Raw genomic sequence first — 72,089 nt, forward strand, 5'->3', positions numbered from 1 at the left:
TGTTGGGTGCAGACTCTACCAAATGGCTGCATTGCTCATTGCCGCCACCCCAGGAGGGTTGTATAGAGGTCAGGTCTGTATTTATTGCACCTGGTATCTTAGGAATTTCTCCTTTGCCATCTTTCCCTCAACAGCACGCAGCTAGCAACATTCTGAGAGGTTTACTGAAGAGTGGGTGATTTACTAGGAGTCTTAAGGGTTGTTCCTTTCTGCATAGGTATTTCCCCACCTCCTTGCTCACACTGGACTCATTGCACACCCCCTCCAGCATTAGAGATGTTAATAATTTGCAAATTTTGGGTGGTCCCTGGGCATGAGGTTTCCCAGACCTTCCGTTTCTAGGGGCTTCCCCTCCTGCTCGTGTCTAGCTGTTTGCCTACTGTAACAGGACTACAGGCGTGTGTCACCACACCCGGCTGATTTTTGTATTTTTTTGTAGAGATGGGGTTTCACCATGTTGCCCAGGCTGGTCTGGAACTCCTGGCCTCAAGTGATTCTCCCTCTTTGGCCTCGCAAAGTACTGGGATTACAGGCATGAGACACTGTGCCTGGTGTGATCTCTTCAGAACTTTCATATATCACTAATCATATCCCATGAACCATAACTTGGTCACATGACTTCATGTAGTTACAAGGAAGCCTGGGAAATACAGCCTACCTGGGCAGCTTTGTGCCCAGCTAAAAATTCTGTGATCATGGAAGAATGGATGTTGAGGAACAACTGGCAGTACTTGCCGTTACCCATGTGAAAAGTACATTCTTTTGAAGGTTAAGGTCGATGTGTATTGTTTCAGGCACACCATTAGTCCCTCCCTCCCTCCCTCCCTTTCTCTCTCTCCTTCCTTCCTTTCCTCCCACCCTCCCTCCTATCCTCCCACCCTCCCTCCCCTTCCCCTTCCTCCTTCCTCCCCTCCTTCCTTCTCCCTCCCCTCCTTCCTTCTCTTTCTTGCTTTTTCTTTCTTCCTCCTTCCCTCCCTTTCCTTCTCTCTTCTTTTTTCTTTCTTTTCCTTCCTTCCTTCCTTTCTTTCTTTTCCTTTTTTCTTTCCTTTCTCTTTCCCTTCCCCTTCCCTCCCTCCCTTCCGTCCTTTCTCTCCCTCCCTCCTTCCTCCTTTCCTTTCCTCTCTCTCTCTTTTCTTTCATCTTGCTCTATCACCCAGGGTGTTGTGCAGTGGTGCAATCACAGTTTGCTACAGGCTCAAGTGATTCCTCCCACCTCAGCCTCCCGAGTAACTGGGACTACACCAGGCTAATTTTTTTATTTTTATTTTTGTAGAGATGGGGTTTCATCATGTTGCCCAGGCTGGTATCAAACTCCAGGCCTCAAGCAATCCTCTTGCCTTTGCCTCCCAAAATGCTGGGATTACAGTGAGCCACTGATGTCTTGAATTTCAAAAACTCTTAAGGTATTTAATACAATGTATAGGTGCAGCTGGCTTGCCTGTTTACAATAGATAGGTGTTACTATTTTAGGGTTTTAATTAGCGATCATGCCCTTTGTATCTCATGTCCATACTTATTCTTGTTTGTATTGTAAGGAATAACCTAGTTAGGAATATGGCTGTGAAGCTCTTGTTCCACTTTTTGTTGTTGTTGTTGAGACAGAATCACAGTCACTCTGTCGCCCAGGCTGGAGTGCAGTGGTACAACCTCGGCTGACTGCAACCTCTGCCTCCTGAGTTTAAACAATTCTCCTGCCTCAGCCTCCCAAGTAGCTGGGATTACAGGTGCCCACCAACATGCCTGGCTAATTTTTGTATTTTTAGTAGGGATGGGGTTTCACCACGTCAGCCAGACTGGTCTCAAACTCCTGACCTCAAATGATCCACCCGCCTCGGCCTCCCAGAGTGCTGGGATTACAGGCATGAGCCACTGCACCGTGCCTTGTTCCACTTTATCTTTCAAGAGTAAGTTTCATCAGTGGATTATGGTTAAAGACAAGTGCTGATTTGGTTTTATTTTTGCCACTTTTGCTGTTTTCCTGCCTGATCACAAGGCCACTTGATAGAACTAGTAAGCTATGCCCTGGGCCTGCAGGAGGGCACCTGACATGAAGAGGCTAGCATTTGGACTGGTTTGCAGGTATACTTTTAAATTTTTTATTTTTTGAGATGGAGTTTTGCTCTTGTTGCCCAGGCTGGAGTACGATGGCACGATCTTGGCTCACTGCAACCTCCACCTCCCGGGTTCAAATGATTCTCCTGCCTCAGCCTTCCGAGTAGCTGGGATTAGAGGTGCATGCTACCACGCCCGGTGATTCCTCAAAGATCTGGAACCAGAAATACCGTTTGATGCAGCAGTCCCATTACTGGGTATATACCCAATGGAATGTAAATCATTCTAATACAAAGATACATGCACGCATATGTTCATTGCAGAACGATTCACAATAGCAAAGACATGAAATCAACCCAAATGCCCAACAATGATAGACTGAATAAAGAAAATGTGGTACGTATACACCATAGAATACTATACAGACATAAAGAAGAATGAGATTATGTCCTTTGCAGGGACATGGATGAAACTGGAAGCCATAATCCTCAGCAAACTAGCGCGGGAACAGAAAACCAAACACCACATGTTCTCACTTATAAGTGGGGGCTGATCAGTGAGAACACATGGACACAGGGAGGGGAACAACACACACTGGGGCCTGTTGGGGGTGGGATGGGGGGAGGGAAAGCATGAGGATAAATAGCTAATGCATGCAGGGCTTAATACCTAGGTGATGGGTTGATAGGTGCAGCAAACCACCATGGCACATGTTTACCTATGTAACAAGCCTGCACATCCTGCACGTGTACCCTGGAACTTAAAAAAACAACTGTCAGACAGTACACTGGAGCTTTTGTCTGCGTTTGCAGGCTGAGCACGGGGTTGCTCCAGGGGGGCCCAAATGCCGAAGAGCCTCATGTTAGAGTTTTTCACCTCTGCGGTGGAACTGGTGGACTCTAGTATCACCATTCCAGGGAGGCACAGCTGCACCAACTGTGTTCTCAGGCTTCACATGGAGAAGGGTTTTAGAAAGTGCAGATAGCCTTGAAACCACTGGTTTCCTACCACTGTTTATTTCAGCATAACTATTTTTTGTGGAATGCTAGTTCTGGAAAAGCAGAAATACAGCTTAAGCTTTGAACCATATCCTGCTGTACTTTTTCTCATCAGCCCAAAATAGAATTTTCTAACACCGTTTGTGGTGGGAAATACTGAATTTAAATGGGACTGCAGATATAAACAAAAAGAACAAGATGTGGATTGACGTGCCTATTTCAGTAAAACACAGCCACATTATTTCTGAAATACGTATGAGATGACAAGTAGGAAAAAAAATTGGAGATATGCACAGTTGTGACAATAAGCCTTTAAATACCAATAGTAGGTGCTAATAAAAATCCTGAAAAATGAATGTTTTATTTTGTTGAGGGTCTGTTCAGGTCCAGCTTTCCATTGTGTATACATTTCAGATAACACACTTTCATTTTAAAACTATACTTGATTATTACTGATCAATCCATGGTAATAACATGGGTAATTACAAATATTCTTTTTGTTTTTCCTTTTACCAAAGTACAAAGCTGATAGATCAGAAAGGTGAAACAGTTGGGTCTGAGCTCATGGCTAAGGATCCATGATTTTCTGATTTGTGCAAATACTTTCTTTCTTTTTTTTTGAGACAGAGTTTCGCTTTGTTGCCCAGGCTGGAGTGCAGTAGCATGATCTTGGCTCACTGCAACCACCGCCTCCCGGGTTCAAGCAGTCCTCCAGGCTCAGCCTCCCAAGTAGCTGGGACTATAGGCGTGTGCCACTACAACCGGCTAATTTTTGTATTTTTAGTAGAGATACGGTTTCATCACGTTGGCCAGGCTGGTCTTGAACTCTTGACCTCAAGTGATCTGCCCGCCTCAGCCTCCCCGAGTGCTGGGATTACAGGTGTGAGCCACTGCATCTAGTGACAATTTTTTAAAAGATGTTTTTAGATGTTTTTTCTACATTTACCTAATATGTAGAATCCTTTTAAAACAAACACCGCATTGTAGAAGTACCTGTCTTATATAGATCTGTACAAATGATTACAGAATGACACCTTTTCTATCTGGATTAAGTAACACGACTGGTGTAAATCTGGTTGACTTAGGGAGCAAAAAGCCACCCACATGTGACACAATTTTGTTATATGGCAGTAAGAATTTATATTAGATGCCTGACATTAAACTTTTTAATTCAAAAGAAAACCTTCTTACCTACATAATCTACTTTGGTAAGGCAAACAATTTAAACTGATTACCCATTATTGGAAAAAAAAAAAAAACCCCAGGAGATTAAAGAAACCAAAGCTGTCATATTCTCATAAACACTTAGTTCAAATAAAACTAGATATAGTATACTTATTCATGTACCACTAGAAAAATGAGGTCTGTAGTCCCCTAGCACAGCATGCAAACTGGACTGTGCTGTACACATAGGTCTCTGGAAATGGTTTCGGCATCTTATGCTCTGCTGATTTGGATTCTAAGATACACATCAAAACACACTACCTAAGTCAGTCTATCGTATGGCACCAATTAGTAACTTCTCTATGAATTTACAGGGCCAAAAATGTTCTCATTTTACATATTCACTGATTGACTTGGAAGAAATTTATGTAGAAGAGTACGGACTTTTTCTTAGCTCTGCCAGTTTAATCAACAGCTCTAGACCAAAGCCAACTACCACCTCCTCCCTACCTTTGAAGCTGGCTTTGGAGTCACACATGCTATTCATTATGAAGAGGTGCATTTAAGACTCTTTTCTTTATATCCTGGATTATTCAATTCACTTGTCACCTCAGCCAAGTGGATTAGTCACTGGGGTTACGTTGCACCATGGTTACATGTGCAGGCGGTGTGCTGCAGTCCTACACCACTGGCAGGGTGAAGCCGTGGGGGCTGACATCAACACCATAAAGTTGTCAGGAGGCAAGTGAGACTTTTTATAGCTGCATTTTGATTTATTATTTAATTATGCATTGTTATTTCAAACAAACTGGCTTTAAATATCAGAGATGAAACAGGTTCAAGTCATCAAATATAGTTAAGACCTGAGATAGGTAGACTATAAAAATTACAAAGGAAGAAACAAACTAATTTAGTTATAAAGCACTACTATAAAAAGCTTTCTTTGTAAAAAGCCATTTTCTTTCTGGTAGCTCTAGAGCACAAATTATACCATTGTTCTAGTTCAGAGGTCTAGTCAGAAGGCTTTTTCTATCAAATAGGTGGTGAATTAGGCTTTGTGGGCCATATAGTCTCTGTCACAACTACTCAGTGCTGCTGTTGTACCTTGAAAATAGCCGTATATGATATGTACACACACAAGCATGGCTGTGTGCCAATAAAACTTTATTTGCCAAAACAGGAGGCATGCTGGCTTTGAAGAGAGGGCCCTAGTTTGCTCATCTCTCTTCTGTACCAGCACTGTCCAAAAGAAATACAATGTAAGCCACACATGTAATTTAAAATTGTCTAGTAGCTACATTAAAAAAAGGGTAAAACTAATTTTAATATTTTATTTAAACCAAAATATCATTTCAACACGTAATCAATATAAAATACTGTTAATACATTTCCTTTCTTTTTGTACTAAGTCTTTGCAACTGCTATGTATTTTACACTTAGATCATATTATAGTGGCTGCCACACTGGACCATATGTTCTAGAGCTTCCATGCTAGGATTCTCTAATTTGGAGGTTAGTGACACAGTTTCAGATTGGGTTCTTCAAAGACAGGGGATATGATTACGTTGTCCCTGGGAAGCATAGGATGAAATACTTGGTCTTGGTCACTTTCAACTGAGGTGGCTCAGGATTCTAGGGCACAAATGGATAACCAGACCCACAATACAGTCAGATGATACTAGCTTCATTTGTCAATGCAACAAATATGATGTCAACAGCTATCTGTATACATTACAAAATGATCAAGGTGTGAACGTATCACTGTAGTTTTTGGCCTTCGCTAAGGAATGCTAATTGTCAATAGCAGAACTAGTCATTAGCACTTTGACTATATCAGAATTGAAAGCATATAAGCGTGTCACATTTGGAAGAGAAACTGAACTGGGTAGCAAGGAAAAAAGCTTCAAAATTAGACTGAATTTTTAAAATGATTTTAAAAGGTAAATGCTTATTCAATTTATCGTGTAACGGTCTAATGCTAGTTAGCAACAGATTAACAAGTTATCAAGAGTCATCATAAACCTTCGTTTAACCCTTGGGAAGCTTTTAATTATTTAAATACAACTTTCTAAGCAATAAAGTCATCATTTCCAGGAAAAGAATGGACACAACCCGTGGTTAATAAAACTTGGAGGCAAGTTTTTTTTTAACAAAAAATTTATTACCAAAATACAATATTAAAGTCAATACATGACAAACTCCTGTAAAGCAAAATAAATTATTCTAACATTGTACAGTATTTCCAAAGGTAGTTAAAGAAGCACTACAGACCTTGCCTCACTGTTCTGAACAGATGAACTGTTCTCCCATGAACACAGTCCTAGAGTTTCAGCTTTAAGGCATGCAGCTCGATGTGCAGGATAATTTTACAAAATGCAAATCATCCTATTTTAATAAGATACAGTGTCAGAATTAACTGTAGTCTTTACATGTCAGTATTCCAGAAATTTTTATACTTTGGCTATAGAAGCAATGCCATAGTGTTACACAATACTTATTTCTTAAAAAAATACATGTATTCATGTTCATGAATATCAAACGCAAATTTCTATTAAATATATTTTATCGAATATTACTTAGAGCACCTTGCTGTACAATTTAAAAAGATTAAATAAGTGTCTATGAAAACTAAAAACACAGTAAGTCTCAACAGAGAAGCCTGCTTGTCTTTGTCAAGCCAATTATAGCACAGGAAGGTGCAATGTAAACATGGATGCCCACCATTTACTTTGTGAGAAAAAAACAGAAAATAATTATGAAGCCACCAGCAGCCACCTTCAATAGAAGAAAGATCCAGAACAAAGGCTTCGGTTGGTGTCACAACATTGCACTATCTGGCCAAAGAACTTGGACTACCGATCAAATGGAATATTAGCATGATACTGTTGAACACTGGGACACCTGCCGTATTCTGGATGATTAGAGAAAGGGAGAAAATGATAGAGCCCTGAAAAGTATTCTTTATAATGATCAGAATGCATCATCTTCCCCCCTCCCCACCTTTGCCATATGCAGTTTCTTTTCAAAGCTATTTTCACTATCACATCTTAGAATTTTTTAAGTGTTCAGAGGAGAAAGCAGATACTATGAGCTCTGTCTAATAAGTCTAATACCAATAAATAAAATGTTATTCCTATGAAGGAATTGCTACTGAATTTTTTTTTCCGCGGGGGGGGGGGGGGGCGGTGGTGGGTAACAGGACCTCATCTGTTACCCCAGTTGGAGTGCAATGGTGCCATCACGGCTCACTGGAAGCCTCTATCTCCCAGGCTCAAGTGATCCTCCCACCTTAGCCTCCTGAGTAGCTGGGGTACAGGCACATGCCAACTAACTATGCTTGGCTAATTTTTAATTTCTTGTAGAGACGGGGTCTCCCCTTGTTGCCCAGGCTGGTCTTAAACTTCTGGACTCAAGCAGTCCTCCAGCCGTGGCCTTCTAAAGTATTGGGATTACAGGTGTGAGCTGCTGTGCCCAGGCTACTAATTATTTTAATAGCTATCTCTGCTACAATTATAATTGCATAATCTTCATTATCACTTTTAGAAAACTCAATTGTTCTTGGTAGACACATTGTTAACTTAAGGCTTGCCACAAAATGATAATGGGAAGGTAAAGAACCTCCTTGATATATGCTTCCTCCTATGGGCCAGGAGAAAGCTTTTAAGGACAATTCTAAGGCCAGAATCAAACGAAACTTTAGAGGCTTTGAACTTCTGGGTTAGTTTTTTCCCCATGAGGTGGGGAAATTTTAAATCCATGATTCCAAGTGGAAAATTTAAGTAACAATCAATGGAATTAGTTTAAAGAAAGAAAGAAAGGTAATTTAAAAGTTCACATCTTTGAAATTTTGGGGATGCTTATTATTATTTTCTAAAAATGACATAAAACTAAAGCCAAGGAAATATTATAAAACAAAATTCTTCTAAGGTTGTTGATTTTCAGAACAACATATTTTTATAAAGAAATACTGAGTCATTGTACCAGCAATGAAAAAACTGACTTACAATATGAATGGCAACAGTATGGGTAATAATAATGAAGCCATTTTAAATGTTTTATTTGAATTTGAAATTAAAATGTTTCCATTCTGAAAAAAGGAGAAAATGCATGTAAGTCCACATTCAGTGGATTTGAGGAATACAGTATATATAAATCCATTTCATATTTTTAAAAACCATGTATCAGAAATGGATTAACTTTCATAAATAAATTAAAGCTACCTAAATAAAAAGGCTGCAAAGTTACAATCATTTATGTTTGCTTAAATATCACCAAAATGAGATTAGAAAGAAAAAAAAAAAAACAAAAACCAACAAATCAGAAAATGTTGCAAGATGCCTGGCCCCACTTAAATAATTCCTAGTAATAATTTTATAAATATTAATCCAATCATACCTGGACTTTGGGAACAGAATTCTTCCTAAAATGTGCCTACAGCATATCCAATTCGAAAACCTTCACAGTGTTCCAAGTTGATCGGTCACAGCCTCATCTCAGGTGTTAGAAATCAATATTCAGATATTCGGAAATAGCACCATGAGGATGGTGCACGGAAGAGCGCACCGACCTTTTCACTTGTAGGCAGAATTTACTTTAACAAAACAATGCCTAAATGAGTAATCAGAACTACAAAAACAAAAACACCCTGTTTTCTTCACTCCTTGAAATAATTAAATCACAAAATGTGTAATTAATAAGACTACATCTATTTGATGGTGAGTTTTAATGCTTAAGCACTTTGCATTGGTTTTCCATATGTCCAGTCGCACTCTTAACAAAACAGAATTTCTCAGATAGGAGGAATCCTATAGACTTGCCAAATGCTATTTGTTATTAAAATTTTTACAAACAACCTGAATTTTTGCTATTAATTTTAGTCACATTTGGTTATATTCCTCTTCTGCTAAATATAACTAAATTAATATATCCCAGGAAGGAAAAGCTCAACACAGCAGTACTCATTTTCAGCAGCTTCTAAATTTCACCCCTCATCCCCTAAGGGATTTTTGGAAATAGTTCAAACTATTTCCAGTGCAGGATGATCAAATGTAAATTTTCATACATTGTTTCTTTTACACACTTTCAGATAACAAGTGTGGTCTCATTTAGCAGAGAGTATTAGAAGGTCTATGCACTATGGAGACAGTATGCCAAATTCTAACAGACACTGAAAAGAACCTCTGAGGACACGCAAGACGATTTAGCATTACTATGAACTGAGATCTGGTTTGAGTCTGGTGGGAATTCACCTGTTTCGTCCTCGGCTCACAAGAAATTCATTGTAAATTTAAGACAACACTTCTTGAATGCCTATTTACAATCTAGTTTTGAATTGAGAGGTCTTTTCTTGTTTAAGGTTACTCCTTAAAACATGTCCTAGATTGAGTATGATGAATTTCTATCAATTTAGGGATTTCAGTAGATCATTTCAAAGCCCTCTAATTATGTTTCCTTGTTGACTCTGTTGGTGACACTGAAAACACCCCTCCCAGAACTGCCTCCCATTTCTCACTGGAGGCCTCACAGTCTGCATTTGAGAAGTGAGAAGAAAACTAAGCTCTGCTTAAGACTGTGACCTTTTTATGACTTTTAGAATGGTTCCTGAAAAGCCCTTTCTTAACTCTTTTGCTTGCATTTCTACACTCTAATAAGCTTTAATAAATACACTCAACACTAAGAAGGGGTGACAGAGGGTTAATACAGGATTACACCTCTGCTTCCTCTTCGACCCACTCCCCCTCACTCAAAATATTTAAATATCATTACTGCTTGTCCATTTGGAATTCCTTTTATTACAAGTTTGGTTCCAAAGTCACATCTGTCATTTTCTCGAAAATCACATCAATGATTTCTTCTGTGGCTAGGAAGTTGTTTGACAGCGCAAATGTGAAACTGTGGTGAAGGAATCCTCTTCTACTGCTTTCGTGTTTGAGTCATTATTCCACCTAATTTGTGTTTAGAGCTGTGTTGTGGTCCTTATTCAGGATGATGTTTACAATTTCACCCTCGTGCTCTTTCATATGATCCAAGAGGTTTTCTTTGCTGGTTGATTCAAAACCACAAATACAACAGCAGAAGAGTAAAACGCAGTACTCCATACCAGGAGGGGCCAGACTGGAGATTTTTTCTAAACTATATGAGGTATTACTTGTAGGGCTCAGTTTTTCATTCTCGCTGGGACCCAGAACTTCAGTGGGAGTCTGGGAAATCAGTTCTGCAGATGACACTGCATTTTCCGAACTTCCAGTGATGGGATCAGAACTCTCTTCACTGCTCTTTAATGGAGTCTTTCCAGGGGATTTCCCCAGAACTCTTAAAAACAAAACAAACACACCACACCGTTAGGAGGCTATAATGTAGAACTAGTAGATTTAATCCTGGCTTTAATTTACATATAGCAATAAAGGGAGGGGGTAGGATGAAATACCTGCCACTTTGTGAAATTGCGTCGTTAATAGCCTTGTTTACTTGTTCGTAGTTGTAATTTTGGTCACTTGCATGTTTCCACATATGAGACTTCAAAGAAGGAGGATGGCTACACACATACCCACACAGAGAGCATCTGGAAGACAGGCAGGCAAACGAAAATAAGAACGGTCCCATAACACCAGTGAAAAATCATCATGATTCTGTAACAATCATTATAGCCCTTCTTCCGGACCCTTATTAGACATATCGTATTTCACTGAATCTAAGATGTTACTTAGAATCATTCTAAGAGGTACACTGATTTCAGAGAGGTCCTAGAATAGATGTCCTGGAATCAATGAAAGAAGGTGTTTTATATGATAAAGAATGAGTAACAATCAAGACAAACATTCCAGATTACTTTAGCTATTACAATATTTGGAAAGATTTTTGATGTAGTAATATGCAAAATATTTGCTCTAAATTAATCACACACACAAAGAAAAACTTACACAATTAATACTTTATACCACTCTACTACTTGAGAAAGCAAAAAGGAATGAAATGATTTTCAACATGAACTCTGCACTCTTTACAGACCCACAAAAAATGGAAGCAGTCATCTTGAAAAAGCTTCAACAATTTAGATTTCATAAATAAAACAAATAATCTTAAAAAGTTTCTATTAAAAAACAATTGTTCCACATAGTTGGGTACACTTGGTAAAATCTGAATTTAACAATGAAGGATTTTTAGAAAAATTAATATACTTTATTTTTTAGATGTCTTTAGGTTTACAAAAAAAACTGGTCAGATAGAACTGAGTTCTCACATGCCTCCTCCTCCCCTGCTCCAAATTCCTCTCATTATTAATATCAGTGTGCTATATTAGTTATAAATGATGAATCTATATTGATACATTTTTTAGTAACAAAAGTCCATAGTTTACATTAGGGTCCGCTATTTGTGTTGTACAATTCTGTGGGTTGTTTTGTTTTTGTTTTTTGAGACAGAGTCTTGCTCTGTTGCCCAGGCTGGAGTGCAGTCTTGCTCTGTTGCAATCTTGGCTCACTGCAACCTCTGCCTCCTGGATTCAAGTGATTCTCGTGCCTCAGACTCCTGAGCAGCTGGGATTACAGGCGTGCACTTCCATGCCTGACTAATTTTTATATTTTTGATAGAGATGGGGTTTCACTATGTCGTCCAGGCTGGTCTCGAACTCCTGGACTCAAGTGATCTGCCCAACCTCCCAAAGTGCTGAGATTACAGGTGTGAGCCACCATGCCCAGCCAATTCTGTGTTTTGACAAAGGTATAATGCCATGAATCCACCATTCCAGTGTCATATGAATAGTTTCACTGCCCTAAAAATGCCCTGTACTCCACCTTTTCATCCTTCCTTCCTGCCCCTGAATCCCTGGCAACCACTGATTTTTTTATTGACTCCATAGTTTTGCCTTTCCCAGAACATCACATAATTGGAATCATAGCAATATGCATGTACGGTTTTTCCATGTCTGTCAGGGGTTGATCATTCTTATTGCTGAGTAATATTACATTGTGTGGATGTACCATAGTTTGTTCACTCACCTGCTGAACAATATCTTGGTTGCTTCCAGTTTTTTGCAAATACGAATAATTGCTGATATGAACATTCATGTGCAAAGTTGTTTTGTTTTGCTTTTGAGACTGGGTCTTACTCTGTTGCCCAGGTTGGAGTCCAGTGGCACGACCAGAGCTCACTGCAGTCTCAAACTCCTGGGCTCAAGCAATCCTCCTGCGTTAGCTTCCCAGCAAGCGCAGGTTTTTATAAGGAAAGCGCAAGTTTTTATAAGGATAAAAGTTGTCATCATTTGGGCAAATACCTAGGAGCATAATTGCTGGGTCGTACTGCAAAACTGTCATCTTTTTAGGAAACTGCAAATGCACTTTTCCAAAGACATTTTTGTTAAATACTTAATTACAAACCTAACAAATCAGGTAACTTACCTGAACTCTTTCCTACACCAATAAGAGACACAGTCAGCAATAACGAGGCACAAAGAAAATCAAACGGCATAGGAGTAAATAAAACAATTAAATACGGGCAAAGACTAAACTCTTATTCTGACCCACCTCCAATTTAACTTTGTGATAGCATGCAGCAGTATTCTTTTTTTATACACCCTGAGGAATCAGGTCCAAGGCCAAAGGCCTCTGATCTCAAGAAATACCAGCCCACTTACAGGCAATACACAGGCAGTTCTTTTTTTTTTTTTTTTTTTTTGAGACAGGGTCTTGCTCTGTTGCCCAGGCTTGAGTGCAGTGGTGTGATCATGGCTCACTGCAGTCTTGGCCTCCTGGGCTCAAGTGATCCTCCCGCCTCATACTCCTTAAGTGCTAGGATTACAGGCATGAGCTACCATATCCGGCCCAAATAGGCAATTCTTGAACTTCTAATAAACTCAACTATATGAAAAGATGTTCAATCTCATCACTAACAATCAGGGAAATGTATCACACCCCTCAGATTGGCAAAGATAAGTAAGTCTGATAAGATGTGGAATCTGATAAATCTGGTAAGATTTTTCACAGATGTGGAAAAATGGAAATGTACAAATTTTATGTATGGCACTCTGAAGAACAATTTGGCAATATCTATTAAGGCTGAAGTGGCACACAACTGTAGCCCCACAATTCTGGTGTTCACAAGGAAACACATACAAGAATCATCCTAGCCATGAACAGCAAAAAAGGATACAACCCACAGCCCCTGTTCTTCCACAAGGATATGAAAACAAATTGGTTTATTTTCATATAGTGGAATGTTATGAAGTGGGGCTGAAAAAAAAAAACAACTAAAAAATCCCCATGAGATCTACACTTAGCACCAGGAACCAATGTCAATAATGATCAGTGAAAAGAAAAATAAAAAGACCTGTTAGGCTTTTAACTTAAATAGTTGAAACACCAAAACCAACAGAATATAGTGCTTAATACATCCATATATATGTATATACACATACATATATGTTATGTACATAGAAAAGTTATTCACGAATACCTGAAATGATACACATCACCATCAAGACAATGGGGTACCTCTCAGGAGGAAGGGTTGAAGAAGTAAGAAATTGAAGCTTTAGCTATATCTACAATGTTTTATTTCTTCAAAATGTGGTAAAATGTTTGACATTTCATTATTTAAACATTTAAAAAATTGTTCCTCTTTTAAGCTTTTACAGCCTGCATTCTCCTTAAAACTTTATTACGGCTGGTATAATAAAATAAAATCACTACATTTTATTCTTGGTTATCTACAAAAAAAAAACAAAAAAAAACTAATCTTAATTCATTTTACTTTGCCCATTGATATCTGAGATGCAGCCATTTTTTGACAAACCTCAATAAATCTATAATATTTTCACTAATATCTTTATCAGAGGGTGGGCAGCTGGCAACTTTTCCACCCCCAAACCATTAAACTCAGTGTCTGTATCTGTGACTGTCACACGGTGGTGGTGTGTACTATAGTGTGGTTACAGTCGCCTGCTCAAATGTCTCTGGATCAGTTGCTTGAGAAGGGCAACTGCCCTGCGCCATGGTGGCTGGGCACCCAGCTCGATGCCAGCCAAGAGGTGCCCACTCCCTTCCACCTAGTGCCTCTACCAAGCTGCCTTTACATGTCGGGCTCTCATACGTTAATTTTTATGTTATGCTAAGGGGAAACAGACACGAAATGCTGGCTCTTCAGACACCTGCCTCCTCACTTATATTCAGACTGTGGTCCTGAGGCCTCACCTGAAAATTCTTTATCCGGAATGATCCCCCAATGACAAGTCAGACTTATGCAACAAGAATTTCATACTTTTGCGAAAACTGGGTCAGAAAGTAAACACCAGAAATCGCAAATGTATCCTATAGAACATCTCTAATGTTATTCCAACCTTTTAAAAATAAGAGAGAACTGTTTACTGTTTTCCTTAAAAAAAAAAAGAAAGAAAAAAAAGCTTCTTATTTTAGAATAGTTACAGATATAGATACAGATACATAGAAAAGTTATTTCCCTTACTGTTAACATGTTACATTCCTGGGGTACATCTGTCACAAATCAGGAGCCAATGTTCCTTACATCATTATTAACTGAAGTCCACACTTTATTCGGATTTCCCTGGTTTATACTTAACATCCTGTTTCTGTTCCACGACCCCATCCAGGACACAACATGGCTTTTAGTCCTCACGTCTCCTTAGGATCTTCTAGACTGCAATTGTTTCTCCTACTTGCCTTGTCTCTTTTGAGACGCATTTTCACTCTGGCGCCCAGGCTGCAGTGCGGTGGTGTGGTCTCGGCAAACTGCAACCTCCGCCTCCCAGGTTCAAGCGATTCTCCTGCCTCAGCCTCTAGAGTAGCTGGGATTACAGGCGTGCGCCACCACGCCTGGCTAATTTTTGCGTTTTTAGTAGAGACAGGGTTTCGTCATGTTAGCCAGGCTGGTTTCTAACTCCTGACCTCAGATGATCCGCCTGCCTCGGCCTCCCAAAGTGCTGGGATTACAGGCGTTGAGCCACCAAGTCTGGCTAACTTGCCTTGTTTTTAATGCCCTTGACAGATCTGAGGAACATGGGTCAGATATTTTGTAAATGTCCCTCAAGTTGGGGCTGTCTGCTGTTTTTTTCACGGTTAGACTAAGCTGATGAGTTCTTGGGAGAAAGGCCACAAAGGAAAAGGGCCGTCCTCCCGACATCCCACTCTCAGGAGAACTTGCCCCTGACATTCCTCCCCTGGCTGAGCTCAGGTTTTTCCAGGGAAAAGCTCCTCTTTCTCAACCCTGTTTCCATAGCATACCACTGGGAAGGTGGTCACTGTGTGCAGCCCACACTTAAGAGCTGGGATGATCACCTGCCTCCTCGAGGGAGGGGTATCTACGTCAATTATGTGGAATTTTTCTGCACGGGATGTGTCTTATTCTCACCCACCTATTTATTCAACCATTTATGTACATCAGTATGGACACATGGGTATTTTATACTTTGGGGTATAATTCTGTATTGCACTATTTATTTTGTTGCTCAAACTCCTCCAGCCTTGCCCCCTGGGCCTCTGTGGTTGCCTCCCATGTCCTTCTGCCACACCCCGAGTTTTGTTTCTTAAGCACTTCCTTACTTGCTGGTCCTATGAGACGCTCCAAGATCACCTTGCATATTCCCCACCAGTCCTAGACTAGACTGATAATTTCTCTAGTTCTTTCTATTGGAAAAAGGTATCAGAAACCAAGATTTGGGTGACAGGTGAACTGCTTTAATTTTGTAAATAACTTTTTTCCTGATTTCAAAAATTCACTCTAGAAAATTAGAAATATACAGGAAAAAAAAAAAAAAGAAAATAAAAATCAATCATAGCCTTTTCACTAGATATAACCATTATTATTATTTTGATGTTTATTTTCCAGTATTTAAAAATACATATATTTTTATAAAATTTAAATTATGGAAGGCTACTGTTACAATTTAAACTTTCTACAATAAAGTATTTATTGACTACAATAAGCTGCCTAGCATTTCACATTGGATGGAATTGGTGGAATTCCATTTAATTCTCTATTTTATGCAGAATATATAATTCTGACAATTGACAATCATCTTTGCATAAAAATTTTAGGCACTTAAACCTTCTAGGAACACAGTCTATAAACTTTAATTTGTGCACCAGCATGTGCTCATTCTTCTAGGGGAGACTTATTCTAGGAATACAGACAGTTCAGTATTAGGAGCTTCATTATTATGAGTCACCATTTGAAAGGATTGGAAGAGAAAAGGCATATTTTCGCTGGTGTTGCTGAGACTAAATCTAAAAAAATCAATATTCATTTTTAAATTTCTGATTATGGAAATCGTTAAACAAAGGCAAAATTATAAAGAAAAATGTGATGAATCCGTACCATCCAGTTTCAATAATTGATTGTTGGCATTTTGCTAATCTTGTTTCATGTAGTCTCCTAACTTAAAGTTGCTTGATTTTTACAGACATGTCTTATTCAAATTAGGATCCAAATGAGATCTACATTTCATATTTGGTTGGTAAGTCTCTTAAGTCTCTTTTAATCTATAATATCTCTTCTTTCTTTCCCGTCACCCCTCATGCATGTATCTGTTGAAGATATCAGGCCATCTGTCTTGCAGAATCTCTCACCACATGGACTACACTGAGGACTTTCTGGTGATGTCGTTTATCATGTCCCTGTGTCCCTCATGTTTCTTGTGAACTGGAAGTGAGATCTAGAAAAAAGTTTCTCAGCTTCTGCATTCCTGACATTTGGGGCTAGGTAATTCTTCACTGTGACAGCTGTCTGGGGCACTGCAGGTTGTCCAGCAGCATCGCTGGCCTCTACTCACTAAATGCCATTAGCGCTTTCTCCGTCAATTGGGACAAACACAGTAATGTCTCCAGACACTGGCAAATGTCCTCTGAGGGGGCAAAAGCACCCTTAGTTGGGAACCAATGATCTACAGATTTCATTTCATTAGATTCAAGGTCATATTTAATTTTCTTTCTTTTTCTTTTTTTTTTTTTTTACAAATATACTCCATGGGTATAGCTGTGTATTTCCTACTGCCATACTCAGGAGGCACTTAAACCAACAACACCTAACCCAATACACATTCTTAATAAAACTTCTCTACAAAATAAGGTAGATGGATAATTCTTCAGTATCATCAAAATATAACTTTCTCAACTACAAAACTAGTGTCAAGCTTAATTAGGAACCACCAGAGGCATTTCTATTAAATTCAAGAACAGAACAAGGACATTTACTATCCCCACTGTTACGCAGTGTTGTGGAGGTACCAGCTAGGACAATCAGATGAGGGAAAGAAAGAAGAGGTATAGGCCGAGTGTGGTGGCTCACACCTGTAATCCTAGCACTGTGGGAGGATGAGGTGGGCGGATCACCTGAGGTCGTGAGTTTGAGACCAGCCTGGCCAACATGGTAAAACCCCATCTCTACCAAAAATACAAAAATGAGCCATGCATGGTCGCGGGTGCCTGGAATCCCAGCTACTTGGGAGACTGAGGCATGAAAATCTCTTGAACCCAGGAGATGGAGGTTGCAGTGAGCCGAGATCATACCACTGCACCAACGCACTCCAGCCTGGGTGACAGACAAGACTCTGTCTCAAGAAAAAATAAAAAATAAAAAATAAAAGAAAGAAAGAAAAGCTATAAACAGAAAGGAAAGTATGAGAAAATGATTTGCAGATAATGTAATGATATACCTTAACAATCCAACAGAAAATTAAAAACTGCTAACTAAGTAAAGCCACAAATCTAACATTCTATACAGATCAACAACTTTCTTATACAGAAACAATATTAAAATGCTAGCAAAATGCTAGAAGAAGGAAAAAACAATTTATAATAGCAATGGAAAAAATAAAATATATAAGAACAAGCCTAACAATGAGTGAGAGTGTGTGTGTGTGTGTGTTTGTGTGTGTGTGTGGTCCTTGCGTTGCACGGTTCCAAGCTGCATGAATTTCAGTTACTATGGCTTAGTTAAACATTATCAGTCCCCCAACAGCATGGTTCAAATTTCAGTTATTAACTACTATGGGAATATGAACTGTGAGTAACTGCAGAGAACGAACTTCACTGGCAGCTCTTCTGTCTACTATGTAAACAGAGATGCATCATGCCCAGTGACCAAGCAAGCCTTTCAAAGCTGGTGACTGGTCACTGTGCTATGCAGTTCACTCCCCGACAACAAAGCATGTAGTTATGCTGCATCCTTATCTCCCAACGTTAAACCTGCAGGACATGTTATGAAAATGGATAGTCACAAGAGAGGAACTGGCCAACAAAATTGAAGTGCAGCAAAAACCCACAAAGTGATAATGCTGGAAGCAAAATTAGACATAAATGTAAATGAATTCTAGAACAAATAAATAATTGGCCACAGGAATGCTGACACTGAAGAAAACTTGGGATATGCAGCCAGAGGATCTTACTGAAAGTGAATTTAACAACGAGGTATGTAGTTCCTGAAGGAAGTTATGGCAGCAAAAAAGTCTACATTAAATGAACTCTTGGAGACAATTTCTTAGAAAGGACAACTGACCACTTGCCAAAGCATAGGAAAGATGCTCATTCTAGACTGTAAAGGACACAATGAGAAGGCAAGAACTATTCAAACCGCTCGATAAGTCTCTTACAAAGAGACAAAACATTTTATTTCTCAAAGTTTCTAAGTGTCGTATGATCTGAATTTACGTGTCCCCCGCCTCCCACCCCCGCCCCCGCCCCCGCCTGCCTGAAATTCCTGTGTGGAAACTTTAACCTCCAAAGGGATAGTATTAAGGTGGGGCCTTTGGAAGGTAACTAGATCATGAGGGCAGAGGCCTTGTGAATGTGAGTGGTATGATCTGAATGTATGTGTTCGTGCCCCCCGCTGAAATTCCTATGTGGAAACTTAATCCCCAAAGGGATAGTATTAAGAGGTGGGGCCTTTGGAAGGTGACTAGGTCATGAGGGCAGAGGCCTTGTGAATGGGATTAGTGCCCTTATAAAAGAGGCTCAGGGGAGCTTTATTGCCCCTTCCAGTGTCAGGATGCTGCAAAAAGGTGTTATTTATGAAGTAGGGAGCAGGCCCTCATCAGACATCAAAGCTTCTGACACCTTGAGCTTGGACTTCCCAGCCTCCAGAACTGTAAGCAACACATTTCTGTTGTTCATAAATTACCCAGTCTAAGGCATTTTGTTATAGCAGCCTGAATGGACTAAGACACAGCACCACAGTTTAGATATGGTCTGTCTGTCAACACCAAAACTAACGTTGAAATTTGATCCCCAATATGGCTGTACTGGGAGGAACGGCCTCGTGGGAGGTTTCTGTGTTTGGGGGTGGATCCCTTATAAATGGGATGTTGGTGGTGTTCTCTCAGTGGTAGGTGAGTTCCTGCTCTTCCAAGACCGGACTGGCTCTCGGAATGAATTAGTTCTCTTGAGAGTGGGGTGTTATGAAGCCAAGACACCCCTCAGTTCTTTGGTTCTTCGCATGTGTCCCCCCTTTTGTGACTTTCTCCGCCATGTTGTGTTGTAGCACAAAAACCTTCACTAGAAGCCAGGGCCAGGCCCTCAAACTTTTCGGCCTGCAGAACTGACAGCTGAAAAAAACGCCTTTTCTTCATTTGGAGCATTGTGGGTTATCTGATTTGCCATGCTATCAGAGCCCTTTGCTTATGGATTGTTGTTTTAAATTACTGAGCCAATTCCTGTCCACTCAACTGGTCAGCAAATGCTATCTCTTTATTTAAACCCTTTTCTGATTATATAATCTATATTCCTTGCATAAAAATGGAATATAGACAAGTATAAAGACAAATTCTAAAAAATTACTTGCATAGCTTTCTGGTCTTTTTAAATGTACATATGTAGATCTGAAGCAAAAGTAGAATCATACTATCGATTTTTAATCCTACTTTTGACAATGTTCCATGAGTATTTTCTCAAGTTAAAAATTATGCATTTTCAATGGGGTATAACGTTCCATCCTACAAAAATATCCTAATTTAACCACTCTACTAAGTAGCATAGAGCTAGAGGTTTTTGATATTTCTGACATTATAAGCAATGCTATAACAAATTATCTTGTACATCAATATAAATGCATTGCAGATTATTCTTTAGGGCAGAGTTCATTTCCCCCCAAGACTCCTTAAGAATAATAAAGAATGGGCCAGGCGCGGTGCCTCATGCCTGTAATCCAGCACTTCGGGAGGCCGAGGCGGGCGGATTACAAGGTCAGGAGATTGAGACCATCCTGGCTAACACGGTGAAACCCCGTCTCTAGTAAAAATATAAAAAATTAGCCAGGCACGGTAGTGGACACCTGTAATCCCAGCTACTTGGGAGGGTGAGGCAGGAGAATGGCATGAACCTGGGAGGCAGAGCTTGCAGTGAGCCAAGATCACGTCACTGCACTCCAGCCTGGGCGACAGAGCGAGACTCCATCTCAAAACAAAAACAAAAATAATAATAATAATAATAATAATAATAATAATAATAATGATAAACAATGAACACTCCTAGTTGAGACACAGAACATTACCAATATACCTTTGAGACTCCCTGTGTGCCTCACCTCAATTGCCTCCCCTTCCTTTCCAGAGATAAGAACGTTCTTGGGCTGTGGGGCACAGCGTTTTTTTGTTTGTTTGTTTGTTTTTTTGACACGGAGTTTCACTCTTGTTGCCCAGGCTGCAGTGCAATGGCGCAATCAATCTTGGCTCACCGTAAGCTCCCCCTCCCAGATTCAGGTGATTCTCCTGCCTCAGCCTCCTGAGTAGCTGGGATTACAGGCACGTGCCACTACACCTGACTAATTTTGTATTTTCAGTAGAGACAGGATTTCTCCATGTTGGTCAGGCTGGTCTCGAACTATTGGCCTCAGGTGATCCACCTGCCCCGGCCTCTCAAAGTGCTGGGATTACAGGCATGAGCCACTGCACCTGGCCGGGCACAGCCATTTTTAAGGCTCTGATCTATAAATGTAGTACCCATAAAGAGGAGAAATGACAGAAAATATGTTTTGACAGGATGGTAAGGACATAAAAACAGAAATGCAGATCCATGGAACAGAATAAATGGCCCAGAAATCAATCTAAACATACACAGTCAATGAATATTTGACAAGGGCACCAAGAGGACATAATGAAGAAGAATAGTCTCTTCAATAAATGGTGCTGGGAATACTGGATATCCACATGCAAAAGAATTAAAGTAGATCCATATCTTTCATCATCCACAAAAATCAACTCAAAATGGATAAAATAGCTGAATGGAATATCAGAAACTGTCAAACTCCTAGAAGAGAGTACAGGGAAAAATCTCGCTGCAGTGGCAATGATTTTTTGGATATGACACTAAAAGCTCAGGCTACAAAAGTACAAATAAAAGGGACAACATCAAACCAAAAAACTTCTGTACAGCAAAGAAAACAATCAACAAAAGGAAAGAGCAACCTAAGGACTGCAAAAAAAATTTGCAAACCACATATCTGATAAGGGGTTAATATCCAAAATCTATAATGAACACTTCTAACTTGATTAAAAAATGAGCAAAGGACCTGAAAAGATATTTCTCCAAAGACATAAAAACTGCAACAGTGATATGAAAATGTACTCAACATCACGAATCATCAGAGAAACACAAATTAAAATCACTATGAAATGATAACCTGTTAGGATGACTATTATCAAAGACAAAAGAGAGAACAAATGTTGGCAAGGGTGTAGGGAAAAGGAAATCCTACTACACTGTTGGTGATAATGTAGATTGGTACAGCCATGAAAACTAGTATGGAGGTTCCTAAAGAAATTAAAAATAGAACTACCACATGACCCAGAAATCCCTCTTCTGTGTAGGAGATGAAATCGCCACCTTACCAGGTATCTGCATTTCCATGCTCAGTGCAGCATTCCTCACAAAAACCAAGGTATGGAAACGACCTAAGTGTCCACTGACGGACAAATGGATAAAGAAAACGTGGCATGCGCGCGACACACACACACACACACACACACACACACACAATCATTCCACCTTAAAAAGGGAGATCCTGCCTTTTGCCACTACATGGATGGGCCTGGAGGCCTCATGCTAATAAGCCAAACACAGAAAGACAAGTATTGCTCAGTGTTACTTAAAAGTCCAATACACACACACAGAGAGAAGGAAGGAGTGGTTATAAGGGGCTGGGGGTGGGGAGGGAGAGAAGATTCTGGCATACAAAGCAGCATGTATATAGGATGAACTTGTCTAGAGATCTAATACACAGCATAAGGACTATAATCAAAATGTACTGTATTAGGAATTTTTGTTAAATAAGTAGATTTTAGCTGCTCTTGCCACAAAAAAGTATGTAAGATGATAGATACGCTAATTTGCTTCACTATAGTAACCATTTTACTATCTATATTCTATACATATTGTTAACCTCCAATATATACAATAAGATTTATTAAAAAACAAAACAAAAACATTAAAAAAAATGTTTTGAAACAAAGGTTATGTCTAACAAATCATTTCTAACCACCTCACCAACAGACCAGCACCAACCATATTTCCACGTAGGGTAAACTGCTCCTTCCTATCCCGCCCCATTCATTGGGCAAAAGAAGTCTTAAACCAAAACGAAACCACACTGACAAAAGAGCACACTGATCATGACACCACCTCTCATGATTCTGCTTTGCTTCCTTGGTGGAGCTGCTGGATGCTCCTGATGACAGAGCCATTTGGGACTCCTCTACCAAGGCAAAGCCATACACATGACATGAGGAAAGAAGTGAACACCCTAACAGTGTGATTGCTGGACTCCTAGAGTGGCCTGTAAATATGGCCGTTGCTGAATGCAGGCTTTGGAATGTCCAAAGAAGCACAATTTCTATGTTACCCAATAAAACCCGATATGTATCTGTATAAAAAATGATTTCTTCCCAATGCAAAGAAGCTACTTCGGCAACCCAAAGAAAGCCAGTGTAGAAACTCAAGGCTTCTTACAACTTGGCTAAAAACCCTGAGACTGAATTTTTCTACAGACATTCTCCCACTGTTAGTCAGTCAGTTACTTTGGTCTCAGAAACCCAAGGAGATAAGGATGCTGGTTTAAAAACCCCCACTTCCCTGGCCTGGGACGTTACTTGGTTACATTCCAGGTCAAATGCCTTGAGGGCTTAGATGGAAGAAAGTAGCTGGATGTCCTACAAGATTTGGGGTGACCTGAGTCTGGCTTGAACACATACACAATGATTTCAACAGAAATTCTGCAATAGGGCTTATCTTATGACCTTCAATTCATTTTCTACGCTTTTAAAGAAATAACTAAGGCCCCCACAAAACAGCCACTTCAAATTTTGTGATGAACCTGAGAGATCTTTATGCCACTGAGAAAAACAAACTCTTTCAGTTCATCTCTTCAAAACAAAATATACATTTTTTTCCTCCTGATGAAACTATCTCCTTCACTGTTTTCCTTAAACAAACTGAAGCTTTTTAAAGACTTAAGTTTTTCCCCAAGCCAACACATTGACTAAAGAATCACGATGCCTACAGATGAAAAAAGACTGAAGCCTGTAACTCTGGTGGAAGTGATGGGCTGTGACTTCCAAGGTTAGGTCATAAAAGGCAACACAGCTTTTGCCTACCTATCTAAGAAGCTCATTTAGGGGACTAGCAGACCTGCAAAGTCCACAAGGAGAAATCATGTGTGTTTTCCAGCTGAGGCCCAACCAACGGCTAGCACAGCACCAGCCTGTGCTGAGGCAGCCTTCAGAGGACTGTAACCCCCAGCTGTCTGGGTCACTTCCAGCCTTCAAGCTTTCTCTGATGAGACCCCAGACAGTATGGGACAAAGACAAGCCGTCTCTACTGTGTCCTTTCCAAATTCCTGACCGACCCACAGAATCCCTGAGCATAATGAAATTGCTTCTGTTTCACACCCTGATTTGGTGTGGGCTGCTGGCATGCAGCAGCAGTACACTTCATAAAGAGATCTCCCTGGCGTAGCACAGACAGACAGGATGACACAGTTATTAGAAGCAAGAGTTCAAGCCCCAGCTCTGAGACATGGGGAAAGTTGTTTAAGCTAGCCCAGCCTCTGTTTCCATGTCTACAAAATTGGGGTAGTAATATTCCTAAGTACTGGGCTGCTGTGAGGACTGAACTGACATGTATTGAATGCTTAGCACACCAGGCCTGGCCCAAAAACAATCTTCTCAAAAATATCAGCTGTTATTATCATTTCTAATATACTTATATTTATACAAATCCCATACAATAACTGACTACACTGAGAGGCAACCTTATTATTTCCATTCCAAACTGCCATTCCCACTGCTGAAAGCCTTTCTGAAATGTTTTCTGTTTAGATTTTTTTTAGCTTTAGTGCCATATTATAGTAAACCAGGCTCAGTAATACCTAAGCACACATAGTTGATGCACCATCCCTGAAAATCAGCACACATTTTTATTTCTGTATCATCATCTACCTTACTCAACAGACTATTTCAAAAAATCAAAACTAGTTTCAGAATATAAAGACAAAAAACTCCTAAACACAAAGATTAACACATTTGACTATATTAAACTGGAAATGTCTGTTCATCAAAAGACATCATTAAGAAAGTAGAAAGGCAAGCCATAGTTTAGATGACATCTGCAATATGTCCCACAAAGGCCTTGTACTCAGAATACATAAAGAGCTCCTGCAAATCAGTAAGAAAACAGCAGATGATAGTTTGGATATTTGTCCTTCCAAATCTCATGTCGAAATTTGATCCCCAATGTTGGAGGTAAAGCCTGGGGAGAGGCGACTGGGTCATGGGGACGGATCCCTTAGGAATGTGGCTTGGTGTAGCCATTCATGAATAATGAGTTCTCTCTGTTACTGCAAGATCTGACTGTTAAGAAGAGCCTGGTACCTCCTTCCCTCTCTCTTGCTCCATGTCTCACAATGTGACATATCTGCTCCTGCTTCACCTCTGTCATGACTGGAAGCCTCCTGAGGCCCTCACCAGAAGCAGAGGACAGCCTGCAGAACCACGAGCCAAATAAACCTCTTCTTTATAAACTGCCCAGCCTGAGAATATGTATTCCCTCATAACAATGCTAAATACAACAGACAAAGCAAAAAAGAAGTAGGCAATAGCCCATAAATGAAAAGATGCTCAAACTCAGAAATTATCAGGGAAATGCAAACGAAAGCACAATAATACACTGCTATACATCTACCAAAACAATAGAGATTAAAGACTGACAACACAAAGTGCTGCTGAGGATGTGAATAGGTACAACCATTTTGGAAAACTATTGACACTGTCTACCAGAGCTGAATACATATACATGTCCAATTACCAAGAAATTCCACCCCTAGGTATAAACCCAATGGAAATGGACTCATTTCATATATACGCCCCAAAACATGTAAAACAATGTTCAAACTGGTATCAGATCATGTCAGGGAGGAAAACCTTGCAATAACCCAAATGTCTATCCACAGCACAATGAATAAATTGTGGTGGTCTTAACACTGGAATACTATACAGCAATGAAATGCATTTGTGCTAGATGGAACTATACACACACACGTTGAGTGAAAAAATCTAAACATAAAGTAGAACATGTCCTGTATGATTCCATTTTTATTAAGTTCAGAAACAGAAAAAACTAATTGATAATGTTACAAGTCAAGATAGTGGTTACCAGAAAGAGGGGAGGGGTAGTTAAAGACTGGAAGGCCCACGAAGGAGTGCTGCTGAAGAGCTGATAATGGTTTGTGTTACGAGCATGAGTTTAATTTGTCATTATTCATCAGCTGTACCGTTATGATTTACGCAGTTTTCAGGAGGCATAGGAACATCAAGTATAAAATCTATTTAAAAAATTTAGAGGGAAGGAGGGAGACAGAGACTTAAGAGACTCTCTTAATAGAGTGGCTGGACCTTGTTTGGTTCTCGATATGAAAAAGCTACCTCTAAAAGTACATTTTGAAAAAATTAGGGAAAAATGGGTATTTTTGGACTGGGTATTAAAAAAAATCATCTTATATTATTTGGGCAGTTATTCTACTTAAGGAAGAAAAGGTATAATAATACCACTACATATTTATTTTCAAGAATAAATTAAACTTATACAAAAAACTTAAAGAATCAGACCCATTTTATAGATAGGAAAAACTGAGGGATATGGACAACTATCAGTCAACATTCACTGTGTACGTACTATGTCCTGGGCAGTGTGTGGAGTACTTGAGCCCAAAGCCCCTGTACTTCCCTTGACATCACACTGTCCCCCTGCCACAGTGTAGTTTCAGAACCTAAGCACAGTACAGCTGTGTTTCTAAGGGAAAATGGGTTCCATGCCATATGGTTAAAAAGAAACTGATACTCTCAGGACAACGTTTTGTTCTCCCATCCTGTTCTCTACAAAAGTGGTACTGGGAGATGTAAATCAGGGCAGGTCCAGCAGTGCAATATTAAACTAAATCGATGACCATCTACTATGGAAAATTTTGACTGGAACTTTTCGGTAAAACTTTGGGGTCAATGTTGTAAATGTCAGGTATAATCTCTCACCTTATACAAAAATCAAATCAAAATGGATTAAGGACTTAAACCTAAGACCTGAAACTATAAAAATTCTAGAAGATAACATTGGAAAAACCCTTCTAGACACTGGCTTAGGCAAGGATTTCATGACCAAAACCACAAAAGCAATTGCAATAAAAACAGAGATAAATAGCTGTATCTAATTAAACTAAAGAGCTTCTGCATAAGGAACAGTCAAGAGAGTAAACAGACAACCCACTGAGTGGGAGAAAATCTTCACAATCTATACATCTCACAAAGGATTAATATCCAGAATCTATTCAAATCAGTAGGAAAAAAAAAATCAATCCCATCAAAAAGTGGGCTAAGGACATAGACAATTCTCAAAAGAAGATATGCAAATGGCCAACAAACATATGAAAAAATCACTAATGATCAGGGAAATACAAATCAAATGCAACATCACTAATGATCAGGGAAATGCAAATCAAAACCACAGTGTGATACCACCTTACTCCTGGAAGAATGGCCATAATCAAAGAATCAATTGACAGTAGACGTTGGTGTGGATGTGGCAATAAGGGAACACGTCTACACTGCTGGTGGGAATGTAAACTAGTACAGCCACTATGGAACAGTGCAGAGGTTCCTTAAAGAACTAAAGTAGAACTACCATTTGATCCAGCAATCCCACTACTGGGGATCTACCCAGAGGGAAAGAAGTCATTATTTGAAAAAGATACTTGCACACGCAAGTTTATAGCAGCATAATTCACAATAGCAAAATTGTGGAACCAACCCAAATGCCCATCAATCAACAAGTGGATAAAGAACTCTGTGATATATGCATATATATGATGGAATACTAGTCAGCTATAAAAAGGAATGAATTAACAGCGTTTGCAGTGACCTGGATGAGATCAGAGACTATTATTCCAAGTGAAGTAACTTAGGAATGGAAAACCAAACATTATATGTTCTCACTGATATGTGGGAGCTAAGCTATAAGGATGCAAAGGCATAACAATGATAAAATGGACTTTGGGGACTTGGGGGGAAAGAGAGGGAGGAGGGCAAAAGATAAAAGACAACAAATATGGTGCTGTGTATACTGCTCGGGTGATGGGTGCACCAGGTTCTCATAAATCACCATTAAAGAACTTACTCATGTAACCAAATACCACCTGGACCCCAATAACTTATGGAAAAATAAAATTTAAAAAAGAAAAAAAAGAAATGTCAGGTATAACTATAATTGGTGTATGGTTTACACAGAATAAAAACAAAGTTATTGGCCGGGCGCGGTGGCTCAAGCCTGTAATCCCAGCACTTTGGGAGGCCGAGATGGGCGGATCACGAGGTCAGGAGATCGAGACCATCCTGGCGAACACAGTGAAACCCCGTCTCTACTAAGAAATAAAAAAAATAGCCGGGCGAGATGGCGGGCGCCTGTAGTCCCAGCTACTTGGGAGGCTGAGGCCGGAGAATGGCGTGAACCCGGGAGGCGGAGCTTGCAGTGAGCTGAGATCCGGCCACTGCACTCCAGCCTGGGCTACAGAGCGAGACTCCGTCTCAAAAAAAAAAAAAAAAAAAAAAAAAAACAAAGTTATTAATAGCTGCATTAGTAGGGACTGGGATGGAATGATGTCATTTTAATCTTTACCTGCCTTCCACAGGAATGGAAAATAGCTCTCTTTTTTCTGGGTAAGAACAGGGCTTCTGAGACTGACAACTTCATGAGCAGAAAATGGGAACAAGCCCCTTCAATGAACCAAGTAACATGCTGGGTACTTCATAAATATAATTTCACTTAATCTTCACAAAGCTTTATGAGCAGGGAAGTATTCTCCCCGGTTTTGTATGGGAAAAGAGGCTCAGTGTAGCATAACATTCCCAAGGCCACCAGTCGGGCACAGGAAGTGTGTGGTCCAGGCCTGGGATGCTCCCAAGACACTAGAGTGACTCCAAAGCAGCCAGACATAGAACGGGGACCTCAGCAGGGACAGCACTCTGCCTGGGCCCAGCATCTCTCTGGTAAAATGAGCTCTGCCTGCCTACCCTGGCACAGAATTAATTCTTTGTTTCCCTAGTGTTTAGAGGTCATCAGCCTTTTAGTACTCTTCTTTGTTTAGATAATGAATTATTGAGAAGATAAAAGCTGGGCCCAGTAACTACCGGCTACCACTTACTGGCTGCTTATTATGTGCTGGTACCTTATATGGTATTTCATTTCATCCTCACAACCTTAATATCCTCATTCTATTACCGACAAAACCAAGCACAGAGAGGTGAAACAAATCCCACAAGTGAGAGCGCTCAGATTCAATCTCAGGACTATCTGCCCCTAGAACTAGGGATCCATGAAGCCGTACTGCCCAGACCACAAAGATGGGGTCATTGAAGGACTGGAATGACAGCATAAAAAACAAAAGCATGAGAAAGGAACAGGTTTCACCACTACAGAAAACCTATTATGTAACAGGCACACTAAAATAAACAATAAACCTTTTGTGCCCTTCTGCAAAATGTAGAAGTTGTGCAACAAGACCTTGCGGCTCTATAAGAACTCGTTACTGCTGCTTGTGAGCATGTTTCCTAATGAAATGTAGGGAATCAGAAATGCACAGAGTATGGCATGAACTCTGAGAAACCAAGCCCAAACTCTGACCATAAGTGCACCAGGCAACGAAACTGAATGAAGCAGACGCAAAATGAGCCAGAGAAACTCCTGTGATCCTTGCATTAAGTCAGGCATTATAAAGCCTACACTTACCAGCTCAGCTTAAGGTACAGAGTATAGGACAAAAAGGAGAAAGTCCTAGAAACATCCTGGAATAGAACATGTTAATCCATAATGCTCTGTGACCAGAAATCCCATAAAGACAAAGGATAGCGAGTATTTAAAAAAGGTTAAAAGGAGAGCCATGACATTAGAAAATAAGACTTACGAGGAAAAACTGATAATAAGTACAAAGAGGGAGGTATGACAAAATTGTTTCTAAGGCATAAACACACCAAACCCAGTGACAAAGTGCAGTGTGAATAAATTTGGAAAATAACAGACTGAGACTTCTCTGATGTTACACAAAGAGGATTCTCACAGGATGTTGCCCGTTAGTAGGAAGACCCTAGGACAACTGCAACGAATCCTATGAGTCTGTGAATATTTTCAGAACGTAAGAAAACATCCCTGAGACGCTGACAGCTATCAAAATGAATCTTTAAGCTGCAAGACTGATCTCATAAAGCAGATGTAAAACCTTCAACAGAACTAGAATCACTCGCCTACTACATACATTTATCCTAAGTATTTGTGGGTCTACTTGCATACTGTTTGTCTACAAGTTCCATGACAGCAAAGATGATGTCTGTTTTGTTATGACTGTAGTCCAAGAATCTAGCATGGCCCCTGAAGCATAATATTTGCTCAATAAATATTTCTCCATGAATGAAAGAACAATCTAATTCTGGACCCAGAGAAATGTTATTTTCTTCTTACTTAAATCACATGAATCTGGCATAGTATGTCTAAATTCAAGGATACCAAAAATATAAAGGCAAAGCTTTCTCCTCCTATCAGGTAAACTAGTGTTCCCTGTTTCCATCACATTCTCCTAATCATTTCCCAGTATAAATCACGAACGTATACATACTCAGTCCCACCAATTAAACAGACTGATTGGACATGGTATAACCATGTAATCCCAGCACTTTAGGAGGCTGAGGTGGGCAGACACTTGAGGCCAGGAGTTTAAGACCTGGTGAAACCCCGTCTCTAATTAGCTAATTATCATGCCTGTGGTCCCAGCTACTTGGGAGGCTGAGGCATGAGAATCACTTGAACCCAGGAGGCGGAGGTTGTCAGGAGGCGAGATCACGCCACTGCAATCCGGCCCGGGCGATGACAGAGTAAGACTCTGTCGAAAGGAAGAAAGGAAGAAAGAAAGAAAAGAAAGAAAAGAAAAGAAAAGAAAAAAGATAAGAGAGAAAGAGAAAGAAAGAAAGAAAAGAAGGAAAGAAAGAAAGACACTGACGAAGACTGAGGCAAGGTCAAACATCTTCCACAGTTTTAAGACTCTGCAAACAGATGTACTGTCTCAAGAGTGATTATAAGTAAATCTGCTGGTTTGCAAACTAAGCACGTATTAAATATTTGAAACCATACACAGATCACCACACTATGGGATTAAACAATGACCTTTTATGGCACAGTCTATCGGGTTTTCATTGAGATTAATAGAATAACTTTCCCACACTCACTTGTATATCTATAAATTCTGGGGAGAGAGTTAAAACCTGCAAAGTTCTGATAAGGGGGTGAAAGAGTTCATGCCCATGGCCTAGCACTATCACTGAGACTGCCTATATTTTCTGAAATACATATTTGAATTGGCTTTTGGGAAAAATCAAGTAACATTAAATGACTTATTCTATACATACTAGCTTAATTTTGAAAAATGGACTCTTTAATAGGAAATTTTATTGCCTTTAAGTTTTAAGGATCTTTTGCTGGAATACTGAGTACCTTACTGCCAAATTACTGAAATGAACTCTAAGGCACTGAAAATTGCTATGAAATTTATACCCATATGAAATGAAAACATAAAATTGACAGATAAAGACAATTTCCTCTATATCAACTAGACAAAATGCCTACTGTCCTAAGATTCAAGCTTAAAGTTCACATCTTAACAAACCAAACAATACTTATAAAACCGGCCAGGTGCAGTGGCTCACGCCTGCAATTCCAGCACTTTGGGAGGCTGATGTGGGAGGATCCCTTGAGGCTAGGAGTTCGAGACTGCAATGAGCTATGATCACACCACTGCACTCCAGCCTGGGCAATACAGCAAGACCCTGACTTAAAAAATAAGTAAATATATAAACAACAAAATATAAAACCAATTAGTGGAAATTTCTTACTTCTTAACCTGTGTTTCAATAAGTGCTATACATTTTTAATTATTTCATTTTATTTTTTTACTATAAAATATTTTAATACAAGCATTAAAATTCTAGAATCATAACACTTACCTGTACGGCTTATCAGAGTTATGGATTCGCCTGTGGTTTCTGACACCAACATATGTTGTACTTGTATAATCACACACATCACATCTATACTGTTTCTGGACTGAAGACTTATTCCCTAGACAAGGTATTTCAGAGTTTTAATAGCAGGCTTTGACAAGATTCAAATGACAGCATTTACATTCCATTGTAAATGAAAATTTATACCACATAGTTGTATTAGTATTTCAATTACGGCTTTCTTGCTGTTTTAACAAGTCTGAAGTGGTTTTATAGGTTTTCCTGCATATACACTATCAGCAGATATAAATTGAACATCATCTGACCTATAAACACAGATAGGTTGGGATGATTTCTGCATAACCGTGTACAATATTCTAAATCATAATGAACTTGCTTCCGGCTGACTGTGTAGGAGCTAAATTAATCAGAGACACCCTGTTGATCTGTATCACCAAATAGGTGTTACTCTAACCAATACTGGACATACTGTCTTAAAGAAACACTGACTTGCCAACAAGCTATAATTTAATACTATACTCCAATATTATAAAGTGTAGCTATGAAGCATATATAACCAACTCAATATAAAAAGCCTGGCTGGCTGGGTGTGGTGGCTCATGCCCATAATCCTAGCACTCTGGAAGGCCAAGGTGGGAGGATCGCTTGAGGCCAGGAGTTGGAGACCAGCCTGGGCAACAGAGCAACAGATCTCTCCCCTACTCTCACCCTGCAAAAAAAAGCCTAAGGCCTTTTCACCCAGTGCATTTTCTTTGTTTACCACTAAATGTTAGCTATCAATGCAACAAGAAAGGAAAAGCAGCCGCAAATTTTTAAGTGCTATGCAATGTATAATTCTTTCTAGTTAACTGACAGGTTACAGGGACAAAGGTTATGACTGACATGAATATGCAGCTCTCCGAAACGCAGGAAACATGGATCCAATGAAAAGAAGCCATGTTACTAAACTCACTCTGCAACAACAGGGCTGAGTAATTCAAGTTGGGGTAAGCTTATGTCAACACGAGTTGAGTGACTTGATTATATAAAACGATTTCCTGAAGATATTCAACGCTTCATGTACTTGTCTGTCAGCATACAGTCCACAGGCTATTCACACTCTGCTTTATATTCAGAAACAAAACAAGCATGGAAGCTCATGAAAAAGGCAGAGCAGGAAGAACTGTGTATCTCTTGGCAGGAAGAAAGCTTAGGTAGAACACCTGTATACACTGCATAAAAGTAAAATCCGTGGTATTATACAAAGGGAAACCCACACTGAAATTTCAACAAAGAAAATCCTTAAGTTAAATTTACAGCTTCTGAAATTGAAATTTTCTTTTGCTAATAACTACCGCCAGGCAGAACAAAATGTCCTAATTTCCTGGTATAAATCTATAACATTAATATACACACTAATCATAATTATAATCTAAGTATTGCTCTTAATTGGTAGGTTAAAAACTTGGACTTGATTATAAATGGCACTGTTCCAAATACAGTTTTTAAAAAACCCTAAAAAATGAAGTGTGAAATATTGGATAATGGTTTTGTGTGAGAAATATTACAGATCAATGACAACTAATAAAACTGACAGATGGAAAAACTTAATATAGCACAGAATGAGAGCCTGTGATACTTCAAGCAACTGTTTCCAATGGAAAGAATATTGGATTTAAAGTTCAAAAACTTGGGCTTAGTCCTCGCTCTGCCACTTTCTACTAGTATGATCATGGGTAAATTATTTTGCCTCTTGAAGTCTCAGTTTTCTCATCTACAAATTGGAAACGCTAGAACCTCACAGCATAGTTTAGTAAGTCCTACATTTTTCCTTTAGCAAAGTCTGTACTGTACCTGCATGTCTCGGTAAAATCTCTGCCCTGTCACTAAATGTCTATTCTCTGAGGATAAGGGATCTGCTTGTTTTGTTTAGACTGAATCCCCAGGGCTTGGCAAATTATAGGTTTCCAATAAAAACCAATTTAATTAGGTTTCATGGAGTAACACCATACGAAAGGGCTTTGCTTGCGGCTCTATTTGAGCTCCTGTGGTATCTGCTGACATACCCATCAGCCTCGTTCTGTCTTCTTCACTGAGTTGGGTTCCTGAAGGGCAGTGATGCCTTTCACTGCACTCCCAGCACCTAGCACAGTATCTAGCTCAAGAGAGGCAGGCACACCTTTTGGCCAAGCAAATGTTAAGCTGAAACATGCCCTAAGGTATCTGTGCTGTCAGAATGGCAGAGACTGGGGATCACAGAGGCACACATCTCTCTTCTTGTTTAACAAGTTTACTAAATGGTTAAAGAAGTTTTAACAAAGCATGAATTATTATTACCTTATTTGTGAGCTAAAAATTTTTTCTTTGACCTGACAACCAGATTTCAAAATATCTAATAGTGAGCTAATAAAGTACCCATCCAGGTATAAATATGCAGTCATCTGAACTGCTACAGTACTGAGAGAAAAAAGCAAATGGAGCCAGGTGGAGGAAAAGAGGCATGGCAGGCAATTTAAAAATCCATACATGTAACCCTTAAAAAAAGGCATGAGCCACAAAGAAAAGATGCTGCAACATAAAATATAGTAAACATACATCAATACTGTAAAGTCTGAAGTGGTTATTTTAATTTTGAGCTGACGCTTTAATCTTTTTATTAAAATTGTGAATTTTAATCTGTTAACTCATTTGGACAGTTTGAAATGTTTGCTTTTTAGGACGGTGTTAAAAAAGACATCTTCCAACACTGATATTAACTGCAGGTGGTGCTACTGAGTAGTATTTACTTCATCCCTTCATTAGGGATTTATAGTCCAATCATATCAAACGTTTTAATGTCTCCTTTAAAGGAGATATGGAAACATAATGAATTAAAATAAAAGGAGGCATTGAGGGCTATTTTGTAAAAAGGAAACAAAACTGTTTTAGCTCAGCCATCTACTGCAGAAACAGATGCTATGCCATAAACTCCTTTTGTTTTGGAGAGTTTTACAGGGATGACATCTGTTTGACATGAGAATTTTGGTGCTACAGTGGTGTCAAAATCAGTTCTTTCAGAAACATTCTAGAATCAGTTATGCTTTCTGGGGTATAATTTAATGAAACGTTATGGTAAAACATTTCACTCTGTAGTCGTTTCTAACTTTAATTCTTAGTAAATCTAAAAAGGAAAGTCACCCCAATATGTTTTATCTCCCATAAACATTATGCGCCACACTGGAGACATTTAAAGTATATCAATTTAAGTGAGCTGAACCAAAGCGGCACAGCTTAGTACACTTTATACTTAATTCTCTGGATGTGGCATCCGCCTTTTCATGGAGCTCTAATTAAATCTTTTGATTCTAATATTCCTATTACCAGAAACTTGGTAGACTGCTACCTAACTAGTACATAAAAAGATCTTGTGTGTCTATGTGTGAGTATTTTTTTTTTTTAAATAATGCAGATGAAATCTGGCAGTCATACTTGGGTAAGAATAAGATCACAGCAGGAAGCCCCAGTTAAAGTTTGGGGTGGGGGCCTACCATCTGCAAAAGCTCTGTTCTCAGTAGGTCAACTGGTGCCGAGAGAGGGAAGGGAGGCCTGTTTTCCATGTTGTAGCTTTTCTGGCTTTCTGGTACATCACCTTCTAAGGGGCGCTTAAGTTTCAATTGCAATATCTACCTACAAAGCTGAAGATGAATCCTTACTATCTAGGGCTTCTCACCTAGGACCTAGTAATCATCTGCTTCATTCAGTACTTGGCATTTCGTCAGAAACAGAGATCAGATTCACTCACATCCATGGTACAAAAATGGAGAAGAATATAGGCTTTTGCCCTGAAAATAACCAATCATGACAACTAAGGGCACTTTTACATCATGTGCGAGTCACTGCAGCCTATATAACAAAATACATAGATACCTTCCTGGACACATTTTCCATCAGCTGTATCACTGGAAATTCTTGGCTCATTAGAAGTTGCTATTGACAAGGTATCTGGAAGACTGTGCTGTTCTCTCTCATGATTCCTCAATTGACTCTAAAAAGTGGAAAGAAATATGTAATTTTCAATAAATATACATGTCCAACTCTTAGGAGGCTGTAGAAGAACGGGTTCATTGCTTTCATGGCCTAGTACAACGAATGACCGTATTTTAAAATCAAGTCTGCTAAAAGATCATTTGACACATTTGACAATTTATAGAAAGAGGTACATTAGCAAATCATAACATCATGCAATGGACAGTTCCTCTTCATATTCTCTGAAAGGAAGTCACCGCTTTCTTAAGTGATTACGCAGGGCGTGTCCGTATTTACTGAAACACTGGTAGGCCCAGAGGAACCAGCAGTGTTCAGAATAATGCAACTTCACAAAAATAAATCCAATCTGTAATCGCCAGACTCCTAATTTTTCATTTAAATATCTAAATGTGTAAGAGACCTAACTGGAAGTGCTCCTCCAAGGACATCCTGTCTCCTCTACTTCCATTCCCACGAATGAAGAGCTCAGCAGCAAAAGAAACTCCTGGAGACTTGTGGAACTTGTCTTTGCAGCCTATGTGGATGTCCTACTTGGAATTTCATGAGTGTAATCTGAGAAGCAGTGAACCTCAGACTCAAGGGCTTTTTTATTCCTGTTACCTTTTTGTTTGTTTGTCTGGTTGTTTAGAGACGGAGTTTCGCTCTGTTGCCCAGGCTGGAGTGCAGTGGCACGATCTCAGCTCACTGCAAGCTCCATCTCCCGGGCTCACGCCACTCTCTTGCCTCAGCCTCCCGAGGAGCTGGGACTACAGGTGCCCACCACCATGCCTGGCTAAGGTTTTGTATTTTTAGCAGAGACGGGGTTTCACAGTGTTAGCAAGGATGGTCTCGATCTCCTGACCTTGTGCTCCGCCCGCCTCGGCCTCCCTCCTGTTACCTTTTTATTACAGCTAGACCCCAGCTCTCGGTAATCTGAGGGAAAAAGTCTACCTTCTAATTAGCCCTTAGGATAACACTTGTAATACATTTTCAAGGAGTCACCTGGCCCACTGAAGAAGAAAAGTTCTAAACCAATGATTCAATGAGTTTCCTTTACAAAATAGCACTTCATACAGGATGTTGGTTTTGATAAGGTCAGCACTTAAGATAAAAATCAGACAGTCAAAATAACTTTGAAAGTTCTTTACCCTGCCCATAAAACATGACACATATGATTCTATTTCCATGACAGTGCCTTTCAATAGGTCCACTATAGCCCATTTTTCCTTCTGCAATGATACACATCACTGTTGGTTGTGCAGAAGCTGAACTGAATGCCTGTTATTTTGGGGCCATATAAGATGAAAAATATGTATTTTTTTGTCGTGATGATGTACGGTTAAATTTAAGTCAAACGTATGTATGATGTCAATCCACTACACACTCCCTATAATTCTCTTGCAACAGAAAATCAACACTTTAAATAAACTATACACACTCAAAATACAGAGGCTGTTAAGGAGACAGCAGGCAGGGCAAAGGATTCTACAGCAGAAATTCTGAAGACCTAGATTTCAGTCCCAACTTTAATACTGATAAGTTGGGATCCCCTTGGGCAAATTATCCAACTTTTCTGGGACCCAGTTTCCTTATCTATAAAATGAGGTGGTTGGACTAGATCTACAAAGTTCCCTTCTCACTCTAAGATGCTAAGGTCCTCTGAAAGACTTCCTGAACCAATGCTTACCTTATAATGGAAGGATTCTTCACACTGCTTACACTGGTATATTCTTGTCTTACAGTGGTGGATCATGTGGCTCTCCAAATCTTTGCTGTTGTCTGCTATGTGCTCACAGATAGGACACTGATAAGGCTGTCTCTGTCGATGGACTCGTAAGTGCTGCTTGATGTAGCCCTTGTTGCCACTTGTGTAATGACACAGGCGGCAACGGTAGGGTCGTTCAGCATTCGGGATGTATTCCACCACGTTGTTTCCGGACAAACTTGTATCGCTGTTGGGTTGGCACTGGGCGTTGTCCTGCAACTCTTTCAAAATGTCGTCGTCGGAAGCGTTTTGATCTGTCCTCTCTCTCAATTTTTCAATGACGGTGAGTAAGGACATGCTGATGCCTGTCTTAACTTGCCCATCTGACAATTCCTGCCTACCCTCTGGGAGTGCTACCAAGGTGGAGTTGCTTTGGTTAAGACTAGTTAATCCATCTGAAGAGTTTTTAAGTGGCGACATCATTTTTGAGTATGCTGCCAATGTACTATCTACTTGCCTTTGACTAGTATCTGGATCTAAAAGGTTTATATCTCCATAGTGCCCCAGGTTGGCTCTTGTCAACTCTGCAGCTCTTATAGGCATTGTGACAAGGGCTTCTGCAGCTAATGAGTGTAATCGAAGAGACTCAGAATTTGTCCTTCTCCGGCCTGGTGGGGCATTCTCATCAGTGGCCAGTCCTTTATTTATTAACTCATCTTTCTCCTCTGAAGTGCTCCAGCCTATGATCAATCCCCCAATATCAACAGTACATTTATCAGCACGATAAACATCATCCGTTCCTTCGCACCTAATCTGGGCTTCTGTCGGGCTCAGGTCCTTCCCTTCCTCCATTTCAGTGTTCATGAGGAAGCGCTTCTGTGAAAGGGTTTCTTCAGCACTTGGCAATCGCTCTACTATCACGTTAACATGCCCTTTTTTATTGGGGCTGCTGCTGATGATTTTCTGTGCTGATGTAAGTAGGCTATCAGCAATCAGATTCTCCTCTGCATCAGAAATCACTTCCAGCATTTCTTCCTCATTGGGGTCCAGGGTAACTGACTGACTTAGGTGTATTCCTCTTTCTGCACTCTGTTCTAAAGGAGATGAAGATGATAATTGCTCTGAGCTGCAAATCTGCACTTGCACTGATGGCCCATTGTGGATACTCAGTTCACTGTCTCCAATAGCAATGACCACTGCATCGACCCCACCAGGCGCAGTGGCTGCTGAAGAATCCAGCAGGCCTAGGGGCTCATTTTCATTTTCAAAGATTGGATAAGAGCAATCAACCTCCCCAGCATGTTTCCAAGCATGTGTTTTCAACATTCTCTGCTGGCCACAAGTATAACTACAAAACAAGCATCGATACATGCCGTACTGTTCATATGCATACCATTTCCTCTTACCCATTTCTGCCACAGATGCAGTTTGGACAGTATGAGTCTGTAGATTGTCCACACTTACTGGGATGTCTGGAATGGTTTCATTTCTTTCTGTGGTTTTCCGACATAAAGAGTTGGAGGGGCTTACGCACTGTTGGGCTTTGGATGGGGTGTGGCTATTGGCATCATTGTCATGGTCATTCACCACATGAGCTTCAAGTTCCTCCTGGCTTCTAGATGTAATATGGCACTCTGAGCACATTAATATCACTTCATTCTGCTGACCATGCTGCTTAATATGATCTTTTAACACGGAAAAAGATGATGATAGAAACTTACAAAGGCTACACTGATAAGACATAGCCTTCCCCTCATTCTGGGCAAGAGTGTCAGGGGTAAAATTTGTTTGTGACATCTCAGCTCTTCTAGTATCAGCAGCAGGTGACTGGGTTACTTTAGCCGGAATCTCACAAAGTTCTTGTGTTTCAAGAGAGTGCGTTGCAGCACTTGAACGTGGGCGTTTCTTCCCAATTAAAAGACATTTTTGTGACTTCTCATTTTCCACTATCTTGCTTAACTTCTGGATAACATGGATTAATGGATCTGGTTTAGTTTTTCTTTGTTCATCAATTTCCAATGAAGGACTGATGATACTTTCAGCAGTCAATACAGCTTCCTGTTCCCCAATATCTGGCACCAACATGGCAACACTGCTACTTTCTTCCATATCTAAAAAGGATAATGTAAAACAAAAATTCCAGGTTACAGGATAATTACAGGCATGTAATTTAGGAAATATAAGCGAATTTTAGTGTCAAATCTAACCTAAGTATTTTCCACGCTGGAAGCTCCACGTCCACACACCTGGCGATCCCCAGTATAGATTTAAATTGGTTAGAATTTCTCTTTAGAATGCAATCTTCTATCAAGACTAATAATAAAGATACTCCCCTCTATCACTTATTTCTTTGGAAATGATGATACTTTTCTCCATTTTTCTTCACTTTCTTTGCCTTCAGCATCCAGCAGGACTAAAAGTACTCGCTCCCTTTTGCACAATGCCAAGAAAGAAAGAAAGAAAAAAAAAAGACTCCTATTCCTTGATTAAAGGAGCATAGCCATTCTCAAGGCATGTGAAACCCCTCCAGTTACTGTGAAATATCACTCTGTAAAGTCAATGACTGATACAATTCTTGAGAGACTATTTCTTATACTAAATACAGCTGCAGTTTTATTACTAAAATCACAGATTTGTTTATTTTCTCCCTAAATCTTTGGAATTGTGAAACTACAGTCATGTAGTTTGTACAGGGCATAGTGAATTTGGGAAAGTACTATATAAATGAAATTAAATAAAAGCAGTGATCTAGTTCCTACTTTTACTTCCTTCATCTTCCTGAAGATAAACCACAAACTATCCTGTGGTTTTTTTCTAGAGGTCATATTAGTGGCCAACTATTACTCATATCCACATATATGAGGTTTTTTTTGTTTTCTGTTGTTTTTTTTTTTTCCTGAAAGGGTAAGGGACATCAGAGAAGGAAAAAATTGATATCCCAGTTGTGTTTCAGGTCCAGATATGAACAGAGTTTCCTTAGAAGGGGTTATTTGTTCGTTCTAATAATGCATTATGGCTGAGGAAGTCACTAAACATAAAAAAAACCATAAATCTTCCTGCCTAAGTCTAGAATACTCTTTATATTTCCTGGCAGTACTTTCATTTCAAACATTTCCTTTGGCTTAAAGTGAGATTAATTTGTTGACTTGGATCACATTTTTAAGTTTAGGCTTTTTTCCAGCAACAAGTTTTGTTTTTCCACATTTTAGGTGCATTCTGGAATCTTACTCACAACATTCAATAAATGCCAACAAAAATTTTTAGTGGCACTAGCTATAGACCAGAGACCACACTATTCTTAAACTTCAGTCCCAGGCTCTGAATTCTTATTTTAGGTGGTGAATCATGGCTGTTCTTCCCCGCATGGCTGAATCAACATATAAGGGCCCTTCTGGCCCTGCCAAGATGATACCTAATGTCCTGCCAGGCCCCGCCCTTCCTCCCCGCCGCCCCCCCCCCCCCACACACACACACAGTGCTGACCAGCTTCAGTGCCAGGTCGCCCACAACTCTGGGCAGCAGCTATGGCTTTTCTTCATTTTCTACTCCTTCTGGCAAGCCAGCTTTCTAGATCTACGTCCACATCAGGCAAAAATGCAAACACTTTACTCTTGGCTTCTTCAGTACTACTTCTTCCCTTCTTCCTAACAATACTCTGCCCTATGGCATCAGCTTTTTTCTCTTTGCTACTAGCTGTCTCTTGCTGCCCTCACAGCAGAAAATGCATTCCATGGTCATTCCAACAATGACAGCTACCCTGGCTCCCAAAGGCCTGTGGTCCTTCAGCCACTCTCCCTTAAACAATCTCTCAAAATACTAGTTCTGTTTCATCTTTCTCAGGTAGAAGGAACAAAAGTCTTTTTAGATCTCTTCGCTCAGCTGTAAGTCATTAAAGAGGAGACCAATGGGGGAACAATTTGTTTCCTTAGAAAAACCCTTTTGTGACTTCCTAAGTTGCTTTATTATCTTACAATTCCACATTTTTAGGCCAAGGGGAGCTGGGGCTCTTCATGTGACTACTGATTTCCTTTTAAGGTGATTAACTTAAGGCCTTATTTCTGTCAGTTCAATGGTTAAATGCAAATTGGTTAAATAATAAGTTTAATAATAGGAATCCCCAAACATTCAATTTTCTGAACATGATACGGCTCTCTACTGTAGATCTAAGGTCTCCTTCCCCATGAAATGTAACACCCACGTAGGCTGACTGATCATCTGGAGGTTAACAAGTGAATGTTTGTTCAAGAGACTTTGCACACCCATAGGGTTACGAAGGTGACTCATGTTATCTCTCTTCTACTTAATGATATAAGAGAAGTGACACAGACCAGTGCAAATTGCTCCCTGTGGATATTTCAGTGTGTACCTTAAAAAGAAAGTGAAATGAAGAAAAGGAGGAGTTCATCTTAACTCAAGAAAAAGACTAATACAAAAGAATCTGACAAAACATTCAGATTTTTAAAGTTGTGTCTGCTCAGGCATTAAGAGCTAATGGAAATTTGCAGCAGATGCTCCAATTTTCCCTGAACATTTATGTAAGTATCTCATTTTAAAGGCTGCATACATTTGGGGATAAGTACAGTAATGGCAGCTATAAAACAGATATGACAACATAAAATACGTCAGGAAACACCTGAAAAACCAGTTTAGGTCCACATGCAAAACCAATGCACAGGTTAATCTCATAAAAACAAGTCTCTGTTTAAAAAAAAAAAAAAAAGGTTAAACAGCTCATAATAAAGTATACACAGAGGGGAAGCTACTGTAAGTCCAACTCTTCCAATTTTCACAAAAATTTTACTTAGACCACTAATGCAGAAATACATATATGTATGATATGTATGTGCGTGTGTGACACACATACACATATATATGAGATTGCGTGTCAAGTGAAGTAAATCTGAACAAAAGAGATGAAATAAGGAGTACACACACAATGTCAGTGGCTCAATAGTGATGACAACATAAACTATGACAATCTGCATACTTTCCTTGGCCTCCAAGAGATCCATGTAAAACAATTACCTTGGTGATAGTACAGTGGTAGGGTGGAGAGGATGAGAATAAAGTAAGAATGACTAATTCTGTAATTAAAGTTGAATGATGAGTACCTAGGAATTCACTGTTCTTTCTACTTATATAAATGTTTAACATTTTTCATAATAAAAAGGCTAAACAGCTCATAATAAAGTATACACAGAGGGCAAGTTACCTTATGGCCAACTCTTCAAATTTCTTGATTACTTAGAATCCCAGAAATTTTACTTAGACCACTAATGCAGAAATACAAATATGTGTGTGCATGTAACAAGCAAATTGTTACATGCAAGGCGCAAGGCAAAGTATCAGGAAAAATTTTATATTCTTAATACTTGTAGTTTAAAACTGAGTTGAATGGATAAGGCAAACATTTGGAAGTTAAAAAGTAACGGCGTTTAAACAATGCAATAGTACACAAGGTAAAATAAAAGGCAACAGTCAATGACTAAATCCCGAAAGAGACTGAAGAGCTCCTTTGGGCTAGCAAGGTAAGCAAAAGCTTCATGGAGAGGTTAAAATGTCCACTGGTTCCCAAAGGATGGGTAGCATGCCAGACATCATCCATTTGCCCTCCAGGCTCACTGTATCCTCCTTTCCATTCTGTTCTGTGTCAGAGGGATTACATCACTAGGCTCCCCTGCCCTCTGCTTTCTGGTTGAGGTCAGACAATGAAGAACCATGACAGATCAGAGGGAGGTAGCAGAGTGAGATCAGAATATTCATTGTCCCGGTTCTCTATCTCTAAGTCACCTTGGATTGGCCATGTTCCTCAATAGAAGGCTATTTCTTTCCAGGTAGGCTGCTCTCCAAGACCCTTCTTCTGATTCTGATACCTCTCCCTCTCCTAACGCTGCTAGCTCCAGATAACTGTATTATGCTGTGGTTTGCTTATTGAAGTCCAACACCTTTATTACTAATATCTTTGTAAATATACCTTCCTTGAATTATCCTCATTTCAACGTGCCATTTGCTTCCTTGGAATACTGCTGATACAAGTTGACACAAGGGTAGCAGTGACCAGAAAAGCAGCCATGACGTGACTATATTTTTAGAAGTGAGAATAAGCATGCTATCTGGGGGTGAGTGAAAAGATCGATATGGCTGAATATGAAAGTTCACTAGGAGGAAAGACGACGACAGGCATTAGCAAAACAGGAGATTTCTTGTTTGGAATGTTTAGACATAACAACATTAAATATATTAAATTGTTACAAATAAATAAGTAATAAACAAAAGTTTTATCCCAAACCAGAAAAGTTCTATAACCCTTTCCACCAACTCTCTCAAATCTTTCCTTGACAACAGTATTCCACAGGCAAACGCTTCTAATTAATATCTTTCTCACAAAAAGTTAGGAGCCAAATTATTTCCGTTGTCTTCATTTCCTTATAATTTGCTATTTGGTGATTTGTGTATCTAATTAGTTCCTTATAGTTACAGTAGTATGGTTATCATGAGTAAAATCAAGGTGAACAATCTATCTGGGCCTGGAGAAAAGGCTATAATTTTCTGTGTATATATGAAGAACAGTACAATACAATACAAAAGAACCTTCTCTTTCAGAACAAGAATTTTTTTCCAAAATGAAAAAAAAAAAAAAAAATTGTGCTATAGAAGTAATGGCCAATAAATTCCCCATTCTTCCAGATTATTGTAATTCTAAAATATGACACATTTATTTTGCTCCAGCCAAAAGAAGGCAGGGGACATAAGCTCAAGGGTCCCTCCCCTAAAGTGCCCTCAATTAGCTGTGTGACCTTAGGCAAGTCACTGTCTCTGTGAGTTTTAGATTGCTCAGATGTAAAACAAGAGGGTGAAGCTAGATGAACTTTCAGGTCCCTGAATTATAAACTGTCTATAAAGTTACTTGGAAACTGCTTACACATTATTTATAGATTTAACTCACTATATTGGCTATAATTTATCTGATTTAAAATCTTCTGAGTCCAAGGTAATTATTAATTACCACTAAGAAAAAAATGAGTATAAATATCACAAGTCTACGGAGTTTCATAGTCTAGAGTTTCTTAGTTGGCACATAGCCTGAGAGAATATTCTAATTTGGCAGCTGCAATGAAGACATAAGGTCTAACTAACATTAACCAATATTCAGATTTACTATCATTTATTGAGCACCTATAATGTGCCAACCAGAGTGCTGGAGACTACAAAAATGACTGAGGAAATCCTCGCCCATGAGGTGCAAGTCTAGGGAGTAATGCCTCTGTAGATTTTGTGTAATACTCAAATTTTGTGGTTTTTTTTTTTTTTTGCAGATGAGGAACCTGAGACTCACAGACACAAAGTGGTAACTGGTTTAAGAACAGGAATCCAGGCCGATCTCATTCTAAAGCCATGCTTTCTCTAATACACCAATTTTCCTCTTAATTCTCAATGAGAATAAACATGTACAAAATATCAATACTGAAAAGAGTAACAGCTCCTTACAGCTAGGCTCTATCAAACATGTTAGTGGTATCTGATCCTCATAACTCTTTGGGACAGGCTAGGTGGGTTATACAATCTTATAAATAAGGAAACACTCAGTGTGGTTTAAGTGACTTACCCAAGGTTACATGGCTGTTAAGTGGCAGAGCCAGTGTCTTTCAAATCAATTCCTGAAATTAACACAGTCCCTTGGATCAATCTTCAAAATCCAGCTGTGGCCAAGAACGAAAGTATATAGTATCAAAACATTTCTCTTTCTTGGTGAAACAAAGTAACGATTTTTTTGGCAGTGAAAAATGTCTCAATATTCCATGTAAAAAGAAATTCAGAGGAATGTTCATGCAACCCCATTACATAATGCAAATTTAAATAATTTATCTAACAAGCCGACTTGAGGGTTTTGCAAAAGTTAGGAAAAAATAGCTCTGGAAACTTCTCCCAATAACTGTGTGTTTTGTTTTACCTCAGAATTTACGTACTGGACTCTACACGATTGCTTTTACTGACAACATTTTCTAATGAGAATGGAACAATAAATTGCACATTGCTATTTTAATCTAAACTAAAAACACGATCTAACGAGTGATTCTGCAAATTTTGCAAGCACAATAGGCAGAAAAACAGCTTAAAAAGATATGACACAGTGGTGTGACCTATATATCTTCTAATGCAGTTTCCTACTCTGTTCCTACATTTCTTTGCCACTGTTTCTTATACTGGCTAGAATAAATCTAAAAGATAAAAAAATGCTTATTCGTTTCACCTACAATGCAACTACCTTATCGATTACGGTTAAGTAAAATAGCCCACTGCCAGGGCAGAAAAAACATCTTTAGGGCTCCCCTGAAGTTAATTTTCAACGAGTTAGTGAGGTAAAAGAATGAAGGGCCAGGCTTTCTTTTAATCAATAACGCAACCCATACTCTGAGTGAGAGCAGAGTACTGGAGGAAGTGCAAACTCGAAGAGGTGATAAATCCAGTAATTGCCTGAGAAGAGCGATGCAGACTGATAGCAAATTACAGCCCACTGCAGAAACTTAAAAAGACCGCCTTGGGGTTGGGAAAGTGGCCTCCACCTAATTAATCATCCCGGCCTTCTACACAAACCATTCATTCCGATGCCCCCAGGTCTTAAGAGGTGGGAACTTTCCCTGATGGTCTCCGTGATCTCTGGAGATATCATTCTATCTCCAGAGGACGGTAATAAATGCAGAAGACCAGGACTGCGTTTCCGTACTAGCTTTTTCTACATCACGCACTGGCTAAAGGACTGAGGTGATGGGTGGGGAATGAGGGGGCTTAGAAAATTAATCAAAAGATGCTGTGAGAACATCGCTGCTGGGTCCATCCTGGCTGGCCTAAACGATCTCACGTCCGCATAAGGAAGCAACGCCTACGGGCGGGCCTGCAGGCGGGCCGGGCTGGTGACAGTATGCGGGGAGCAGCGGGTTCCCCCACCCCCAGCTGCCGGGCAAGCCCGGAGTCTCCGCAGGCCTTGCTGCACAGAAGACAGAACCGGGACACGGAACTTGGGGCTTGTGGCTAGCACCGGGAGGGGCTCGGCCGGCTGAGGAGGAAGCGAGCGCCGGCAGAGGCCTGAGGGGAGGATGCACATGGCCGGCGGCGGCGCTAACAGCGGGCGGAGGGGCGGCCCCGGGGCGCGGTACCTGCGGTCAGGCGGCGGCTGCTGCTTCCGCGAGCCTCGTTTGGCCAGCCAGGACCCGGCCGTGCCCTCGCCCTCGTCCTTGCCCACCTCTCTCCCGGCTCTTTTCCCTCTTTTTCCCCCGCTTTCCCCCTCCTCATCCGGAGCTCCAAAATGGCGGCGCTGGGGATGGATCACGTGAGCCGCCAGTGGGTCAGGTGACCCGAATGGCGGGCAGCGGGGGCGGGGCGAGGCTCAGGCCCCGCCCCCGGGCATCCCGGGCCGCTGAGGCTGGACCTGAGAGAGGGAGGCTTCCTAGCCGGCTTAGCCCCTTGCAAATCCCGGCTCTCAGGCGGGGTTCGGGCCCAGTTGTCTGGCTCTTACGGCCCCTTCCAGACGTCTAGGTTTAGAAGTCACCTTGTATTCACTTTGGCATCTCCCCATGTCGCCTAAATCCGCTCTGGGCTAGCCTTATCACCCCACTCACCCCGCAATTGGTTTTCAACAATGAGCATTGGTTTTTTTTTTTCTTTAGACTTGTGCTTCTAGATTTGTATTAGTTCTTTTGGTAGGACTGTACATTTTGAGGTGTTCTTGGCTAAAATATAGAGGTCCTAGCCAGATTCGCAGCTTGGCTTTAAGGGGCGCCTGTTAAGGACAAGGACTGGGGGGAAAATCTCTTTGCTTGAGAGATTCAGAATTTTCAGGGTTTGTAGGACCAGACCCAGTAACACAACCTCAGCCCTCCGAGGGCACGATGGTGTTTGTCATTCGGATCTGTTTTATGAAAGATACTAGGGTGGTTCCCCTGCTAACAGTGAAAAACGGACTGAGTGAAGCTTTCCAGCCAATTTCACCAAAAATGCTGGATAGTTTTGCCGTATTAGGAACTACTCAGCGTGGTGCTTGGTTCTGGACTCCGGGTGAGCGGTGGACATGAGCAAGGAAGTAAAACTGAAGATTCTGGCCATTGTAATGGAATGGACTCGTTTGGTGAGATACCTCTTGGGGATCTATTCCAGATCTTTTAGAAGCCTTTACAGCTGACTGGGCTGTCCACGGTCATGGGAGGAAGAGCCAACAAAATTTAGCATCAGAAAGGCTGATAATTCCTGTTACTGTATTTCGGGATACAAATTCATTTGAATTTGGGGGTTAGGAAACCAGCAAAGTTAGAATTTTTATTTTTATTTTTTTGAAACAGAGTCTCACTCTCTCCCCAGGCTGGAGTGCAGTGGCGCAATCTCGGCTCACTGCAGCCTCTGCCTCCCAGGTTCAAGTGATTGTCCTGCCTCAGCCTCCCCAGTAGCTGGCACTACAGGGCGTGCCACCAGGCCCATCTAATTTTTTTGTTTCTTTTCTTTTTTTTTTTTTTGAGACGGAGTCTCACTCTGTCGCCCAGGCTGGAGTGCAGTGGTGTGATCTCGGCTCATCACAAGCTCCGCCTCCCGGGTTCACGCCATTCTCCTGCCTCAGCCTCCCGAGTAGCTGGGACTACAGGCGCCCGCCACCACGCCCGGCTAACTTTTTGTATTTTTAGTAGAGATGGGGTTTCACTATGTTAGCCAGGATGGTCTCGATCTCCTGACCTCGTGATCCGCCCGCCTCGGCCTCCCAAAGTGTTGGGATTACAGGCGTGAGCCACCGCCCCCGGCCATTTTTTTGTATTTTTAGTAGAGATGGGGTTTCGCCATATTGGCCAGGATGGTCTCGATCTCTTGACCTCAGGATCCACCCGCCTCAGCCTCCCAAAGTACTGGGGTTATGGGCGTGAGCCACCGCACCCGGCCGCAAAGTTAGAATTCTGCCGTTCCACAGAATCCTTTGCCAATTAGACCAAAGAGCTATGAAGAAATAAAAATAAAATGTTGAGTAATTTTTTTTCAATAAAAGGTAAGAGATTGAGCAGGAGACTAGCATAGAAGGGTGGAAGGAAAAAACAGTCAAGGAAAACCAGAAGTACGAAGTGTTGAAAGGGAGAACAAACAAGTAATATGAGCAATTCCTTCCCCTGGGCTATTGGCACAAACCATCTTAGCTTATCATTATGTGAAGAGAGCCTTTTCATTACTCATGTCTTAAGTGTCATGTCCATGAATCTGAAAGTAGACAGACGAAATGACAGAATTATTTGGTCAAGGGAGAGTGCAGAAACACAGTGTAATATAACCTAGGGAAATAAAGAACTTCTAAAACAAGCGAACGAAAGTGTATCTTTGTCTGAAGTTCCTGTGGTGGTCATTACTGGTATTCACCAGCTAGTTCCCATTGTCCCTCTTCTGGCATAAGGTTAGATAGAAATTCCTGGCCCTGTGGCTTGGGGGTGTGGCCAGTACTGGTGTTGGTGAATGGATGGTGTGTGGGAGTGAGGGCATTCCCCTCATGCTGGAGCATTTAATTGTCAGTGCAGTTCCCTCCAGAATACATTTCCCTTTGGCTTGATGACTGGCAATGTTTCAGGTGGCGGCCACCCCGTCAGCCAGCATCTTAGAGGGACAACGATGAACTAAGTCCCCAGCTGACCCATGGTGGTGGATATGTAGGGTGAGCAAGTCTCTGATGATTTTGGAGCTGATCTTTTGTTGTTGTTTTTTGAGACGGAGTCTCGCTCTGTGGCCCAGGCTGGAGTGCAGTGGTGCGATTCCATCTCACTGCAACCTCCCCGTGCTGGGTTCAAGCGATTCTCCTGCCTCAGCCTCCTGAGTAGCTGGGATTATAGGTGCATGCCACCACTCCCAGATAATTTTGTATTTTTAGTAGACGAGGTTTCACCATGTCAGCCAGGCTGATCTCAAACTCCCAACCTCAGATGATCTACCCACCTTGGCCTCCCAAAGTGCTGGGATTACAGGCGTGAGCCACCACACCTGGCCTTTTTTTTTTGCTTTTCTTTTCTTCAATTTTAGATTTGGGAGGTCCATGTGCAGATTTGTTACATGGTATATTACGTGATACTGAGATATGGGCTTCCATTGATTCCCTCACCCGAATAGTGAACATGGTACCCTACAGGTAGTTTTTCAAAGCTTTCGCCCGTCCATGCCTCTCCCATTTTGGGGTCCCCAGTGTTCATTTTTCCCTTCTTTATGTCCATGTATACCCCATGTTTAGCTCCCACTTATAAGTGAAAACATGCAGTATTGGGCTTTCTGTTTCTCTATTAATTTGCTTAGGATAATGGCCTCCAGCTGCATCCATGTTGCTGCAAGGGACATGATTTTGTTCTTTTTTATGGCTGCGTGGTATTCCTTGCTGTTAATATGTACTGCTTTTTCTTTATCCAGTCTACCACTGATGGGCATTTCGGTTGATTCCATGTCTTTGCAATTGTGAATAGTGCTTCAGTAAATATAGGAGTGCAGGTGTCTTTTCGGTAAAATGATTTATCTTCCTTTGGGTATACACCCAGTAGTGGGATTGCTGGGTGGAATGGTAATTCTAATGTTAGTTCTTTGAGAACTCTGTTTGTTACTGTAGCATGACACAGCCACTGATACCCACTCCCTACTCTGATGTACCTGCAAAAGCCAGAGCCATTAAGAAGAAATCATTATAGGCAGAAAGGAATGATAATGAAAGAATTAGGGCCTTAATTCCTGAAGACTGAGAAAGTATACAGTGCAGAATCTGAGAGGAAAACCAAGACAACTTCAAAAAGCCTGGGACACAGAACCTCAGTATTTGTTTTTCCTAGAAAAGAATTCTCTGGAAAATTACAGTCACCATTTTTGAGTCAGAAGAATGCAAAGGCATTCAGATGTAGTTCCACTGAACTTGTGGACATCTCACCTAAACTCTTCTCAGCACCTCTCACCTGCCACAGAGTGTTATTTATCATGATTTAATTAAACAATCCTAGTAAGATTTAGTATTATAGATAGGAAACTCGCTTACTCAGTTATCTAGCGCCTATTCAGTGGAATCTGATTGTGTCTCCAGATGAGAGACGACCCGGTAACTGAATCCCTATCTCCACACACCTCATTATTTTACTTTGAGGCCATTAATTAGTTGATGAGGCTAAAAGTTTCGCTTCTCCTACAAGTATCATGGGTCTCCGTATCTCCTAAAGTCACCATGGAATTTGATGACACATAGTGCTTTACAAGTTGAACTGGAGCACTGCTTACATTTTGGGAACACTGAAGACAGTGCCTCGAGTAAGTTGCCAAGGTGATGACTGGTTGTAAGCTGAATGAGACATTGAACCAGTTGAAACTGGAGGAAGACCTACTTGTTTCCAGCCACAGTACTTATGAAGGACACCTTGTCTTTGGTGTGATAAGATTAGATTTCTTTTGAAGGGATTAATCATGTAAGTCTTTGGCACAGCACAGAAAATTGGACGAGACGTGTGGCCCGTATTTCTTTAAGCTGTAATTTTTATGATGACCTTTAAAAAATACACTGCCTCAAAAAAGGAGAGATGGTACAAGGGTGAGAGGAGACAAAAGAGCTAAAAGGGAAAAAAGGATGTGGTAGTGTGAGCTGAGAAAAATAAACCCAAAAATTGTCCCTGACTTTGCTACTTAGCTCTTGTGGGACTGTGAGCAAGTGGGCTCCGTCTTTCCGATGTTTTCACCTTGCTTGTAAAACAAGAAGTTCAATTTATCCTTTTTTTGAGCTCCAGGTGACTGGTATATAGAAGCACAGAGTTTAATGATAGGAGTCCTCTGGGTTCAAGATGGAACTCTATCATTAAGAATCATGGCAAGACTTGATTTTATTAATGAATGAAAAGATTGCTTGATGTAAGTCAGAAGGAATGTAAGATGAAAAGATGTGATATATTATTATATATACAGCTGTCAGTAATAAATTAACATTAGCTCTGGATTCCTTACACTTTGCATCCTGAATATACACCTAGAAATACTTCATAATTATAGTTAAGGTCTCAAGGACCATCATAAATTATCCATCTGTCATTCATTCTCTGCTAAAAGCCACAGACCTACGTTTTTTCAACAGCACATCGACATCTAAAATCCCTGGTGCTATGAGGCATACATATTAATTGATTTATTATTGAGTGCCCAAGTAAACCAGAAGGATACATAATGATCAACCATGACGACGAAGAGGAGGAGAAAGGGCAGGAGACGTGATTGTGAAAGTTGGCTCTGGCTAACACTGGACTTTGCTTAATTTGCAGCTCTGCTGTTTTGGGGCTGAGATGCTAACTTATTTAGAAAAGGCCCACCGAGGAACTCAGACATAGCAAATATAGCAGTCCTGCAGTCAACACTGGGACGGAATTCTCTCCAGAGCTCCCCTAGCCCTGAGACCCTGCCTTAGACTCAGGACCTGGGTATAAGGACAAGAATCAATAATGGTGACATCTAGCGGCCCACCTGCAATGTGCAGCCAAGCCACAGGGCACTCCAGTGGAAAGTGGGACCTGTGCCTGGTCCAAGCCAACTTAGGCCTGACCCCAAGCTCCTGAATCAGCCTAAGAGTTTGGTGTCTGGCAGAGATTCCCTGCATTCGTGTTGATTTGTGATTGGGATCCAGGAAACGCACCAGCAGGCTGGGAGTGGAGGTGGAGGGGGGCTGCTTTTGAGGCCGACAGGAGGCTCCTTTCAGTCTAGTCTGCATATGCCACAGACTGGTGCTGCAGGAAAGCGTGGCTCGGCGGAGCTAGTGGTGGAGCAGGGAGCTTGCCTCCGCCAGACTGTCTTTCTGCCTCAACGCAGACTGGTTATTGGAACGCTCAAGCAATTTTCAGTCGTCTTTGTCAATAAAGTCAGTCTCTTCTCTGCAAGGGGAATGAAAATGAGATTCTGAGGCCTCCGAAGAGCTCTCTCCTTTGGCCATTTTTCTCTCCCCAGTAGCCAGGGAGTGGCTCCACCGGGCTGGGTGGGAGCTATTTGCTCTGCCCCAAACCCCTGTTGACAGGTAATACCACCTGCTTCTGAACAAGACAATGTGATTGTAATAGGATACTGTTCAATTCTTCCTAGAGAAGCAGTTTCCTGAAAACAGTGGCCTTTATTGATGAGTGGAGCAGAGGAAGAAAATGAAAAGAAGAAGGAGGAGAAGATGAAGAAAGACACTAAAAGAAAGAGTAACTGCTAATCAAACCAAGAGAGCCCAGCTAAGGGGTAATCCTGCAACTTAAAAATATGTCATTTGTTATTTTGACAGCTCCTCTTGAGGTGATAGACTAGGAGGAGCTGCTGGCATCATCACTGACTGGCTGGGAGTTCTACTTCTTGCTTCTTTAAGACATCAGTAAATGGATAACTGTAGATTGCAAGGAGTCTGTCCTCTAAGGTTCCCAGCTTGAGCTCTTCATACTGGGGAAGACCAAGCAGAGGGAACATGGTATAGTATTTGACCTTCTGGGATGTTGCTTCATTTTATTTTAAATATTTATTTATTTATTTATTTATATTTGTTTTTTTGACACTGACTCTCGCTCTGTCACCCAGGCTGGAGTGCAGTGGCGCGATCTCAGCTTATTGCAACCTCTGCCTCCTGGGTTCCAACGATTCTCTTGCCTCAGCCTCCCGAGTAGCTGGGAATACAGGCGTGTGGCACCATGCCTGGCTAATTTTTGTATTTTTAGTAGAGACGGGGTTTTACCACGTTGCCCAGGCTGGTCTTGAACGCCTGACCTCAAGTGATCCACCCATCTTGGCCTCCCAAAGTGCTGGGATTACAAGCGTGAGCCACTGTGCGCAGCCTGGGATGTTTCTTTTACTGAGAGAGAGACATGAGTGAGAAAGAAGAGGAAAAAATGCATGTCATACCCAGAGAAAGTTCACTCTATTAGTCCATTCTCACACTGCTCTAAAGAGCTACCTGAGACTGGGTAACTTATGAAGAAAAGAGGTTTAATTGACTCACAGTTCTGCAGGCTTAACAGGAAGCATGACTGGGAGGCCTCAGGAAACTTACAGTCATGGCATAAGGCAAGGGGAAGCAAGCACATTTTACCATGGTTGGAGCAGGAGAGAGACAGAGTGAGGGGGAAAGTGCCACACACTTTCTTTTTTTTTTTTTTTTTTTTTTTGAGACGGAGTCTCACTGTGTTGCCCAGGCTGGAGTGCAGTGGTGCAATCTCGGCTCACTACAAGCTCTGCCTCCCGGGTTCACGCCATTCTCCCGCCCCAGCCTCCCGAGTAGCTGGGACTACAGGCGCCCACCACCACGCCCGGCTAATTTTTTGTATTTTTAGTAGAGACGGGGTTTCACCATGTTAGCCAGGATGGTCTCGATCTCCTGACCTCATGATCCACCTGCCTCGGCCTCCCAGAGTGCTGGGATTACAGGCTTGAGCCACCGCGCCCGGCCATGCCACACACTTTCAAACAACCAGATCTCGTGAGAACTCACTCACTATCGTGAGAACAGCAAGGGGGAAGTCCGCCCACGTGATTCAATCACCCCCCCACCAGGACCTTCCCCAACACGTGGGGATTACAATTTGAGATGAGATTTGGGTGGGGACACAGAGCCAAACCATATTATTCACACTGCAAATAGCAAATTGCATGCCCCTTCTGGCCTCTTCATCAGCTCCACAAGGCCATAAGGCAGGAGGGCCCAGTAGAAATCTATCACCAGGTATAAGTGGTGCATCCCGAATTAGGCATGAGTGGAGCTGTGAGGTGCATGAAGCTTCATGAGTAGGTGGTCAGGCTGTCATGCCATCCATCCCTCTTGCATCAGGTCTCCTCCTTCAGCTCATATCTCTAGGCCACCTGCAGGGACATCTCTAGGACCAGGTAATGGGAAGGCAAAACCTGAGCTAGCTAAGTTCAAGAATGGGTCACCTTGGCATGTGGAAGAAAGTGGACCAACCTGAATGGAGCAGGGAGGTGCACATGGACACAGGGCATCTATTTGGATCGTGGAGACCCCTCTGCTGGGGTTGAAGGATTCAGTATGGGGAGCAGGAAGAGCTCTGACCAGAAAGGCAGATTGGGGCTGAGACTGAGCCAGATGGAGACAGGCAGCAGGCCTCTGTTGAGGGCCTTCCGATGGAGGGCCCATGTTAGGGGCTCTGCTTGTGTGATATACTGCATCTTTGTGGACTTCAGTCTCTTGTCATTAATTCTGTGTGTAATCACTGTCTCAACATCTGTCTACCCTGGTGGGAGATGAGCTTCAAGAGCCCAGGAGAGCTTGTCAGTTTTGTTCATCAATATCTCTCCTGCCCTCCCGGCCTAGAACAGGGCCTAAAATTTAGCTACATTCAGTAAACACTGAGTGATCAAAGAAAAAAGTGATTTCATTTAGCAGACATACTCCCAAGCATAAAGTTTATTGGAGGAGCCACTCAAAATCATCTTTTGGGAAGACAGGGCGTGAGATTGAGGGCCGGAGGCTTGGAAAGAGAATAAACATGGCACCCGGTTAGAGACAAGGGAGTTGGCCACAGAAAGGTCCTAAGAATCCAGGCTGTGGACTGGTTTTCACTTACCCTGTGCTTCAAAACCTGTTAGCACTCATTAGCTGTGTGTCCTGGGCAAGATACTGTACTTCTCTGTGCCTCAGTTACTTCATACCTACTTTACAGGGCTGTTGAAAAGTTTAAAGAACCAAATGTATGTCTGACTCATAGAAAGCAATCAATAAGCAATAAAGTATTGTTATTGCAAAGACTGGGACTGGAGTGATATGAAATGGAAGGAAAAGTTGGAGTTGAAGGACACTATGAACAAAGAATATGTCGCATTCGATGGCTTGTTGGAAACAGGGTGGGCGCTTCTGCTCTTCCACGCGCCCTTGATTGGAAGCTGCTGTTCGCAAGGCACAGACGGCTCTGAGCTCCAGACACCGATGACAGAGGCAGGCACAGAAGTCAGACAACACACGAAAAGAAGAAGGGCAGAATCGCCCAGCGACTCCATAATCAGCTTATGTCGTGGAATTTGATGTGAGCACGTTAGGAATGTCACATACGACTACGTGGGTTTTTCAGCCTATTTTTCCTGAATGCGGATTTTGTTGGCAACTGAATGTGTGCTAACACCCTAAGATTTAGTTGCATTTTGGTTAAGAAGTCCAGAAGACTTTGGACTTGGCTTTGAAAAACCGAAAGTGAATTGAATTTGCATTATTTAAGGGGCTTATTCAGATGAACACTGCTATCTCTTCAGATGTAAAAATTCCAAGACTCAAGAGTTGATATTTCAGCAGCAACAATGACATCTAGGGGTTGGTTGCTACAGGTTTAATCTTAGCTATATATGGTCTACATTTTGAAAATGAAGAGTGCTAACATGTTGATGCAATCCAGAATGTCTGCTTGGACTGTGTGAACTTGGTTGGTGGCCAGGGCAACGCTGATGGATCAAAGAAAAGAAAAAGCTGAAAGTGGCTTCTGCTGTCATCTAAGAAAATTACTTTCCTTCTGAAATTGCAACACCTCTCAGTTTGCTTGATATACTCATTTTCCCCCTGACCTTTTAACCAGGGATGTGGCATCCCTCTCCGCTTTCCTGTTTAATCCAGGTCCACTCTTTCCATGAGTGACAGAACCAACTTTCCTGCACGGAGAGGGGCTGGGGCCTCAGGTTCTAGCCCCTTTTGGTTTTTCCCATCCTTTGAAGAGCCGGTGGAGCAAGTCTTTGGTGGTTCATTTCATCTCTCCCCTGTGGTTGTTTGTTTGTTTGTTTGTTTGTTTTTGACACAGGGTCTCTCTCTGTGGCCCAGGCTGGAATTCAATGGCATGATCCTAGCTACTGACTCTTAGCTGAGCCTCCAACTCCTGTACTCAAGTGACCCTCCCACCTTAGCCTCCAGAGTAGCCAGGACTACAGGTGCACGCTACTGCACCTGGCTAATTAATTTTTTTTTTTTTTTGGTAGAGATGGGAGTCTTGCTATGTTGCCCACCCTGGTCTCAAACTGCTGATTTCAAGCAAACCTTCTGACTCAGTCTCCCAGAGTGCTGGGATTATAGGTATGAGCCACCGTGCCTGGCTCCCTTATATTTTTATCAGATTCTTTCATTTTCATTTTTATTTTTTTGAGACAGAATCTTGCTCTATTGCCCAGGCTGGAGTGCAGTGGCATGGTCTCAGCTCCCTGCAACCTCTGCCTCTTGGGTTCAAGCGATTCTCCTGCCTCAGCCTCCCGAGTAGCTGGAATTACAGGTGCATACCACCATGCCCGGCTGATTTTTATATTTTTAGTGGAGACAGGCTTTTACCATGTTGGCCAGTCTTGAACTCCTAACCCCAGGTGATCTGCCTTCCTTGGCCTCCCAAATTGTTAGGATTATAGGCGTGAGCCACTGAGCTCAGCCGAATCAGATTCTTTTAAATGGAGACTAAATAAATCTCTTGACTTTATGTCTTTGACCATCGGTCGCAGAGGCAGCCTTTGGTCTGTTGTCAGTAAGTCAGTCAACTAACCGTGTTGATTAAGCTCCTCTGAGTACAGTCGTGTAGGGGGGTGGAGGTGGGGGAAAGGGAGTGGGTGGGTGGGGGTATGTGTGTTCCACTGGTGCTTAGATGGGAATGAGGGTAACCTGAAAGGCAGTACACATGGTATAGCCCACATGAAAAACACATAGTTTAATTAGAGGATACCAAACATACATGTTAACAGAAAATAAGCTATATATGAAAACATATGTGAGAATACTGGAAAAGTACACAAATATTCAGATAATGTTTAAGTTTCCTTCCAGCATGAACATTCCGTGATTTTTGTGCAGATTAAGACCAGTACCCTGCTCTATGGATGCATAATAATGTTGGTGTCATCACAAGAATAGCTATGTTACAGATTTTTGAATTTTTTGTTTTGTTTTGTTTTTTGAGACCGAGTCTCACTCTGTCACCCAGACTGGAGAGCAGTGGCCCGATCTCGGCTCACTGCAACCTCCGCCTCCCGACTTCAATCAATTCTCCTGCCTCAGCCTCCTGAGTATCTTGGATTACAGGAATGTGCCACCACGCCTGGCTTTTTTTTTTTTTTTTTTTGTATTTTTAGTAGAGACGGAGTTTCACCATGTTTGCCAGGCTGGCCTTGAACTCCTGATCTCAGGTGATCTGCTCGCCTTGGCCTCCCAAAGTGCTGGGATTACAGACCTCACGTCTGCCTAGATTTTTGTTTTGTTTTAGTGAGAGCAGTGCAAAATAGAACCCATCTCCGTGGTTGAAGATGGGTTGATTCTCATTGTTATTAAGCTCCGAGATTTGTTTCTGGGCCATTTGCAGAAGTGTACATTTGCAGTTAACTGACAGTAGCGAAACTTGGCCTGACTGTACCACTCTGGAGATGTGTGCCCTCAGTGTTTAATTTTCTGTTTACCTTAAGATGGGCCAGGAAGTCCTTTTCATTCAGCCTTTGCTGTTGACCTTTCTTTTTCTCTCTTTAGTGTGTCTGTCTAGTCTCCTGCCTCAGCAAGCAGAGTGTGCCGAACGGATGCATAGCAGGTTGTCAGTTTCAACTTCTACATAGTCCTCGAATCTGTGCCTTTCTGAAGGACCCTAAAGGTTCCCAGTGGCTACTCATAAAGATCCAGACCTTCATCTCATCTTCGAGGTCCAGCCTGATGTCCCTAGGCACTGCCCCAGCCTCAGCGCCATCACACCTGCCCATCTTCACCAATCTACACTTCGGTTTTCCAGCCAGACCAAGTTCCGTGTCCTCACTGTCTGTCCCCACTCCCCATTCATTCTCTTACTCTTCCTTCAGGTCTTAATGAAAGAGCTATTTTCTCAGGGATGCCTTCATTGACCTCTGTGACCAGATTAAAATCTCTTTACCCGCTCTTAACACCGTGTGCCCCTTGCTATAGTTGCAGTTTATCTGTGTAGTTTGGGGATGAATGGCCACCCCCTTCTATAGACTGGGGATTCTGTGGGGTCATCCACAATGTTGTATCAGCATCTGGCATGGTGCTAGTAGATTCTTGTAGTGCTTCAGATCTGTCTACCCAATATCACATTGCTCCATTTAACTGTGTAAAATAGAGAACTGGATGGTAGACATCCATGGTAGACTGGTTGGGTTATCAAGGGTTATATTTATGTGGGTTGTTGGATCCACTGAGGAAATCTTGATTTTCTTTTTCTTTTTTCTTTTCTTTTTTTTTTTTTTTTGAGATAGGGTCTCACTCTGTTGCCCAGGCTGGAGTGCAGTGGTGTGATCTTGCCTCACTGCAACCTCCACCTCCCAGGCTCAAGCAATCCTCCCATCTCAGCCTCCCTTGCTGGGACCACAGGTGTGCATCCCCATGCCTGGTTAACTTTTTTGTATTTTTAGTAGAGGCAGGGTTTTGTCATGTTGCCCAGACTGATCTTGAATTCCTGGGCTCAAGTGATCTGCCTGCCTCAGCCTCCCAAAGTGCTGGGATTACAGGCATGAGCCACCACGCCAGGCCAGAAATTTTTATCTCAATGAATACTTAATTAACATTAGCGGGCATCAGTGTTGAGTATAGAAAATTCCAGTTACTTAAGGGGTCTCGTTTATCAAAGGCCCCCCTGCATGTTAACACTGAAATGTTGTAAATCACAGGGACACCTGAGGGGGCCAGTTTTGCATCAGTGGAGAAGTTCATCTTTGTTAGCTGGAAATTCTTGTACTCTACACCCTTGGCAGAGAGTCCAAGCTGTCTCTGCCTGCTCCCGCCTTCGCTCTGCCAATTTAATCTGGGGTTGCGTTCTTACAGCTCAGGGAAGAGCTGCATTCAACTCTCTCTCGGAAAGAACTTCATGTGCCTCACTAACCGCAGGTTAAGCATAGTCTTGAAGTTTTACCTGTAAGGGAGAGATTATCATGTGACATCTTAATTTGGAGCAGGGATTTGTCACTTGCAATCTACTTGGAAAAATAAAAATAAAAAATAAACTCAAGGTTGCAGAGCAGAGGGTTAGCACCCAAAGTCCTCTCTTGAGATGTTTTTCTAATTATTTTTGAATTTCTCCTAGTTTTCAAAGTCAGGAGAAAGAGAAAGCCTAGCACGGGGGTTAAGGACAGAGATTCTGTCTGGAGTGCCTGGACCTATTTCCATCACTGTCACTTGCTAACTGTGTAACCCCAAGTCCTCACCTGTCACGAGCAGAGAATTCTATTTCCTACCTCCTAGTGTTGTCTTGTGAATTTTATGAATGAATACCTTGGAGAGTACTTACAACTTTCCCTGGAGAAAGTATTCTTTAAGTGTTAGCTCTTATTATTCCCTCGAAAAGTGGTGGGATATGTACTTTTTCTTATTCTGATGTGTGGATAGGGTTTGTGGCTCACAGTGTCATTCATTTGCTTACTTTTTTTGTTGTTTGTTTTGAGACGGAGTCTAGCTCTGTCGCCCAGGCTGGAGTGCAGTGGCGCCATCTCAGCTCACTGCAACCTCTGCCTCACGGGTTCAAGCGATTCTCCTGCCTCAGGCCCCCTGAGTAGCTGGGATTACAGGCGCCCGCCACGCTCAGCTAGTTTTTGTACTTTTAGTACAGATGGGGTTTCGCCATTTTGGCCAGACTGGTCTTGAACTCCTGACCTCAAGTGATCTGCCCACCTTGGCCTCTCAGAGTGCTGGGATTATAGTCGTGAGCCACCGCACCCAGTCTGCTCTCTTCCTTCTGCTCCCGTGGCTGCTTCCCCTTCATCTTCCACCATGATTGTAAGTTTCCTGAGGCCTCCCCAGAAGCAGAAGCCTGTACAGCCTGCAAAACCATGAGCCAATTAAACTTCTTTTCTTTGTAAATGACCCAGTCTCAGGTATGTCTTTATAGCAGTGTGAGAACAGGCCAGGAGAAGGGGCGTTGGGTGGAGCAGGACAGCTCATACCTCTGTGAAGGGCCTTGCAGGGTTTATGGAAGGTTCCTCTGCCTGGTGCCTCGGGACCCAACATTGTGGGTTTCTCCAGCTGGTGCCATGTCAGGCTCAGCCCCTTATCCTCCCCATCTCAGGATTGGAAAGCTGGGCAGGTGCAGTGACACCAGCGGAGCGCCCAAGAGCAAATGGGATTTTAAAGTTGTTAGGGCATTTTGGCATTCAGTTCCCTGAGATGAACAAAGTGTCTTGTCTGGTAATTGCAATTAATGGCTCTGCTATTCAAGCATATCCGTCAATAAATCTCCTCTAATAACCGATTGGGCACAGTCGTTGCCATAGTTATGTCTCTAAATTGAGCTCAGGGTAGTTGGCCATGACACTGACCTTAGTGGGGTCAGGGCTGCTTCCTGACTGTATGACTGCATATCCCAGGAATTAGAATGACCCTCCAAATGACTGGCTTCCAGCCAGCTGAGAGGCATGCTCAGCCCCTCGGCTTAACTGCCTGGAGATTTCCTGTAAATCTCTTAAATGCAGAATAAAAGTCTGCGAAACCCTGTAACACCGGTGGTTGCAGTAATTCTGTCCAATCCACTTCTGTACAATGCTGGGATAGAGTCAACGGGGAGACCCCACATCAGATTGGTGGTCACCAGTGTTGTTCACGGCAGGCCTCATCTCAGATTCCTTGGTTGATGAGGTCGGTGCCCTACAATGCATTCATTCTCTTAATTTGTTCCCTTCTAGATAATTCCTTCTCCACTCCCAAGTACTGTCTTTAGGAGTCCGTCTATCTCTCTCTCAAAAACAAAAACAAACAAACAAACAAAATTTCTTGGAGTTCTAGAGTGCCATCTCAAAACCCAGTTTGGAACAGGGTCTTGCTCTGTTGTTTAGGCTGGAGTTCAGTGGGGCAATTATGGCTCACTGCAGTCTTGAATTCCTGGGCTCAAGTGTTTCTCTTGCCTCAGCCTCCAGAGTAGCTAGTACTATAGGAATGTTCCACTGTGCTCAGATAATTTTTATTTTTATTTTTTTGTAGGGATGGGGTTCTCTCACTATGTTGTCCAGGCTGGTCTTGAACTCCTGAGCTCAAGGGATCCTCCCACCGCAGCCTCCTAAAGTTTTGGGATTACAGGCATGAGCCACTGCACCCAGCCAGGAGTCCATCTGTCTTTTAATCCCACCCTTTGGTTCTTTCACGGGCCTTAATTCTTCAGCCACCATGCTTGCTTGTTTGGTTCAGGGGTCAGTTTCCTGAAGCCCCAGCCATTACTCAGAAGTCACCTCTGCCATTGTGCCCTCGTTTCATGACATGCCTTGCGTCTTAAGGAGATCTTGGATTTCTAGAGTGCCATCTCAAAGCCCAGTTTGACACCTCCTGAGGTGGGGGTACTTTTAAAAGTGTCTGTTATAGATGATTGAGATGATTGCAGATGGTCACACAGAAGGTGGAAGAAGGGACCTGGAGGCAAAAGAAAAATAGTCTCTCTTAATTCATATCTGTGTAAAACCCCTAAAATTGGGAAGACAATGGAAGCCCATTTCCTGTCTCTGACTGGGACTCAGGCTTGATTAAATTTTCTTTCTTTCTTTTTTTTTTCAGAGTTTTTCAGTCCCTCAAGTCTCTTTTATTCTAACATAGTTCCTTTTTTTTTTTTAATTAATTAATTATTTATTTATTTTACTTTAAGCTCTGGGATACATGTGCAGAACATGCAGGTTTGTTACATAGGTATACATGTGCCATGGTGGTTTGCAGCACTTATCAACCTGTCATCTAGGTTTTAAGCCCTGCATGCATTCTATACTCTTATTTTCTTTTTTTTTTTTCTTTTTTTTTTGAGACGGAGTCTCGCTCTGTCGCCCAGGCTGGAGTGCAGTGGCCGGATCTCAGCTCACTGCAAGCTCCGCCTCCCGGGTTTATGCCATTCTCCTGCCTCAGCCTCCCAAGTAGCTGGGACTACAGGCGCCCGCCACTTCGCCCGGCTAGTTTTTTGTATTTTTTAGTAGAGACGGGGTTTCACTGTGTTAGCTAGGATGGTCTCGATCTCCTGACCTCGTGATCCGCCCGTCTCGGCCTCCCAAAGTGCTGGGATTACAGGCTTGAGCCACCGCGCCCGGCCCTATACTCTTATTTTCTTTTTTCAGAGTTGGGATCTTGCTTTGTCCTCCAGGCTGGAGCGCGGTGACATGATCATAGCTCACTGTAGCTTCCAGTTGCCAGGCTCAAGTGATCCTCCCACCTCAGCATCACGAGTAGCTGGGATTACAGGCATGTGCCACCACACCTGGCTAATTTTTAATTTTTTTTTTTTTTTTGGTAGAGATATGGATCTCACTATGTTGCCCAGGCTGGTCTCAAACTCCTGGGCCCAAGTGATCCTCGTGCCTCAGTCTCCCAGGTGGCTGGGACTGTTGGCAGGTACCACCATGCCTGCCTATTTAAAAAATATTCTTGTAGAGACAGGAGCTCACTATGTTGACCAGGCTGGTCTTGAACTCCTGGGCTCAAGCGATCCTCCTGCCTCCACCTCTCAAAGTTCTGGGATTGCAGGTGTGAGCCACCGTGCCTGGCCGTATTTTTCATTGCTCTCCATTTTTGCTGTCCTGCTCTTCTTCTATTGTTTATTATCTCAGAGTTAATGTTGTAGAATGTTAGAGCTGGAAGGATCTCAGGGATGGGAAAAGCAGAGAGGTGGTGCAGCTGGGGGCCCATGGAGCAGAGGCCTGGACTCAACCATCCTGCCAAGGACCCAGTTTCTGCACCATTTTCCGTTCTGGAGAACCGCTGTAACATGGTGTGGCAGGGCTTAGCATGTTCACCTTCTCTTGGAGGATCTCTGTGAGAAAAATGGAGAAGGATTTCCATAGGCCAGACATCTACCAAGGCATCTCTTTAAGAGGAAATAAAGTGTGTATTGGTTTGCTTGTAGCTTTTTCAATAACCGTCAAACAGAATAAAAACAATGTGTCTGTTTTCAAGGTGGATCAAGTTGGAAAACTCACTGAGTTGGTGCAGGAATCCTAATCTTTTGAACTCTAGCATTTCAAATTAATATCAAAAGAAAACCAACCGGTTTTTTTGTGGGTTTGGATAGATGAAATGTGCATCTTTTTGAAATGCCTCATATCAGTGGCTTATAAAAGTATTTTGATGGATGGTTGATGGAATTTGAATTATTGAGCCATGTTAAACGGAATTTCAGCTTCGCTGTTAATGATGTACTGTTGAAAGGAGTTATACACATAGCGGGTGATTTGCTTTAATAAAGGAGGAAAAAGGGAAAGGCAAGTAAAGTGCAGTAAACGCATGATGAGGAACAGTTGGAGGTCCTCGCCTCCTTCCTTCGGCTCCGTTTTCTCCTCTGTGTGTGGCGTTCTCTTACCACCTCTGCTGACGTATTCAGCACATTCAGCTAGTACTGGGTTTTCCTGGGTCCCTGTCTGAAAGACTGTGGGTGGAATCCCCACCCCAAATGCGTGAAATATCTCCAGATTTCTAGACCCCATCCCGGATGCCTTTCTTCTACATGTTGACCAGTGCTGTCCAAGGGGCAGGTATATTGTTCATCACTGTGGTATCTGAACTTAGAGAAGAAGATAAACAGACAACTCTTTGCTGAGCACTTTGAGGCCCAGAAGAGGGCAGATGACAGATGGGGCTGTTAACCGCAGCGCAGCTTGTTCACACTGTTCGGGCGTCCCGGGTGCACGCAGTGTGTACCTGGCAAGCCCGGTCGTATACTGGCACCAGCACAGAAGGGCTGGCTCTGGTCCTCCTCACGGAGGGGGCTGGGGAGAATCCTCAGAGACAGGCAGAACGTGAGAAACCAGGGAAACTGAAATGAGGATTGACCACTAGGAGAGTGAATGGAAATGCAGAGGAGAGTAAATGGGAAGTGAGAGGAGAATGGAAGAAGGGGCGAGATTAGGGAAGAAATGCAAATTCAGGCTGGGTGTGGTGGTTCATGCTTGTAATCCCAGCACTCTGGGAGGCTGAGGCGGGTGGATCACCTGAGGTCAGGAGTTTGAGACTAGCCTCAGCCTGGTCAACATGGAGAAACCCAATATCTACTAAAAATACAAAAATTAGCTGGGCGTGGTGGCACATGCCTGTAATCCCACCTACTAGGAGGCTGAGGCAAGAGAATTGCTTGAACCCGGGAGGCAGAGGTTGCAGTGAGCCAAAATTGTGCCACAGCACTCCAGCCTGGGTGACAGAGTGAGACTCTGTCTCGAAAAGAAAGAAAGAAAAAGAAATGTGAATTCAGGCTGGATTAGAACAGAGAAACTGTCAAGGGGGGGATGTGGGAAGGATGGTGGAGGGAAGCAAATCCCTGGCCCCCAGTGGCAGCCCTCACCCGCCCTTCTTGTATCCTTCTACTTCTGTCCTCTCCTCTGTGGCTTCTTTCCCTCCCCCCACTCCCTCCTTCTTTCCTTCCCTCCCCGCTCCCTCCCTCCCTCCCTCCCTCCCTTCTTTCTTTATTTTATTTTTTCTTTCTTTCTTTTTTTTTTGTTTTGAGACAGGATCTTGCTCTGTTGCCCAGGCTGGAGTGCAGTGGTGTGATCACAGCTCACTGCAGCGTCGACCTCCTGCCTCAGCCTCCTGAGTAGCTAGGACTACTGATGCGCACCACCGGCTCAGCTAATTTTTATATTTTTGTAGAGATGGATCTCACTTTGTTGTCCAGGCTGATCTTGAACTCTTGGGCTCAAGTGATCCTCCTGCCTCAGCCTCCCAACAGACTGGGATTACAAATGTGAGCCACCGAGCCTGGCCGGTCTTTTCTTCGTAAATATTGACTTTTTATTTGAATTACAATCCAAAGCAGTTTTTGAAGTGTTTTATTTTTATGTATGCATTTCAAGTAGTTAATACATACATACGGTATACAATTCAAGACAAAAATGAGTGTATAGTGAATTTTAAGTCTCTCCCACCCTGTTACCAGTCCCCTAGTTCTTCCTACAAAGGAACCATTGTTAGTGGTTGATTGTGTTTTTCCACAGAGATTCTATGCAAATACATACACTCTAAGCACACTATACACAACGTTTTGCACATTGCTTTTTTTTTTTTTTACTTAACCGTATGATCTCGGAAATTGTGCCATATTGGTACATATAGAGCTGCCTTGTTGATTTCAAAGGCTCTACAGTGTTCCATTTTATGGATTTACCATAATTTACATGTCTTCTGTTGATGGACATTTAGTTTGTTTCCAGTCTTTTGCTGTGATAAATTTCCTTGTACATACATCTCTGTGTGCACACGTATGTATAGATCTGACAGATACATTTTTAGAGATGAGATCGCTGGTCAGAAGGTATATGCATTTTAAAATTTGGAAACTATCACATATTCCTCTTTTCTAATTTACAGCACTACCTTGCCAAACCAGTGTGATCGAAAGTTGATCTTTGACAATCTGTTAGGCAAAACATGTATCTCCTTGAATCGGCTTGTTGGCATTTCCTTTTCCGTGAACTGTTTGTTCGTGTTAAGGGTAGTTTTGATAAATCCAGACGGAAGAGTGTCAGGGTCATGGAGGTCACCAACTGGGAAGGATTGAAGCGGGAGGGAAAATAGCCAAGCGTGCTTTACGAACGCAAAATAAACTCAAGGACAAGGTCTCTTTCTAAAGAAACCACTGTATCTGGATGACGCTGTGTCAATATGCCAGTGGCACAGATGGTTCTTCAATTTCATGCACTGACATTTCTTCCCCTGGACTGCGACGTATAAGCCTTTTCTCTCACAGATCCAGTACTCACACTGCCATAGTGGTATTACTGGAGTATGTTTGCATTGAAAATTGTGTATAAAACCCATTGTTTCATTGCAAATAAAAGTTTAGATGTACCGCGACGTGACCGCAAAGTGGTATTTTCATCCATAAAACCCTCAGTTACTTATGTGCTTTAGTGCACTAGATTGGAGTGAGCCACCTCATTTTCAGTGACTGACCTTGAGATGGCAGCAACATTACATTCAATTCTGGGATGCACCAAGTCCTTTACAAAGTGAAAGTCAAAATGGCAATCAATCAGAATAATACTGATTGTTATAATTTTATTATCAGAGCATTAAGTCAATAAAACTTATCTGAAATGTCATTTGAAATTGTATACAATTTTTACTAGTTATCCAGTATGTCTTAAAAGCATTCTTAAAACAACAAAATGAAGAAATCGTGGATAAATGGTGCAAAAGCTGAGATTTAACTCATGCTGTAGTAAAACTAAATTCTCTTTTGATTTTTGCTTTGTAAAAATTTTCTTTTGCAGACTTTTCTTTTTTTTTTTTTTTTAGATGGTGTCTCACTCTATTGCCCAGGCTGGAGTGCAGAGGTGTGATCTTGGCTAACTGCAACCTCCACCTCTCCAGCTGAAACGATTCTCGTGCCTCAGCCTTCCAAGTAGCTGGGACTACAGGCGCCCGCCACCATGCCCGGCTAATTTTTATATTTTTAGTAGAGACAGGGTTTCACCAGGTTGGGGAAGTTGGTCTTGAACTCCTGACCTCAAGTGATTCGCCCGCCTCAGCCTCCTAGAGTGCTGGGATTACAGGTGTGAGCCTCTGTGCCTGGCCTTTTTTGCAGACTATACTATAATGCCTACTGTCTGCCCAGCTGCATTTAGTGCCTGATTGTCTGATTACTTATTTTCTTGCAGGTTGTCTGGTCTTCTCTCATTTGTGATTTTATATAGGAAGGTCATCTAATATACGACATCCTTTCAGGACAGGAGAATGTGGTTGTTTTTTTAAATAATGAGGAATAATGAAACTTATTTATGAAGGAAATCAGAAAAATTTATTGATGAATCACTATAAGGGAAACATGCAAATTAAAAAAGCCCTGCTTAATAGCATATTCATTACCAGGGAGCTTCCAAGGAATGAAATAGGCACGTAAAAGGCAGGATATTAGGTGATGTAATATTGCTTATATCAGGTACAATACATGATTACTGTGCATTTTTATCTTGTCAATTGCTATTAGATTATCATAGTATTACTGTGTAATTAGTTAAAATGCAAGACACTAAAAATGTTTAGGTCCGTATTTTTGTAACTTTTTTTTTTTCATTTTGTGATGGAATGCTGACATGTAAATTATGGAAAGTAGGAAAAATAGATTGTGAATGTATCCCTAGTTTGAGATTAATGATGCTCTGGATATCCCTTTGATCTTGGTCTATGATAAAATCATTTTAGGCTGGGTGTGGTGGTTCATGCCTGTAATCTCAGCACTTTGGGAGGCTGAGGAGCTTTGGGTGGATCACCCGGGGTCAGGAGTTCGAGATCAGCCTGGCCAACATGGTGAAACCCCATCTCTACTAAAAATATAAAAATTAACCAGGCATGGTGGCGGGCACCTATAATCCCAGCTACTCAGGAGGCTGAGGCAGGAGAACCACTTGAACCCAGGAGGCAGAGGCTGCAGTGAGCTGAGATCATGCCACTGCACTCCATCCTGGGTGACAGAGCGAGACTCTGTCTCAAAAAAAAAAAAAAAAAAAAAAAATTTTTTAAGGAAAATTGCAGGCCAGGAGCAGTGGCTCATACCTGTAAACCTAGTGCTTTGAGAGGTAGAGGCAGGATGATCTCTTTGAGCCCAGGAGTGTGAGACCAGCCTGGGCAACATAGGGTGATCCTATCTCTATAAAAAAATAAAATTAACCTTCCTGTGGTTCCAGCTACTTGGGAGGCTGAGATGAGAGGATCACTTGAACCCAGGAGGTTGAGGCTGCAGTAAGCTAGGATCGTGCCACTGCACTCCAGCCTGGGTGACTGAGCAAGAAGCAAAGGTGAGGTGCTCTGCTGTGGTGTGCAGACACTGGACTGGAAGTCAAGCAGCTTGAGTTGCCCTTTGACTGTGCCACCATCCAGTTCCATGGCCCCAGTTAGAGGCTTGGCCCCTCTGACCTTGCAGCCTTGTCTGCGCAGTGAGCTGGGGTTGCAGCGAGTGCATATATGCAGTCACTCACTCAATCAGCAGACATTCATGAGTGCTAGCTATGGGCTGGGAACTGTGTTGGGGCTGGGGCTCCTGAGATGAATGAGGTACGACCCAGGGCAGTGAGCGAGTCACAGCACAGTGGAGAAAGAGGGTGTATAACGAAGTCTCAGAGTAGGTGCCATGCAGGGTGTGCTGCAGGGAGAGTCCCTGAGGGAGATTGCGACTCATAACTGAGAACTGAGCAGTTACTCTGTGCCAGCAGCATGGTGAGCTCTTTACATGTGTGGTTCCTTTCCTTCCTTTCCTTTCCCTTCCCTTCCCTTCCCTTCCCTTCCCTTCCCTTCCCTTCCCTTCCCTTCCCTTCCCTTCCCTTCCCTTCCCTTCCCTTTCCTTCTCTTTTCAGACTGAGTCTCATTCTGTTGCCCAGGCTAGAGTACAGTGGCACGATCTTGGCTCACTGCAACCTCCACCTCACGGGTTCAAGCGATTCTCCAGCCTCAGCCTGCCAAGTAGCTGGGACTACAGATGTGCACCACCACTCCCAGCTAATTTTTTTTTTTTTTTGTATTTTTAGTAGAGAGAGTGTTTTGCCATATTGGCCATGCTGGTTTCGAACTCCTGACCTCAGCCTGTCTCAGCCTTCCACAGTGCTGGGATTACTGGCATGAGCCACAGCGCCTGGCCAACATGTGTGGTTTCTTGTCCTCCTCTTCCTAACCCCAGGTTGCAGCAGAATTATGATCATCCCCATTATACAGATGAACACGATGAGGTACGGTGACTTTATCCTTCTGTAGGGAGACTTTGTTAATAGGGGATGAGCTGGGGTTTTGGTGCAGGCGGGTTTCATCCACATGCCCCACTGCATCCACATGCTCCTCTCTTTAGCTTCTAGTCCTACTCAGAAAATACCCTTTGTCTAAAGAATGCAATAGACAGAGGCGCCAAGTCTTGTACAAAACTCCTAGAGAAGGGCAAACATCTTAGAAGGAAATCAAACGGCAGAGCAGAACAGCAGACGGAAGTGACTTTGACTTTCCTCAGGGATGGGGTCATCTCTTAGGTCCATTCTGGTGTTAACATCATGGTCCGCTTATTATCTGCTGACTCAGAGCAGAAAATCCTACGGAAATCTCTGCTTGGAATTACTCATGCTACTGAGAAGTGGGGCTGTGCAGTGGTTAGAAGCAGGGTTCTATTTTTATTTTATTTTATTTATTTTTGTGACAGGGTCTCACTCTGTTGCCCACTGGTATGATCAAAGCTCACTGCAGGGCTGGGTGCGGTGACTCATGCTTGTAATCCCAACACTTTGGGAGGCCGAGGTGGGTGGATCACTTGAGGCCAGGAGTTCGAGACCAGCCTGGCCAACATGGCGAATCTCTATCTCTACTGAAAATACAAAAATTAGCCAGGCATGGTGGTACATGCCTGTAATCCCAGCTACTTGGGAGGCTGAGGCACGAGGATCACTTGAATCTGCGAAGCAGAGGTTGCAGTGAGCTGAGATCGTGCCACTCTACTCCAACCTGGGCAACAGAGTGAGACTCTGTCTCAAAAAAAAATAAAACTAACTAACTAACTAAATAAATAATAAATAAAAGCTTAGTGCAGTCTTTAACTCCCAGGCTCAAGTCATCCTCCATCCTTGGCCCCTCAAGTAGCTGGTATTACAGGCACGCACCACCATGCCCGGATAACTTTTTAATTTTTTGTAGAGACAGGGTCGTATGTTGTTGCCCAGGCTGGTCTTGAACTCCTGGGCTTAAGCGATCCTTCTGCCTTGGCCTCCTAATGCGCTGGGATTTCAGGTGTGAGTCACCACGTCCTGCCAGGAGCAGGGCTCTAGAGTCAGACTGCAGGGGTTCAATCTCGGGGATAAGACACTTAATCTCAGCTCCAGTTCATCATCCATAAAATGGGGATATCAATCGGTGGCCTCCTCATAGACTTGCCTGAAGATTGAAGTGGACACTCCTGATGGTGGCTTGAGCTCAGAGTCTGGCGTGCTAAAAGTGCTTTGTAAGTGTTTTCTGTAACTATCTTTATTACTGATGTCCATTTCCTCCTGGGAAATTGGCATAAATAGATATGTCACAGGAAATCCAGATGAAAATTAAATTAGAAGCTCACATTTTATCTGAATGCAGCTGAGACAAAAATCAAAGTAATGTATAGTTAAATGTAAATAATTGAGAAATGTCTTTCGGTAATGAGAGCCAGCATTGCAGATCTCAAATAAGTTGATTATTAGATAAGATACTTATTCCTCCCTCCCAAGAACTATTGATTTGATTTTGGTGACAGTGTCAATTTGAGGGGGCTGATTGAATATGTTGGAAAATATTTATGTAAAATGGTCTAGCAAGACAATTTCTTTGAATTGCACTACCAATAGCATGGGTTTATGTATTTCAGATGTGACCTGTCTGCTGGTTGCTTCTTTGTGTCCTGATGTGTGTCACCCTCCTGCAGTTGGGAGTCTGGCCACAGCCCAGTCCTCTGCATTGAATTCTAAAGCCCCCGTTATTTGTCTGTTAATTTTTACAAAGCCTCATATTGCCTTGATTAAATTTCTTTTATATGTTATGGAACCATCTCACAAACACTTCACCAAACAAGTCTCGAATGACTTGCTAACCCTGGGTTCTTTGAGGGAGGCATTGGGGAAATATTCTCTTTTGGAAAGTAATCATAATCATATTTGCCTGAAATCTTAAGATGTTAGATCACAGGCGAGGTGTGGTGGCTGATGCCTGTAATCCCTGCACTTTGAGAGGCCGAGTGGGGAGGATTGCTTGAGCCCAGGAGTTTAAGACCAGCCTGGGCAACGTAGCAAGACCCTGTCTCTACAAAAACAAAACGAAAAACCAAAAAAGCCACCCTAAACCAAAAACCTAACTGGGCATGGTGGTGCATGCCTGTAGCTGGGATGAGGTAGGAGGAATGCTTGAACCCAGGGGAATCGAGGCTGCAATGAGTCATGATCACACCACTGCACTCCAGCCTGGGCGACAGAGTGAGACCCTGTCTCAAAAAAAAAAAAAAAAAAAAAAAAAAGAAAAGATGTTAGATCACAAAATGCTTAAAACGATTCGTGGCTCTCCAGGGTGCAGCTTCTTAATCAGCACATATTGGTGTCAAACCAATGAGCCCTGCAACTTCTGGGCTTGGCCTAAGGGGCCACAGTGCTTGGAGGGTTGTCTTGACCATGATGGGAGCAGAAACTCACTGTGAACAATTGCCAATGTCAGCTGAATCAAATGCTCAGGGCTGCCTGGTGTGGGCTTCCTGACAGTATTCATCTGCTTATGGTCATCTTTCTATTTTTGGTAGTTGAAAAGGACCCTGTAGCTTGTCAGAAAATCAACAGACTGTTTGGCTTCTGGTACTTTGAAAGTGACACACACACACACACCTCACACTCATGTACACTATGCAAACACCTACAAACACATGTGCAGGTACATACACTCTTTCCTGACTTCTGCAAGCTAAGAAGACTGTTTTTCTTTTAATGTAGGTAAAAAAACATTCATTGTATTCCTTGGTGGAAGTGCCTAAAAAAACAAACAACAAACGAACAAAACATTTGTTGTCATTGCCACGGAAACCTTTTATCATCACCCTGTAAGTTTCACACGTGGATGGGGCATCGCTTTCAACTCATTTCAGCTGCCTAATGGTTCTGATGGGCTCCACGCAGTACTTGTTGAAGCAGCAGTTGCAGCTGAAATCCAGAAAATCAAGATTCTTCTTCTGCAGCGACTGATCCCCACCCATTGCCCTGCTCTGACCTCGAG

General features: G+C 41.9%; 1 protein-coding gene across 3 annotated transcripts; it reads right to left on the minus strand.

Annotated features, from left to right (window-relative positions):
* Nucleotides 1-6,353: 6,353 nt before the first annotated feature.
* ZNF507 (zinc finger protein 507) lies at nucleotides 6,354-46,788 on the minus strand. 3 transcript variants are annotated; one of them, XM_003915279.3, is made up of 7 exons: nucleotides 46,603-46,777; nucleotides 45,054-45,147; nucleotides 37,430-39,558; nucleotides 35,644-35,761; nucleotides 31,741-31,855; nucleotides 10,642-10,776; nucleotides 6,354-10,526 (listed from the first exon to the last, which is right to left on the minus strand). In XM_003915279.3, exons 3-7 carry the CDS (start codon nucleotides 39,554-39,556, stop codon nucleotides 10,160-10,162), a joined length of 2,862 nt encoding a protein of 953 aa, XP_003915328.1. In that variant the 5' UTR covers nucleotides 39,557-39,558; nucleotides 45,054-45,147; nucleotides 46,603-46,777; the 3' UTR covers nucleotides 6,354-10,159. The 3 variants fall into 3 exon arrangements, 2 of the variants coding, with proteins under 2 accessions (XP_003915328.1, XP_003915327.1); XM_003915278.4 differs by lacking the exon at nucleotides 45,054-45,147 and having other exon boundaries at nucleotides 46,603-46,788; XR_002518951.2 differs by lacking the exons at nucleotides 31,741-31,855; nucleotides 45,054-45,147 and having other exon boundaries at nucleotides 46,603-46,788.
* Between the last annotated feature and the right edge of the window lie 25,301 nt (nucleotides 46,789-72,089).

Source organism: Papio anubis, chromosome 20 (genome assembly GCF_008728515.1).
Source record: "Papio anubis isolate 15944 chromosome 20, Panubis1.0, whole genome shotgun sequence".
NCBI classification, from domain to species: Eukaryota; Metazoa; Chordata; class Mammalia; order Primates; family Cercopithecidae; genus Papio; species Papio anubis.

Excerpts from the sequence above, each read along its gene's own strand:
- ZNF507 (XM_003915278.4), bottom strand. The coding sequence starts at position 46,738 with ATGAGGAGGGGGAAAGCGGGGGAAAAAGAGGGAAAAGAGCCGGGAGAG. Across the intron at positions 35,762-37,429 it reads AAGAATCCTTCCATTATAAG|AGTCAATTGAGGAATCATGA; the intron begins GTAAGCATTGGT and ends TCCACTTTTTAG. Across the intron at positions 31,856-35,643 it reads TGGAAAATGTGTCCAGGAAG|GGAATAAGTCTTCAGTCCAG; the intron begins GTATCTATGTAT and ends TACCTTGTCTAG.